At 37.5% G+C, this 61318-nt stretch overlaps 1 protein-coding gene across 1 annotated transcript; it reads left to right on the top strand.

Moving 5' to 3' along the window:
• The first annotated feature begins 1974 nt into the window (after positions 1-1974).
• On the top strand, positions 1975-48396 carry LOC106884515 (integrator complex subunit 7). The gene is made up of 20 exons (XM_014935939.3): positions 1975-2689; positions 2948-3077; positions 6082-6228; positions 9374-9511; positions 11021-11150; positions 13189-13428; positions 16334-16451; positions 18103-18210; positions 19947-20053; positions 21429-21525; positions 24965-25116; positions 25653-25838; positions 30448-30651; positions 32779-32973; positions 34216-34319; positions 35416-35478; positions 38660-38816; positions 41132-41230; positions 44125-44334; positions 45734-48396. Exons 1-20 carry the CDS (start codon positions 2602-2604, stop codon positions 45977-45979), a joined length of 2919 nt encoding a protein of 972 aa, XP_014791425.1. The 5' UTR covers positions 1975-2601; the 3' UTR covers positions 45980-48396.
• The last annotated feature ends 12922 nt before the right edge of the window (positions 48397-61318 follow it).

Genomic DNA, 61318 nt, shown 5'->3' with positions numbered 1-61318 from the left:
ACATATCCATACCACTGCACACCATTCATCCCTGCCAGCTGTTCCATCGATTCCTCCAATCCCAGCATCCTTATCAAGTCCTCAGCCTTCCTTTTATCCAATAGTTTCACACCACACATTGATCTCACCATTGTTCTCTTGGTCCTTCTTAAAATTGCCATTTTGCTTTCCCTCAGACACCATGTCTCACTCTCATACAGCATTACAGATCTCACACAACTCTGATAAACCCTTCCTTTCATCGTCAAGGAGAGCCTTTTACCATATAATAACACTCCACATTCCCTGAAATTCACCCAGCCAAGTTTCACTGTTGCTGTCACAGCTAAGAACCAATCTAGCAGACTCCTGTCTCACCCGGGTTGCTGATCTTAGATATCATATTACACACTTTCAAGAACTATATTGTTAACCTCAAGAGCTAGCTTTGGTGGTCATTCTTCCATTTCATAGTTGGCCTCAAGTGACTTCAGCAACATATCTGCTGTATTCTTGGGATATTCTTTTGTTTGGAGAAGTGAAAATATTTTGAAATTGTTTATTATGTATTCCACTTATTCCTTTAGTGTCCAGTAAGTCCTTTTCTTCACATAGAGGCCCTTTCTTGTGACAGACAAGGCAGATTCTTAGCAAATGTGTAGGCCTTAGGGTTCATTTTCAACTGTCCTGGTTTCCTTTTATTCCCTTTCTTTTTCATGGGAGAGCTTGAGTTTTTTTCATACTCTAAAGGTACCTCTTTTTTTTTTAAGTGGGACTTAACTGTCATGAAGTTGTTTATTTAAGCAATTTTAGATTTTTAAGCTTTTTTCTCATAAGGTCTCCCCTGATTTTAAGAATTGTTTTTGTGTGTAATGGCACTTCTCTCTCTGGCAAATTTAATGCATATGGATTGCATTATTGATGTATATTCTTGAAGTTTTATGCCATCTTGTATAGAGAGACTTTCTGGCCAATTTTATTTCAGTCTCTGTTTTTTTAACATATTTCGAGTCAGTTTTGTAGAAATTCAGGCTGGATAGGTTTTGAATGTTTCCTGTGTGATGTACTTTCAATTGGCTTTGGACCATACATTGTTAGATCTATGCTATGTTCCAAGAAAATCCGTGATGCTACCTTCTCATTGCAGATGTATTTCAAGTTATTTGAGAAGCAGAAGCCCAAAATGTTGTTGCTCCTGGTTGGGTAATTTACTGTTTATTCCATTAGCAGTAATTTACTGAGTCGTTGTGTTGTCTTCAGGCATTGTTTTTGCTCATAACCATCACAATATATTTTTAATGCTTCCATGGATCTAAAATAAGCTTTATTTTATTGTTCCTTGCTCTGCACATAAAGACCCATTCACTTCTTTAATCATTTTTCTTTTTTTTTTCCCCTCTTCTCTCATTAATCTTTCCTTTTCCTCTCTATTTTATATATATAACAAAGCTTTTTCTTTTATCCTTCTTTTGTCTTTTTTGCTTTTTCATAATTTCTCCCTTCTTTCCTCCCCGTTTTTTTGTCACCTTTCTCTTCTCCTTGCTTTTTATATTCATATTATATTATTACTACCCTCTCAATATGCACAACCTATTATTGGAAAATTTTGTTAGTTTGGAGTGAGAGTTGTGTTATTGTTTCGAGTTCAGCCATGTGTAGAAATAACTTTGTATGCAGTTTTATCCAATTTAGGATGTGTCAGGTTTAGGTCATGAGAGTCTTTGTAAAGAAAGTTGGTTTTTGTTATGTTTCATGGTTAAGAAAAGAGTGTGGATGAATTAGTTTATTTGCACAACATATGTCTAACTCAGGCTGGATTGTTGTTTACATTATCTGATTTCTGTTCAGAATTTTCAAATAGTTCAGTCAAGTCTGGAAATAACTTTGTAAGCAGTTTTGTCCAATTTAGGTGTGTCTGATTTAGGCCATGAGGTTTTTTGAAAAGAAAGTTGGTTTTAGTTGTGTTTCAGGGTTTCAAAAATTTTGGATGAATTAGTTGTTTACACATGTTTAACTCAGACTGGATTGTTGTTTACATGGTCTGAATTCTGTTCAAAAATTTTAAACAATGTTTTGAGAAAGCTGTTATAGTAATAAACAGCTATTACTAAAGCTATTTGAGTAACAGTGATTTATTTTGAAGTAACGGAAGGGAATTATATTTTAGAGATCAGAAATAGTGCTATCAGATTCGAGCAAAAAAGTGTCAATGACTGGAGTCTGCTCAATTATATTTCAACCAAATCTTTTGTTAATAATTGTATCAAAGATACTGAGTTGTCAGAAGCGTTTGGTGTCAGAAAAGATTCTTTAACTGTATTTAGTTTTAGCTTTCTGAGTTCAAATTCTACCACTGGCATAAAGTTATTATGTTTTCTATTATATGAATCAGTTTCAATATTTGACTAATACTTTATTTTAATAAACCAAAAGGATGAAAAATATAGCTGATACCATAACATAGTGGAGTCAACTGCACACATCTATAAAAGTCGGACTAAGTGTGACCTACTAAACAAATCAATTTCAAAGGGAAGTAATTCTACCATACAAATTACATAAGTTACCGTTCTTAGCCGGTTGATAATTTACTGCGGTACTTGTTTTACCAATACAAACATCATGGCGAACAACGGAACACGTCCTTACGATACAAACACTTCATCTCAAGAACAAGATGCTAACTCTGCCTTGATCGAGTTAGACAAAGGTAGTGTCTTTATTTTTTTAATATATATATTGTTGAACTGCATTTTTTTTTCTGTAGTAACATATTTATATAAAAACAGTCGAAAGTTATTGTACATTGTTAATATTAACTTAAATCGGCGTCCGGTATATGTATTGATACTCATAAAAAATGAAAAAAAAAAAAGCTATTTAGGTTTTTAAATTATTGTTTCTCAAGAAATATTAATGTACCGTTAGTTTTGCCGTATTTAATTGTTATTTGATTTTTTTTTTTCAGGCTTGAGGTCCCAGAAAATCGGAGATCAATGTGAGGCTGTGGTGAGGTTTCCGCGGCTGTTTGAAAAATATCCCTTCCCGATTCTCGTAAATTCAGCTCTTTTGAAATTGGCTGAAGTATTCAGAGCAGGGTGAGTTGTTGTCATTTATTACAAATGGATGATGGAGTTGGCAAAATATTTTACATTATGTAATATGTTAGTATACCATGCGTTTTTGTGTTCAAATCAGACGAAACATCGCATATTACTCAAAACACGATTCTTTTAAATTGTTTATGTTGTGTAGCACCAAATGATTCTGTTTCAGAAGTCACTTCATCAAGCATTTCATCAACACACAATTCTCACATCTGCGTACAGTCATGCGTTCGTCTAGTCTGCGAACAGTACATTCTGTTTATATTAATTTCAATGGACATACTGTGTCTGTATAAAAATATCTATCTATCTATCAATCTATCTTAGTAAAATATGTTGTCACTTATTTGACTAGCTTGTGTTGGCTATACTTAGCTGAGGATATCTAATAAAACCTAAACAAACCCGAAGTTGTTTCCCCTACTTGTCATGATCACATTAATCTTATCTTAATCATTGATCTCATGTTTTCTTTCCTTCATCACATGGGTATTATTATTTAATTAAATGTTTCTCGGCACTAACTTGACTAAGAGACGAAGTTCGGCTATTCATAGCATGTTGCATCTGTTGCGAGAAGTCTCATTTGGTGATTGTGGCAGAGATAGAAAGAATGGATCCTCAGATCTATTAAAGGTGGATGGCAAGACAGCTCAGAGTTTGAGCTAAATATAGCAGTCAGCTTAAGGAGCTATTTTGTTGCTTAGCTCTAAGTCTGTTCTTACTAAGCAGATCTGTTAACAAAGGTGCCCTGTTTGTAATTTGTAATAATCCTAACCTGTTTATACATAACGTATCTAGAATTGAATTACTCTATGTGTCCTTCTTTTTTGAGATGATTATATGTGAATTGAAATTTGGTTGCTATTACAAGCGGTTCAAGAGATTGCATGAAGACTCACTTGCTCAATGTAATATTTTTGTTGACAGCTCCAGATCAACTCTGGTTAAGAAGACAAATGACAGAGGATAATATGTCTTTTGTGAGTGTAATATGGATTCCATGTTTAATAGCTTCTTATCTCTTATTTTTTGTACATTTATATATTTATGGTTCCTTCTCATGACTTTCCTCACACACATACCGGCACTGGAACCTATCATTACTGAAAGTACCTCATCAGACCAAAATTATCTTTGTTCATGCATTCACACATCCATACAAACTATAATGCATGACACCCAACATACCCAACTCCCCAGTGCATCTGGAACTCGTATGCAAGTACCCCTTGGAAGTCTGATTCCAGTCTAGGATCTAGGAAATGGATGAGCTCTCCCTGAGGCTTTTTTCTACTAATAAAGTATATGTGTATGTATTTCTGTCACCTTGTCCTTAACATTGCTGGCTAAATGTACATGAACATCACTGTCATATAAGCAATGTTGTCTGTTTGCAGTCTCCTGTGAAAACGTGTAGAGGAAAATATTATCTTACTTGTAAACAGGAGAGAATTGGAGACAGAAAGAGCATTTGGCCATAGAAAATGGTTTCAGTGAATCCCAACTAACCCATCAAAGCATGGAAAAGTAGTCTTGAAAATGATGATGATAATGATACACAATCTATCATGGTCATGGCTGATGCTGGTGTCATATAACTGGCACCCGTGCTGATGGCATGTAAAAAGCACCCTTCAAACCATGGGCTTCAGTGAGGTTTATAAGTAACCAAGACTGTTGGTGATATGCCATGCCTGAGAAGATTCGTCAAGCCAAGTGAAGTCATAATTGTGGCTGATGTCAGTGTCATGTAACTAGCACCCATGGTGATGACACATAAAAAGCACCTATTACACTCTTGGTGTGGCTGCATGAGGAAGGGCATCCAGCTGTAGAAACCATGTCAAGTTAGACTGGAACTTGGTGCAGCTCTCTGTCTTATCAGTTCCAGTCAAGCCGTCCAACCCATGCCAGCATAGAAAGCAGATGTTAAATGATGAGGATGACGGTGTGTGTGGATTTCTGTAGAAAACGGACATTGGATTAACCAATAAAGAAACTCTCTATGTGGTTGTTTGACTTGCTAAACAATATGTCCAACTTTCTACAAATGACACCCTACCATCTTAAAGAAGACGAAGGTAAACTAAATAATGTCATCCTAAATACACAGTGTGTAGAAAGATAGAAAAAGAGGTTAAACATTAAAACGATATCTTTTACTAGCCTATCCATCCTATGACAGAAATACTAATGGTGAAATTTTGGAGTTAATCATCACCATCATCAACATGCTGGCATGGGTTGGATGGCTGACATCTATGGAACCAGCAAGGCCAGGGGCCTCACCTGGTTCCATAGTTTGTTTTGGGTTGGTTCTACAGCTGGATGTCCTTCCTAATGCCAGCCACTCCACAGAGTGTAGTGGGTGGGCCATAATAGTTCCTAATCAGATGAAACAAATGAAAAGTTGTTGATTAAAAGCTTTCAACTCTTCTGAATGTTTGAGTTGTTACTGTTTAGCCTTTTAGCTAAGATTTGTCCACATTTCGAGATAGACAAGAGGTCATTTACTTATGATTTATTTCCACTAAAGCAAAGTAAAGCCAAAGATTTTGTTTAATATGGATCATCTCAGTCTTTTCACATCACAGTTTCATCATCATATACCTGGGTTTGCTTCTTCCATGCTGGCATGGATTAGACAAGACTTGTTGGGTAGTATAGTATTTTGTGATTGGATGCCCTTCTTGATTTCCACTGGAAGTATTTATTCTCTTGGTCTTTTGCTTGACAAACCTGTTTTCACAGTAGGTGTAAACATCGACACCATTTATAAAAAGGCATTTAAAACAAATTTTTAACACATGTCAAAACACAGATCAAAAGAGACTTTTGCATGTGCACACATCTATATATGCTATGGGCATCCACACGTTTTTGCCTACTCATTTCACTCTCAACACATCAGTCAGCCTGAAGGTCTGAAAACAGTCACTTGTCACATCATAATTTTTACAAAACTAATGTGTTTGCATTTGTTCATTTTTAGGAGCAATTTCATTCGGTTATGCATCCTCCGTGTGACACAGCAGGCTGAGAAACACCTGGACAAAGTACTCAATGTTGATGACTTCATACGGCGCATATTTTCTGTTATACACAGCAATGATCCAATTGCTCGTGCCATTACATTGCGGTAAGTAATTATGCTTACAACTACAGGCTTCTCTTTAATGCTTACTGTAGGAAGTGCTTCATAGTAAAGCTATTAGTCAAATAAACTTGTATCATGAATTCATAAACAGTGAAACAACAATGACATGCAAACTATAGCCATGTTTTATCTAATGGTGTTAATGAGAGGTTAGCGACTGTGAGACTACCTGTTATTTGAATAAATTCTTTGAGAATGGTCGGATTAATGTTGTTGATGTTCTGCTTGAACATCTGCATATTGATAATTTTTGGGAAAATTTGGGAGTGAGGGATTTCCAGAAGTTTGATTTTCTTGTGGGAGAATGGATAGAGCTTGTTGGTTGAGGAGATGACTGAGATGAGAATTACCATGGATGAAGAGAGGTAAATAGATGAATGTGTGAGATGAGTTTAGATATTTTCAGTGTTGGTATGCAAATAGCTAACACTGAAGAGTAAAAGCTGTTGTAGTAGTGGTAGATAAAACAGTGGAGGTGCAATGGCCCAGTGGTTAGGGCAGCGGACTCGCGATCATAGGATCGCAGTTTCGATTCCCAGACTGGGCGTTGTGAGTGTTTATTGAGCGAAAACACCTAAAAGCTCCACGAGGCTCCGGCGGGGGATGGTGACGAACCCTGCTGTACTCTTTCACCACAACTTTCTCTCACTCTTACTTCCTGTTTCTGTTGTGCCTGTAATTCAAAGGGTCAGCCTTGTCACACTGTCATGCTGAATATCCCCGAGAACTACATTAAGGGTACATGTGTCTGTGGAGTGCTCAGCCACTTGCACGTTAATTTCCCGAGCAGGCTGTTCCGTTGATCAGATCAACTGGAACCCTCGACGTCGTAAGCGACGGAGTTCCAACAACAACAGATAAAACAGAATGATGGGACAGCATGCCTGTAGGTCAGGCATTGGAGTAGGTTGATGTGTGGGTCCTTGATAATCATTCATTGAAATGGCTTTCTGTTAGGTGTGATCTGTAAAGATTTTGTGTGTAACAACAGTGCTGTCCCAGATGTGCAACGTTGGATGTTAACAGAAGTGTGACTGTATTGTTACATATTAACAGAAGTGTGACTCTGGTGTTGGGTGTTAACAGAAATTTGACTAATGTAGAGTGCAACAACAACTGTTATAAGCATTTAATACAATGATGCTCAAAGTACTTTCCTAAAATTTAACATTTCTTTGAAGCTGAAGTATTTGTTGTCTCAGAAGAGAAAGGCTAGTCTTTGGGAAGTAGTTTATATGCTGACGTTGAGATTTCCAAGTGAGATTGTCAATGATTTGTGAGAAGTAGCATTTATTGTGATGATCATGTCATGCTAAGATCTAACTATTGTCTTAAAAAGTATTACAGCAAGTATGTCTAGAATGCTTGAGTTTAGGAGTCATTGATTACATAAATCTTTCTCTGGTTTAATTTTCTTCAGTTGTAATTAATTCCTTTGTCACCAGATGATGACTCAAAGAAGTACCAGTTGATACATATGACAGAATGGAGGAAAAGTTAGAGACTTAAAGCATAGAGAACAACTGTTTCTATCAGAAAACCTGTTGCAAAGCTCAGACAAGATTTGTGGCTAGAGCCAGGTTCCAGCTACATAGAACGTAACATAGTAGTGGAATAGTAGTGTATACAAAGCCATAAAAGTCTAGAGACAGATCTGGAAAGATTGGAAGAAATGACGGTGGGAGACAAGGAACAATTTTGAGTTTCTGAAAGGAAAGACATCAGGTGTACATAGTGCTGAAAGTAAGAGGTTTGCCAGTATTTTACTATGGGAGAATGAGCTCTCAACCATTAGGTAGTGGGTTCGATTCCCAAACTAGGCTTTGAGCAAGACACTATTTCATATTGCTCCAGTTCACTCAGCTGTAGAAATGAGTTGTGATGTCACAGGTACCAAGCTGTATTGGCCTTTGCCTTTCTGTTGGATAACATTGGTGGTACGGCTCAGGGAGCCTGGTATGCATGGGCGACTGCTGGTCTTCCATAAACAACTTTTCCCGGACTTGTGCCTTGGAAGGAAACTTTCCAAGTGCAATCTCATGGTCATTCATGACTGAAGAGGATCTTTACCCTTTTACTAGGGAAGGATCAGGTGTTCTGGATTGCAAAGCTATATGTACAGAAAGATAGCAGTGCATTTGAACTTGCAGGTGCCAAGAAGAAGGGCTTAGAAATATTACAAGAGACTGTTGAATGGAGAGAATGCATGGGAGAAAAGGGTATTACTCCAAGGAAGTCCAATAAAGAAATCAGTAATTGAAATTGACTGCTATATAGTTGTACACACACACACACACACACCCTCTCTCTCTCTCTCTCTCTCTCTCTCTCTCTCTCATATACATACATACAGAAGTTTTTGCGAGATGCTCTTGATACAGTCGTAATATTTGAAGAATTTTCTCTTGAAATAAAAATTAATTGTATCTTTACAAAAAAAACAGAATGGCACAAACCTTTTGGGAGAAAGTTTGGATCTTTTTTAAAACGGGGGCCACATTTTTCATTAACGAAACACTTTGAAACTTGGAACACTGGTAGAATGTGTCATATAAAACATCTTTTTCTCTTAGTCTTCTTAAAAAAAAAAGAAATCCATTTATTCCATGTTAAAGTTGTCGTATTTCTGTAATTTCAACCAATCACTGACGTCCATTCAGCCGATATACATTAAGTGCCGACTACATAAACAAACGATTCTGAAACAATTAACCCTAACCATAGGGTTAGGGTTAAAGCAAATTTAAAATGAAAAAAGCAAATAAAACGAAGGTATGGAGATTAAATACGCTTTACATCGCTTAATCAGCCAAAGGAGTAAATGTAAACAACTGAATACTTATCGAAATAAGACAATTTTTTACATGAAATAAATTCGAATACAAAAATATTTTTTTGTTCTATAACACAAAATAGATAAGTATACGAAGTTTGAAAGTCTTTCCGTACCAAAAACACTACGTAAAACATTAATGAAAAATGTGGCCCCCGTTTTAAAATAGATCCGAAAGTTTTTGTATTGTGTGTTAGCACTTCCACTTTTTATTTTTTCAAACATGTTATGGGGTTTGCCATTGTCATTGTGACTATCATGATTTTGGATAAATATATCTTGGTCCTTTTATAGAACACTTGGAAGTGTTGCCAGTATCATCACTGAGAAAACTACAGTGCATCACAGCATAGTGGTTAGTCTTGATTCCCATGATGCTATTGAAGTGGATGCAGCAGTCTATGCTGCCCAGAGATTTGCAGCTCGCTCCAAGTAAGATTTGTCTTGTTTTATTCTTTTACATACACTCATCAGCTTACATTTGTTATTTGTTTTCCTTTAAATAGTTTGGCTAGATCCACTCGACCATATTGGATACAGGACACAGATATAGAAGCTCTCATTTTCATTGCAATGTGCATACATCCAAAATTTTCTTTTTTTTTCTTTTTGTTTTTAGTACTCTTTTCTCTTCACTCTTTTACTTGTTTCAGTCATTTGACTGCGGCCATGCTGGAGCACCGCCTTTAGTCGAGCAAATCGACCCCTGGGACGTATTCTTTGTAAGCCTAGTACTTATTCTATCAGTCACTTTTGCCGAACTGCTAAGTGACGGGGACATAAACACACCAGCATCGGTTGTCAAGCAATGCTAGGGGGACAAACACAAACACACACACACACATATATATATATATATATGCATATATACGACGGGCTTCTTTCAGTTTCCGTCTACCAAATCCACTCACAAGGCTTTGGTCGGCCTGAGGCAATAGTAGAAGACACTTGCCCAAGATGCCACGCAGTGGGACTGAACCCGAAACCATGTGGTTGGTAAGCAAGTTACTTTACCACACAGCCACTCCAGTGCGCCTATCATGGTGATGTTTTTTTTTTTTTTTGTCTACTGCAGTGGTTTTCAAACCGTATGTAGCGAGGGGTGTGCCACAGATTTTCAACAATTATTTTTGAACCTTCAGAAAATTCATACAAGCATGTGACCATCTTGAAATTATGCTATTTGTAATGTTGTTATTAACATTGTTATACTCAAGTATGATTAGTAAAACATGGCAAACAATTTTCTACATTCTTTTTCTTAATTTCAAATTTTTCCAAAATCTTTTTCTCAACTTTTTATGCAAAGTCTACTTGTAATTCATTTTTTGTTTGATGTTTAGTGCCCTCCCCCCCCCCCCCCGTAAACATTGAGGTCATTGTTGCAAACAGAAGTAGCACTAGAAAATTGTTGAGTGTTGTTCACTTGTAGCACTGAGGTCATGTCATCTCATGAGTATAGATTTCTGAGAGATGGGCTTCAACCAGGTTGATAAAAGAATTCATTCTAAGTGATGGATAGTGGTTGTGGGTACTTAATGACTATTCATATTGTCAAAAACTCAATTTCATGCCACGCATTTTATTTTGATGCTTACATAAAACACTTTGCTCACTTCAGCTCAGTCTGTTTGGCTAATCAATAGGCTCCATTTCTAATGTACATAACTCAGTGTTTTATTCCATTTACTTTATTTTCATGCCAGTATGTTTGATATAGTTGTAGCAATTACAGAGACTTATTTGCTTTAGCAATGTATTTTGATAATTAGATATTCCACTGTGGTTAACTCCTCTATAGGAATAACACTTATTTTCAAGTAGATTAAAAAGGATGAATGTGTACTGTAGAAATGAATTTCATGATCTTGTCTGTAATCAAACACCTTACCCACAAAGCTACTAAATATTAATTTTAAAATGTGGACATCTTTCTTGCAGATTGTTTTCAGCAAGTATCTGTGATCGCATTGCACAGATGATTGAAAAAGTTGAAACCCCTATGGAACTAAAACTACAACTGATACCAATTTTGCAGCATATGCACCACGATGCTGAAACTGCTGCTAAGGTAAGCTGCAGCCTACTGAAAGCTAATTGTGTTATTTGGTAGTTACTTACCTGCTTGAAATAGTTGCCAAATCTCTCTCAAATCATAGTCATGCTTGGGTATCTTTAAAAAATGGAAGAAGAGATTGAATAATGCTCTCCTAGATGCATGGTCTGGAAAGGATAAAACAAAAAAAGACAAAATGGTAGAGCTAGATTACCTTTGATTACAGATTTGTTCTGTGAAGACCAAACTAGAACTAAACAACAACCATAACTTGCTTTATTCTCCTCTTAACCATTATGCTGTTTATTATTGGCTCTACTTAAGGTGGTGAGTTGGCAGAATCATTGGCACACTGGACAAAATGCTAAACAGCATTTCATCTGAAGTAGTTGTATGCTGTCAACTTAATGTGACAGTCCCTTGAAGGAAATAATACTACTGTTGGTTAGACCAGGGGTTTTCAAATTGTGGTCTGTGGACCACAGGGGGTCCGTAGACAGCAAATACTTTTTATGGGCAATTTGATTTTATATATGTTTTTTAATCGAAATCTTTTAATTGACAATAAACCTATTTGTTAAATACTGTTAAATAAATAAATGTAAAAATATATGTTATTTTAAGCAAATATTTATGTATAAATTTCATAAGCGTTTATAAGGGGGTCCCTAAGGTAAAGCCTGAAATATAAAGGGGTCCGCAAGTCAAAAAGTTTGAAAACCCCTGGGTTAGACCTAGGAAGCTGCACCGCATCCTGTCGGCCTTGACACATTTCCTGTGTCCGTATGTCTCTCTCTGTTGTAATCATAAGAACACAGGAAATGTGTCAAGGCCGACAGGATGTGGTGCAGCTTCCTAGGTCTAACCAACAGTAGTATTATTTCCTTCAGGGGACTGTCTCATTAAGTTGACTGTATACAACTACTTCATCGTATCACTACTGCTTAAATTTCTCTGAGAGATTTAGAAATGTATTATTTCCAACATTTCATCTGTCTCTATGTTCCAAGGTTGACTTTTCCTTTCCTCCTTTCAAGATTGAGAAAATAAGTGCTAGTTGAGCACTGGGGTTAATGTCATCAACTAGCGCCCCCACCTCCCGCCACTAAAAAATGTCAAGCCTTGTGCCTATAGAAAAAAAAAAAGGATTATTATTTCTACTTCTAAGGAGGGAGAGCTGACCAAATTGTTAGAGCATTGAAAAAATGCTGTGCAGTATTTGTTGAGACAGTTTACATTCTTAGATCAAATCCTACTTAGGTCAACATTGCTTTTCATCCCTTCTGAGTTGATAAAATAAAGTACCAATGAAGTACTAAGGTTGATTTAAATGACTAACTCTTTTCCTACACTTTAAAATTGTTGGCTTTTTCTCTAAATCCAAAACTATTATTAACTCTATTCTAGAACTAATTGATATATAATTTATAAAAGTCATTGGCTTCATCCTTAGATCTGACAGTAATACACATTATCCCCATCCAACAGATTTACTGTTGGTAAGGGATTCAGTTTTACAACTTACGAAATGTTCAGTTTAATGTCAACATGGGAAAACATTTTATTGAATAACAGTGTTGTTATTGGAGTAGCAGCAGATGTTGTTGTTTAATTCTGGTTGAAGAGACCTATGATTGCAAGCATTTTGACTGTGATTATCTCTTTCTTTGTCACAGACATTGACTACTCCATCTAATATGTCCTTCCTTTTTTTTAAATGCTAGGGCATGGTTTGAGGAAAATTTTGTTGCTATTTCTTCCAGTAAAATGCTCTTTGTTTTCTTTTTTTTTTTTGTTTATATATTTTGTTGTCATCATCGTCGTTTAACATCCGCTTTCCATGCTAGCACGGGTTGGACGATTTGACTGAGGACTGGTGTCGCCTCCTGGTCCACCATTCCTCAGTCAAATCGTCCAACCCATGCTAGCATGAAAAGCGGACATTAAACGATGATGATGACAACTTGTTGTATTAGTGATAATTAAATTTTTTTTTTATGTGTTTGATCTGCTTTCTTAATATATTTCTCTTTGTTTTTTTATTTGTTTATAGGCACGAACAGTCTGCCTTCTGTTGTTAAAAAGCTATCCCGCTAAAAGATTTGTAATGCTCACCCTCCACACTATGTCCAAATTGGCTATACATGCTTTACTAGACATTACACAGCAAATCTCTTTATTATTAAACTATCTGGAAAACGACCCCCGTAAGACAGTGAAAATCATGGTGTTGAAAGATCTGCAGATGTTGGCTCGTAAGACTCCACATTTGTGGATAGCTGAAAATGTTGAGGTATTTATATTTTGATATGTTTCATTTGTTCATTTAATGCTTTTGATACCAGCCTGTCTGATACCACTTCTAGTTCTTTGATACAAAAATCAACTATTTTAAAGTGTTTATAGCACTGTCCGAGCGTGTTCATTGCCAGAGCAGCTGTCTGGCTTCTGTGCTAGTGGCCTGTAAATAGCAACATTTGAGCGTAATCATTACCAGCGTTGCCTTCTAGCACTTGTGCTGGTGGCACATTAGAAAATCATTCGAGCGATGTCGTTGCCAGTGCCGCTGGACTGGCTCCTGTGCAGGTGGCACGTAAAAAACACCGTTTTGAGCGTGGCCGTTGCCAGTACCGTGTGACTGGCCCTTGTGCCAGTGGCACATAAAAGCACCCACTACACTCTCGGAGTGGTTAGCATTAGGAAGGGCATCCAGCTGTAGAAACTCTGCCAGATCAGATTGGAGCCTGGTGCAGCCTTCTGGCTTGCCAGTCCTCAGTCAAATCATCCAACCCATGCTAGCATGGAAAGCAGACGTTAAACGATGATGATGATGATGATGATCTTAATTAAAACTTTCAGCCATAAATTTATATAAGACTCTTTTGAAAAACTGTTTTAAGAACCTGTTTTTTAAATGCTAGATTAATAAAGAGTTAAATATTTAAGTTAAGTATTTGAGTGAACCATTTCAAGTTTTTGATTACTTTCAAAATTATTTCAGACACACAGATAGTGCGGGTTAAAAATTTTTTGATTTCATATCTTTAAATTGGCTGACAACATGGTTTTTTTCTGCATATTCCATAATAACAATGACAGTGCTCGTTATGCTAAAGTTAAAGTGCTGGATAGCTCACCGAGTCTAAGACATTTACTCTCTCCTTCATGGACAATAACCCCCTAAGAACAACATGATGATTTAAAATTTCTTAATATATTGAAGAGGTGGGTAATTGTCCTAGGGGGTAGTTGTCATCCGTGGGAATTGTCCTAGGCGGGTAATTGTCCTGATACGAGCTAACCACAAGGTTATAAGTTCAAATATGATTACAACCATTGTGATAGTCCAACCCATGCCAGCATGGAAAGCGGACGTTAAACGATGATGATGTGCTATACCTTTATGCAAAATATTGAAAAGAAAACTTTATTTGCCTCAGTTTACTTGATCAGCATCAGATTTCACTATTCTTTACCTGTTGAAAGGTTAGTATTAGGATAGGCATGCAACTCTAAAACCAATTACTCCAGCATTATGAAAATGTATAAATTTGGAAACCATAGAAAATGGATAATAAAAAGTTATGTTCTTCTACAGAAGTTCTGAAACGTTCTGTGGTTTGAATAATTGTTTCTTTCTGTATTGAACTAATAATTTAGCTGACATTTGTAATAATGATATCAGTTAAACTCCGACATAAGAGCCAAACTTCTTTTATTCCTTAAATAATTGTAGGTAAATTTTCTCAGTAGGGCAGATGAAATAGCCAGAATGAGTGCAGTGGTTTAAGATGATTTAACCCTTCAGCATTTAAACTGATCATATCTGGCCCAAATATTCTACCTGTTTTATATTCTGAATGACCAGATCCTACGTCATTCAAAAGACATACAATCACGTCATTGAAATCCTAAAGCTACAAGATAGTGCATGATTAATTCAAGACAATGTGAATTAATAAGCATCACATGTGACAGAGTTATCTGAATGCTAAAAGGTTAAACTATCTAACTCATTGACTCTTCTTTACTACTTTGAGCTTAAAACTCACAGAGTGGGTACTGATGTCATGCAACCAGTGCTGGGGCCACATAAAACATGCATCCAGTTCACTCTATAAAGTGGTTGGCATTAGGGAAGGACGTCCAGCTATAAAAACCATGCTAAAACAGAAGGTGGAGCTTGGTAGAGTTTTCTGGCTTGCCAGCTCCTGTCAAACCATTCAACCCATGCCAGCATGGAACACAGACGTTAGCTGATAAAGAGGAGGAGTTAGATATCATTTGTCTAGAGTCTATAAAATAAGTACCAGCAATATTTTTCAGTTGATTCAACTATACTCCCTGCAGAATTGTTGTGTCTTGTCAAAACAAAAATATTCTCAAATTTTGCATAGTTAAACACACACGTGTATGTCTGTGTGTGATTTCACCATATAGGCGCAGGAGTGGCTGTGGTAAGTAGCTTGCTTACCAACCACATGGTTCCGGGTTCAGTCCCACTGCGTGGCACCTTGGGCAAGTGTCTTCTACTACAGCCTCAGGCTGACCAAAGCCTTGTGAGTGGATTTGGTAGACGGAAACTGAAAGAAGCCCGTCGTATATGTATATATATATGTGTGTGTGTTTGTCCCCCCAGCATCGCTTGACAACTGATGCTCTTGTGTTCACGTCCCCCGTAACTTAGTGGCTCGGCAAAAGTGACCGATAGAATAAGTACTAGGCTTACAAAGAATAAGTCCCAGGGGTCGATTTGCTCGACTGAAGGCGGTGCTCCAGCATGGCCGCAGTCAAAATGACTGAAACGAGTAAAAGTGTATATATAGTTGAAATTTACAGAAAAACAAAAGACGAAGACAGGTGTATAAACAACAAGTAGGTGTATTACTTTGATGCTCGGGAAGGTGAGAAAGTCTTTTACGTTTGGCAAAAAGAGACTGATAGAATAAGTACTAGGTTTAAAAAAAACACAAGTGCTGGAGTTGATTTGTTTGACTAATCCCTTCAAGGCAATGCCCCAGCATGGCCACACTCCAATGACTGAAGCAAGTAAAAGACATCGCCTCAGTAGATAAAATAAAATTTCAAGTGTTCATGTTCATGTCATATTGACTTAGTAGTAAAGTGTGGCAAGGTGGAGTGAGGAGAGATTCAAAAACTTCATGCTTTATCAAATCATAATTATATAATCTTTTTAGGTTTTGTGTCGATTTGTCTTGAAAACGCCATTTGTTACTTTGAAGGAAGGTGTATTATACGTGTTGACAGAACTGTCATCTTCAATCAGTATGGACCTGCTTCCTTTCACTCTTAAAGGTAAGAAACGATGTTCTGTTCTTATGCCCTTGGTTACTGTTATAGTGTTGTGTTGTTTAGTGTGATGATGTATTGTGTTAATGGTATCAGATATGAATGTAAACACTGGTACTTGGCCTGGCCTGGGAGCTGAAATTTGGCCCTTCGTTAGGTAGGGGCAAAAGAAAGCCAGCCAAATAATAAACCTGCCTTTGAATGTTATAAGTTGACATACTCTCTCTTCTTGTGCAATATATATATATATATAAAAGTAAGTCTAGAGGGATATATTATCCGAGCAGATACCATATTAGCTCTCAGTTGAGTTCCAATTGATGGTTTACCACAACAATCAGTATCCAACATCTGTGCCTACAATTAGTTGTTAATCACTCCATGAATTTTTCTGATAGGTAATTCTGTTTGCTCTCTCTATATATTGTTTTGTTTTTTCACACATTATAAATATTGATTTCAAATTTTGGCACAAGGCTAGCAATTTCAGGGAGGGTTCATGCCAATGACATCTACCCCAGTGCTGAGCTGGTATTTATTTTATTGATCCCAAAAGGATGGAAAGTAAAGTCAACCTCAGCGGAATTTGAACTCGGAATGAAAAGCTGCAAAGCATTTTATCTGGTGTGCTAACAATTTTGCCAGGTTGCTGCCTTCACACATATTAAAATGAAGTCCTATTCAGAAAACATAATAACCAAATATTTCATAAATGAAAAATAAATTATGTTCTATTTTCTAAAGTATTCGAAACTGCATACTAAGTTCTCAAGGATATGTTTTTTAAATGAAATTTGGTAACTACAGTGATCCAGTGTGTTCTGTCTGTACATTGTCATCTAAGAAGGTTGAATGAGGAAGTGTGTGTTCGTGTATGAGATAGAAAAAAAAAATTAGTGTGGAACAGACAAAGGGAGAGAAAGTTTACCTCTTTATTACAAATATCGGTCTTTTGTTATCTCTTTTCTTGAGTCATCTCTGCTTTACCTCAGGTGGATCCTTGATTTAATATTTTGTTTTTCATGCATTCTTGCTGGATGATTTTGGATTTGTGTGCATGTTTTGGAAAACATCCATTGAGAAATGGTTATGTTTTTTGAAGACAAATATTGATGCTTACAGATGTCATTATTGCTTGAATTATAAGGAGTATTGTATTGAATGTCATAACGATTCAAACAGATGTAACATTATGTGATAATTTATAAACTGCTCTTATGGTATCATCGTCATCATCATGTAACATCTGTTGTCCATGCTGGCATGGTTTCTACAGCTGGATGCCCTTCCTAATGCCAACCACTCACAGAGTGCAACGGGTGCTTTTACATGCCATCAGCATAGGTGCCAGTTGTGTAGCACCAGTATCTGCTATGACTACGATTTCACTTGGCTTGATGGGTCTTCTCCAGCATAGCATATTGCCAAAGGTCTTGGTCATTAGTCATTGCCTCTGTAAGATCCAATGCTTGAAAGGTGCTTTTTATGTGCTACTGGCACAGGCATCGGCCACATTTCCCATACTATCATTTTGTTTCAATAATGTTGTTTTCTTGAGATGATATGGAATGTGTGTAATTATAAACAAAATTCATTTTCTGTTTAAGTATGCTACTTGTCTGAGATTAACTGACTTATTGTTATCATTGTCTTGTAGACTCTGCTCTGTTGAAAGTTTGTCAGGAATATAGCTACCATGAAAATGTTTCTGTGGCTGCTAAAACTGTGCAACTGATGACACATCTTGCTACTCACTCAGGCTCAAGTAAGTTTTTTTTCTTCTAATTTTTTATATGTCATTCTCATCATTTAACATTGACTTTTTCCATGCTTGCTTGTATGAGTCAGACAGAATTTTGTTGAGGTAGATTTTCTATGGATGGATGTACGTCATGTCACCGCTCCTCATTTGTTTCCAAGCAAGGTAATAGTTCCCTGTGGCCAGAGATAGTCATTCAGAGAAGACTGGAAACGAACATCACTTGTGTGATGGTGATGCTCATTTACAACCGTCACATGATACCAAGACAGGAGTACACAAATACACGCACACACACACACACATGATGATTGCTTCATCTTGAGAGATGATAGCCGTCCCATCAACTCACACACCACACCCCATCACACAGTACAATCACTCTGTTGATGAGCCATTAGATAACTTTTAAGAGCAGCTGCTGACTGACAGGGTTTAAAATGCAAGTGACAGATATTATTCAAGTATCTTCTATATCTTTGCCATTCGGAATCTGATTCTGAAGGAATGTTTTTGTGAACTAGAATATGTCTTTTAAGTCCAGATATTGTCTTACATGATATTGTATTAACTCAGAAAGCTGACTTACAAAATTTGTGCAGTCTTAGAGTATTGCGAGGTGCTGATTGTGATACTGGTCACAAAATGGTTAGGGCCAAGTTCAAGTTCCGTAAGAAGATTCGTATTGCAGGTGTATGAGTATCAAAGAAATTTGATGTAGAGCAGCTAAAACAACCACAAGTTTTGCAGTTGTTTCAGAAGAGAGGCAGCAATGTTCATTTTGAAGGTTCATGGCAATCTTTCCGTGATGGAATATATAAAATGGGATCAGAGGTGTTAGGCTTTAAGAGAAGACAACTCCGAGATTGGTTTGATTCCAATGATATAGTGATAAATGAGCTTTTAGCAACAAAGAGGCCCACTCATGAAAAGCTTCTTGATCCAAACATTAGGGACAAAGTGCAACTAGAAAAGTTGTACAAGTCTAAGAAAGCAGACATGTGTAAAGAACTCAGGAGGCTTAAAGACACTTGGCAGAGAAATTTGTCTAAGGAAGTACAGGCAGCCTATGACAGGGAAGACATTAAAAGTTTCTATAGTTTTATTGCAGAAAGCTTTTGGACTGCAATCTTCATCATCATATGTTCCCTTGAAGTCAAAAGATGGAGATGAGGTTATTAAAGATCCTCCTGGAATAATGAATAAATGGAGAGAACACTTTGCAGATCTTTTTCACTATCCATCTGTAGTGAACATGAATATCATAACATTCCACAAAGAGAGATAGTGCAACACTGGGTCTCCTGCTAGTTGGCTTGGCTTTTGTTTTGTGATTCTTTTTGGAAACATTCTAACCACATGTGGTCTCTCGATGTGGAAAAGTAGTGGACCAGCATGGCAAGACTCTCTAATCTCTGAGCTACACATCCTGAGTAATATTTGGCTGTTATTTTTAGATGGTTGAGTAACTGCATAAAGGCTTAGTATTTGAAAACCTAAATAATCATAAATTGCTTTTCAACTAAGTATTTGTAAAAGTACTATTGTATAACAGAAATAATGGGGAAAGCGATTACCAAGTTCCATACATAGATGGGTGTATTTGTGGGTTAAGAAACGAAAATTAGTTAAACCAAGAGGAGACAGTGAGATAGGGATGGGGGTGGGGAAACAATTAGAAGGGAATGGTTAAAGAAATAAAGGGATTTGATTTTTTTTTTTTTTTTTTTACATGTTCGCAGAAGAGCAAAATAATATGGATCTAAGGGATGATGTAAAAGCTGCTGCTCAGACTCTTATTTTATTATCCAGTATGAACTCTTCCCAACAATCTCAGGTGGCTCTCAAGGTAGGTTTCACTTAATAGTTAAAGGATTTTTTTAATTGTTGCTGTTGTGTGGATCTCAACATGTGTAGAATGTCTTTGTCAAAGTGCTGCCCTCTTTAATGTTATGTCTAATTATTATGTAACATACAGAAATGTACTCCTCATAAAATGTACCCAGTACATACTATAAGACACATACAAATATATGACTCAGTGATTAGAGTGTTGGACTCACAATCATGATGTAGTGAGTTTGATTCCTAGACTAGGCTTTTTATTTCACATTGTGCTAGTTCACTCAGCTGTAGCAATGAGTTACAACGTCACTGGTGCCAAGCTGTATCAGCTTTTCCCTTGGATATCCTCAGTGCATGGAGAGGGGTGGCTAGTATGCGCAGGCAACTGCTGATCTTTCATAACCAACCTTGCCCAGACTTGTGCCTCAGAGGGTAACTTTGTAGGTGCAATCCCATGGTCATTCATGACCAAACGGGCTCTTTACCCTTGTTACAAAATAGCATACCATTTGTATGTTTTGGTGTAGTGTAGTGTACCAATTAGTATGTCTATCTGTAGTGTAGTTTACTAATTAGTATATCTTGTTACTATTTATCCATATGTATCTCTAGTTTGAGCAGAGTGTAGCTGTTATTATATCTTGTTACACTAGTGTGTAAACATATGCACTTTTAATTACAGTACAGGGTGTCCACAAAGTCTGGGTACACGGAGTAAATACAATCATGACATAAACATTTAAATATAAGAAATAATAATTTCTCAAAGTATGTGTTAATCCCCATGTGGGTACATGGAGTAAATAAAACCATAACATAAACAATTAAATATAAGAAATAATAATTTCTTAAAGTATGTGTTAATCCACATGTACCCAGACTTTGTGGACACCCTGTATAGTAATACCCATTAGTATGCCTTGTTATAATTCAGTAATCCATTAACATGCATTTTAACAGTGTACAATATATATTAATGTGTCTTGTTTCAATGTAGTCTACCCTTTAGTTAATCTTGCTTCAATATAATTTACTCTTTTATATGCCTTACTGCAATGTAACATAGCATTTCAGTCTTGTTCTGCCTATATCTTTTAGTAAAGATTGTACCATTTGGTATATTATACTACAATATAGTGTAATACTTATGCCTTGCCATACTCTACACATTGGTAGGGGTTCAAATATAGTGTATGTATTAGTATATGTTACTGTCATGTAGTATACCACAATATGATATAGTAAGCTGCCTTATGTAATTTGTGATATTAGTTTAACTCTTTTCCACATGATTTATCCCACTTTCAATTTTTTTAAAGTTATTTATTTATTTTTATTTTTTTCCATCTTTAAAAAAAAAAAACTTCATATATCTACAGTTGAGTTTAAAATGTGCAGTGAAAATGTGCAGCAAGTTTCCTGAACTGTGCATTGATTTTGTGGACACCATGGCTAACTTGTTACAGTCAAATACAGGCAGGTTGTTTTTGTACTGTTGTCATTGTAGTTGTATTATCATCATCATCATATCTTGATCCCATCTCTGTCATTGTCCCCTCATCACCACATGTTTTCATCCTCATCACCATATTGTCATGATCATTGCCAGAGCAGCTGTCTGGCTTCCGTACCAGTGGCACGTAAATAGCACCATTTGAGCGTGATTGTTACCAGCGTCGCCTTACTGGCATTTGTGCCGGTGGCACATGAAAAAACATTCTTGCGAGGTCATTGCCAGTGCTGCTGGACTGGCTCCTGTGCAGGTGGCACATAAAAAATACCATTTGAGCGTGGCCGTTGCCAGTACCGCCTGACTGGCCCTCATGCCAGTGGCATGTAAAAGCACCCACTACACTCTTGGAATGGTTGGCATTAGGTAGGGCATCCAGCTGTAGAAACTCTGCCAGATCAAATTGGAGCCTAGTGCAGCCATCTGGTCCGCCAGTCCTCAGTCAAATCGTCCAACCCATACTAGCATAGAAAGCAGACGTTAAGCGATGATGATGATGATGTTCATCATAGTCATCATCACCATTATGACTATGCCATATCACCATCGCTGTCATCATCACAAACACTGTCATTGACATCAATTTTATATTTGTTTCTCACAATCACATTGTTACATCATCTTCATTATCCTCATTTTATCACCACCATCATCATCACACTACCACTACCATCATCATGCCACCACCACCATCACAACTTCCCCATCATTACATTACCACACTGCCACTATTATCATCATCATCACCTCCATCACTTCCATTACTTCATCATCACCTTTCATCACATTGCACTCCAATCTATTTACTACACTACCAACACCTTAGCCCACCACCAGTATCATTATCCCATGACCATCACAACCACTGCTATCATTATCATATCACCAGTACTATTATTGACATTGATATCATCGTTGTTTCTCTGTGTTGCTGGTATAAATTAGATGATAAAAAATAAACAGTATCTCAGTTAATACGTATGTTGTTTCAATTCTACTTCATACCACTCACTGGTTGTATCTCTCTCTATATATAGTTACCATCAACTACATTTATATGTTTGTAACAGTTTTCATTCTCCAGCAGTCACCCATCCTAGCCCTTGACCTGCTAGAAACTAACTAAATTATCTTAAATCATATTATGCTGTCTTAAAACAAGGAAAAATAAATTTGATAATTTACCATGGATGATATGTTTAAAAATATGTTAGTCACTACTGGATTGTTTTTTTGCCACATGTCTACTTGATCAGAGATAACCTGGGGTTAACCCTTTAGCGTTCACATTATTTTTTGAAAGTAATGTTTATTTATTCACATTGTTTTGAATTAATTGCCAGTACCACCTGACTGGCCTTTGTGCAGGTGACACGTAAAAGCACCCACTACACTCTCTGAGTGGTTGGCGTTAGGAAGGGCATCCAGCTGTAGAAACTTTGCCAAATCAGATTGGAGCCTGGTGTTGCCATCCGGTTTCACCAGTCCTCAGTCAAATCGTCCAACCCATGCTAGCATAGAAAGCGGATGTTAAACGATTAAACAATGATTGTTTTGAATTAATCATGCATTTTCATGTAGCTTTGAGATTTTGACGAGGCAAGTTGTAGAATGATATTGTAGGGCTGCTGTGAGAAGCCAAGTCTCACCAGTTTGAACATAAAACCAGAAGAATATTTTGGCCAAATATGGCTGATTTAAATGTTAAAGGGTTAAATAATGTCACTTTTTGGATAACTGTGGAAAATGTAAATCTTTTCATAAATATCAGTGATCCACTGAATCAACTTTCAGTCTAGGGCTATATAGCATTAAGCAAAAGGAAGATAAATCTTTTCTGGGATTGAATACTAGTCTACTGCAGATAACTTTCTCACTCATAGATTTGGACTTAATAATGTTGACCAATAGAACATTGGCCAATTTTACAGTACTTCTACTGCTTACAATGTAAACTATACCATCTTGTGGTACACATTTATAGCTTGGTGGACTGGGCCAGTGCCAGATAAGTTTTTTTTTTTTTTTGTTTTTCATCCATGACACCACCTGTGACAGTATACTAATCGCTTATATTACTAATCAAGTTTCATGTGTATATTATTTGGGTAAAACAATGAAATTAAGAAAAGTAATTTTTCCTTGGAATTTAGTCATGGTTTTCTGTATAATTTTTGTAAATTTTTCATGGAAAAAAGAGCAGTGCCCATGCCATTTGCTTTCAGCATGAACTTTTGCTGGGTCAATTGTGGGCAGGGAAGGAAGTGGGGTTTCTGGTTCTTCATCATCATCATTTAGCATCCGTTGTCCATGCTGGCATGGGTTGGATGGTGTGACCAGAGCTGGCAAGCTGGGGAGCTGCTCCAGGCTCCAGTCTGATTTGGCATGGTTTCTATGGCTGGATACCCTTCCTGATGCGAACCACTTTACAGAGTGTGCTGGGTGCTTTTACGTGGTACCACACGAGTGCTTTTACATGGCACTGCATGGGTTCAAAAGATAGAAACAGAGTGAATTTTACTAAAGACAGCCTAGGAGTAAGGGGTAATGTTAAACCAGACTGAGCGATAGGCCTACTACTGAGATGGTGACATGTCAAAAAAGTCTAAGGAGTCTTCACTAAGGAGTTTACTATTCTGAGATATGAGTTAAACTCCTACTCACTGGTATTTCCTGCAAATAGCACTAATACATAAAAGATAATCAAATATACGAGAAGATTATTTTCTAATCTTAATATCTAGAAGTGAATATATGTATTCATGTTCCAAGTTGTAGAACCACTGTTTTGCTCTTAGATACCTCAAATTTTGCTTTAGGGAACATCTTTTTTCTTATGGAGACAGTGAAAGGCTTCATGACTTTTACTGATAATTACTCAATTAAGTGTGGAGGTGCAATGGCCCAGTGGTTAGGGCAGCAGACTCGCGGTCATAGGATCACGGTTTCGATTCCCAGACCGGGCGTTGTGAGTGTCTATTGAGTGAAAACACCTAAAGCTTCACAAGGCTCCGGCAGGAGATGTTGGCGAACCCTGCTGTACTCTTTCACCACAACTTTCTCTCACTCTTACTTCCTGTTTCTGTTGTGCCTGTAATTCAAAGGGTCAGCCTTGTCACACTGTGTCACGCTGAATATCCCTGAGAACTACGTTAAGGGTACACGTGTCTGTGGAGTGCTCAGCCACTTGCACGTTAATTTCACGAGCAGGCTGTTCTGTTGATCGGATCAACTGGAACCCTCGACATCGTAAGCGATGGAGTGCTAACAACAACTCAATTAAGTATTTAGTTGATGTAACGTGTGCTTTATAAACTTTAGGTATTTATAAATCATAAACCCAGGTTAGGTTGGGTACAGCTACTAGTAAAATACATAGCAAATGTTATTTTTTTTCAATTTTAGCCCATTCTCTCTCAGATGTTCACATGGCACTGGTCTGTGATAGTTTGGCAGCTGTTGGTTCCACAAATAGTGCAGCATTGGAACCAATATTACCAATCCTGATGGATATTCTCTCAGCTGAGCAAGGAAACATTATTGATCCTTCAGTGAAGGTATTGATATTTTCTTTTCATTTATGCTATTTTTTAAAATATATCTTTTTATCTTTTCATCACTTGAAAGCAAGCTAAGTATAGTGGCTAAGTATAGTGGCTGCTTTTAGCTAAGAACCGTTTTTGACTTGAAGAAGGCTTTTCACTCGTGTTTGATCTGGAGAAGGTCCAGTAACGATTCCATCAGCTCAAGATTCTCTCAACTAAAATTATATTTAAAAAAAAAGTAACGAAGGGGAAATAATTTGATTACCAGGCAAGTAATGGTTACCCTTGATAGGAAATATACTCTCAATGATGTTAGCCATCCATAGATGACTGGCTATTTGAACAAAAAATTAGATTATAGCCACCAAACTGTAGGATAACACAATTGCATATCAAATTTTGGCTAAATTTTGTCAATATGAAATGCAATTTCTTCAATGAAAAACATTTCAATTTTACAAGAACAAGATTATCTGCAAAGTATTTTTTTTTTTTGTTTTTTTTTTTAACTTTGATCTTTGTTGCATTCTCTTTTTTTTTTTGTACAGGCTCGACTTTGCACATTACTCTTTCTTATGGCCCATGGTGAAAACCTTCCTGAAGACCTGCATAACTTGGTTATGCAAGCAGCTCCACAGGGGGACGCCTGGCAAGCATATCGTGTTGTCCGTCAAGCCATGCGTTACCAACAATATCACATTGCTGTCCATCTTCTCTGTTCTATTAGGAACAAGGTAAATTCCTGATATACTAGTTATATATGTGTTTCCTTTATATTTCAGCTTTTTTTATGCCATAATTTGATACAAAGAATACTGTAATTCTGAATTTTCTAACAATATTTGTTCTAAATTCTCATCATCATTTAACGTCCATTTTCCATGCTAGCATGGGTTGGACCAACATACCATTAGTAATATAGCAATGAATCATGGTAGTGTTGTTTCTGGTTTTTATACACCCTTATCCAGGCTAAATCTATCTCTCATATACATATGAGAGAACACCCCTGCATAGATGGTGATCTATCACAGATAACTTTCCCAAGAAGTGTTAAGCTAAGGTTTATACAGTTTATTATTCTGCATTTGAAGGTTGCAATGGATCTGAACCCATGACTTATGAGTTACTTGTAGGATGTCTTTTTCATATGGATAGTTTAGGTAAAGGATAGTGAATTCACAATGGCCAAGCACCAGCCTCTACTAATTTTTTAGTTTACTTCTAAGTATGAAACCAGACTATTACTGAGTGCACTTATAGTACCCACCTGGATAATTTATCCCTATGTACTCATCATGTGCATTGGCAATTTCTTTTCCTTCTTTGGACTTTTCCCTTTCTCCTTTCTGACAAAGAGCTACACTCGAAATGTCAAACTCTCTCTTTTCACCAAGCATCAAGCTGATACATTTCTTGTGCACATCCTTTTGTTGTCCATTAATTTTTACTCGTTTATTTGAATTAACTATATGTATATATATATCATCATCATCATCATCATCATCGTTTAACGTCCGCTTTCCATGCTAGCATGGGTTGGATGATTTGACTGAGGACTGGTGAAACCAGATGGCAACACCAGGCTCCAATCTAATTTGGCAGAGTTTCTACAGCTGGATGCCCTTCCTAACGCCAACCACTCAGAGAGTGTAGTGGGTGCTTTTACGTGTCACCCGCACGAAGGCCAGTCAGGCGGTACTGGCAACGGCCACGCTCGAAATGGTGTCTTTTATGTGCCACCCGCACAAAAGCCAGTCCAGGGGCACTGGCAACGATCTCGCTCGAAAACCCTACGAAGGCCAGTCAGGCGGCACTGGCAACGGTCACGCTCAAAATGGTGCATCTTATGTGCCACCCGCACAAGAGCCAGTCCAGGGGCCCTGGCAACGATCTCACTTGGCTTGCCGGGTCTTCTCACGCACAGCACATATATATCGTCGTCGTCGTTTAACGTCCGCTTTCCATGCTAGCATGGGTTGGACGATTTGACTGAGGACTGGTGAAACCAGATGGCTACACCAGGCTCCAATCTGATTTGGCAGTGTTTCCACAGCTGGATGCCCTTCCTAACACCAACCACTCAGAGAGTGTAGTGGGTGCTTTTACGTGTCACTCGCACGAAGGCCAGTCAGGCGGTACTGGCAACGGCCATGCTCATCTCGCTCGAGAAACCTCATGTGTCACCCGCACAAGAGCCAGTCCAGGGGCACCAGCAACGATCTCGCTCAAAAGTCCTACAACAACCCCACACAAGAGCCAGTTCAGGGGCACCGGCAACGATCTCGCTCGAAGAACTTTCATGTGTCACCAGCACAAGAGCCAGTCCAGGGGCACTGGCAACGATCTCGCTCATATATATATTGAGCCTCACAGAGGCAGTGACAAAAGACCAAGACCTCTGGAGGTATGCTGTGACTGAAAAGACCTGGCAAATAAAGTGAGCCCATGGCTGTAACCTACACCAGTGTCGCATAACTAACCCATTCAAAAGTACCTTGGATCATAGTGCGACATGTCGTCCTTCAGGAGACCTATTGAGTCAAGTACATCAATATCAGCAATATCAAAATCAAATCAAATGGAAATTGTAGTTGTGAGCCCTGTGCTGGTGGCACGTAAAAAGCACCATCCAAACGTGGCCGATGCCAGTGCCGTCTTGACTGGCTTCCGTGCCGGTGGCACATAAAAATCACCATCTGATCGTGATCGTTGCCAGCTCCTCTAGCCTCTTGTGCTGGTGGTATATAAAAAGCATCCACTACATTCTCTGAGTGGTTGGTGTAAGTCCCGAGTGAACAACTAAAAAAAAACATTTGCTTCATCTGCTGTTACTTTACAAAAGTCCACAAAAATGACTTGACAAAAGCAGCTTTTCTCTTTCCCATTGCCCAGTCTTTTCATCATCATCATCATCGTCGTTTAACGTCCACTTTCCATGCTAGCATGGGTTGGACGATTTGACTGGCAACGGCCACGCTCGAAATGGTGTATTTTACGTGTAACTTTCTAAATCTCTGTGTTTATGAGAAATAGTTACCCTCAACTATAGCTTATACCGGTCATGGGTAAACTTCACCTGCAAGGCTTTCTAAACTGCATGCCTAATGAAAACTTACCTTGAATTTGTTTACTAATGCAGCCTGCTTGATGACAGCCATGTCTCATGTGGCCTGCTTCTTGAAAAAGGTTATCCATGCTTGATTTGTATATTGTATGTGGTCACTCAAACTGCTAGGTATTGTAGCCAAATCGCTTTCAAATCAGACTATCATCATCATCATCATCGTTTTAATATCCACTTTTCCATGCTTGCAAGGATCAGATGGAATGTGTTGAGGCCGCTTTTCCATGGCTGCATGCACTTTCTTTTGCCTGCCATTTAAAAAAAAAAAAAAAAAAAGAGCATATTAGACAATCTTTCCTCTGATATACGAAAGGTTTTAGATCATAGGTATTCTCTATTCGGACTGACTTCAGACTAAGCAACAACAACGACAACACTTTATTACCTCTATTTTACTCAGCCAGCTCCAGTGTGCTACAAAGAGTAATGTCCCTTGCCTCTAACTCAACCTATGAATCAATAATACCACGATGTAAAGCAGATGCAGATACATGATTAAGAAGTTCAGTTTATCTTGGATCAGAGTTCAAATCTTTCTTAAGTAAACTTTAACCTTTCATCCTTCTAAGGTTATTAAAACAACTTACTGAATAGGACTGATTAGTTTTTTTCTTGCTCTTTATTCCATTTTGAATTCACTTGATTGGGAGAGCACACACATTTCAGAAGTGCTTATCACCATCGTCATCATCATCATTTAACGTATATTTTACCTTGCTGGTATGGGTTGGCTTGTTTGACAGGATCTGGTGGCCCATAGGGCTGTGTCACCTTTGGCATGGCTTCTATGGCTGGATGCCTTCCCAAATGCCAACCACTTTACATTGTATACTGGGTACCTTTTTCATGCTGCCAGCGCTAGTGAGGTCTCCAAGTAACTTGCAAGATAGTAAAAGAGCAGGAAAAAGACCCCCCTCGGCTTAGTTGGAGTAGTATTTGAGAGGGAGAGGTGGATTTTATGTTAGGTGGTGAGAGTTTAGCCATTTAACATTCAGATTACTCCATCAAATGCAATGCTTATTTGTTCACATCATTTTGAATTAATCATGCATTAACTTGTGGCTTTGGCATTTTGATGATGTAATTGTATATATTTAGAATGACATTGTAGGATAGGTGCGAGAAGCTAGATCTGGTCAGTTTGAACATATGACATATAGAATATTTGGGCCAGATCTGGCCGGTTTAAATGCTAAAGGATTAGAGTATAATAAAGGGACTAGCACAGGTACCTTGCTATGGAGAAGATATACGGCTACCCAACACTACATAAGGGTGGGCAGGAGTAACTGGGAAGGAGGTAAAGATTGTAGAGAAGGGGAAGGAGATGATGGGTTGTTTCATAAGAGTTATGGTGAGAGTAACACATGGTGGTAGAGATGAATGAGTGATGAATTGAACAAGGCTGGAGTTTGCAGCTGATGGGAAATACCAGTATGGAGAGGGAGAGAGGTTAATTTATTGTTTCTATCCATATAGGTGCTAGGTAGGGCTGTATGGTAAGAAATTTGCTTCCCAACCACTTAGTTCTGGGTTCAGTCCCACTGCGTCATACCTTAGGCAAGTATCTTTTACTATAGCATCAGGATGATTAAGGCACCCGCATAGGCCACAGTTGTGGCCTCATTTGGCTATATTCTTAGAATAGCATTGAAGGGTTAGTGTGATAGGCTGGATCTGGCTGCTTAGAACATTAAACAGGTAACATGTTTGGGCTGGATATGGCCAATTTAAAAGCTAAAGTGTTAAGGGGATTTGACTGCTATGTCTACCTATTTTAACAACCAAAAAGAGGGGGTCCTTTATTTGTTTGTACATCCACAGCATCAAGCATCAAAAGATTTTACAAAATGCAAGTTTTATGCCGTTAGAAAAAATATTTCTACGAGAAGTCCATCCTGCAAGTAACCATTCAATTGTGAAGTAAAAATATGATGTTCAGACATCTATCAACATCATCATTATTGTTTAACGTCCACTTTCCATGTTGCTATGATGGGTTAGATGGTTTGACATGGAGCTGGCTAGTAGGTTACTGTTCTGGCTCCAGCTGTCTGTTGAGGCATGGTTTCTATGGCTGGATGCCCTTCCTAATGCCAAACCATTTAGCAGAGTGTGCTGGGTGCTTTTTACATGCCATGTTTTACTTTCATTGTGTGTTTCATTTGTGTTTGTTTTCTTTTTAAATCTGACTAGATATTTTTCTCAATTTCCAGGTGGCTTCTGAGCATTTTTACTTTTGGCTGTCAGGGCTCCATGATCTATGTCTTGGTGACAGCCTGCTGACTGGGGCTCTCAACAAGCCACACCAATGTGACACTGGAACCACAAGCATCAGCTCTGAATCAACAAAGAACAATCTGTCTTCAATGATTGGTGAGGCTTTAACTCATTATCAGCGAGGCATTTCCCAACTTCAGGTAAACTCTTGAGCTGCTATTTCTAACATCGGTAGCACCATCATCATCCCTACCATTATCATTATAATTATCATCATTGTCCACTGTCGCTACTTTTCACTATCTTACAGTCTTAGTGATGTGAACAATCGCAGCATCGCCTTACTGGCACGGGAAAAAACATTCTAGCGACGTCATTGCCAGTGCCGCTGGACTGGCTCCATTTTGAGCGTGGCTGTTGCCAGTACTGCCTGACTGGCTCTCATGCCGGTGGCACGTAAAAGCACCCACTACACTCTCAGAGTGGTTGGCGTTAGAAAGGACATCTAGCTGTAGAAACTCTGCCTGGTGCAGCCATCTGGTTTGCCAATCCTCAGTCAAATCGTCCAACCCATGCTAGCATGGAAAGCGGACGTCAAACGATGATGATGATGATGATGATATTGTATGTTTGTATGTATGTGTGGGTGTATGTATATATGTATGTATACATGTGTGTGTACATGTGAATGTATGTATGCATGGATGGATTGATAGATATAAAGCAAATGGAGATAGCTCCAATAGTTTAAATGTAAAATGCAGTTAGGAGTGAGTCCAATCTTTAGCAGATAGGTGACAACTTCACACATGTTTCAGTCTTATTAGGCCTCATCAGTGAAATATAGTCTATCGTCAACTTCAGTGATGATGATGGTTGGTAAATAATTAAAGGTTTAAAAATTTTAAAGATTTTTATCATTGTTGTTACTGCCACTTTTACCATCATTGTCATCATCATCATCATTTTTGTCTTTTATTGAATAGGTCTGAAAGTTCATTGCATTTGCTTCAGATATTTTAGTATTTACCTTGTTTTACCTATGGATTACTGGCAAGTGTATAGCCACTGATCCTGATGTGTTGGTGTTCATTTCTTTATTGCCAACTCCTGGAGGTATGAATTATGTCTTGCTCCTAGAAGCTTATTAGCAATAATATTATTATGCCAATTTGTGTTTGCCAAAACTGAAACATACATGTAAAATGTTGTCCTCCATCCTATTTAGGAGAGCAGTAATTCTGAATAACAGCTAACTTGGACCATAACAACCCTTGAAATCCTTGCCAACATAAAATAATGATTATCATTTATTGTTAACATAATGAAATGTGAATGAAACTGTGGTGTCCACATATCTGCAGTGCAGGTCAAACAGAGATCTATCTAGTAAACTTGATGGAAATCATGTTTGTATTGTTTTTAGTTGTTAATGTACATGTTTCAACTTTGCTTTGTATCACTTTGGTGTGGTCTTGAATATTCTGCTTCTCAGAATTCTGTGAATGTGCTAAAGCTCATGTGCCAGCTGGATCTTCTAGCTGAATTAAAGGAAGGTCTAAGTTCTGGCATTCATCTACTTCACATAGTTCAGGTTTTTATTTCAACCTTGGAACAATGCAAGTAGCATGCTATATGAGTTGCAGGCAGATCATATTTGCCAGTAAAGATTCTACTTTATTATTAATGTAGTAGATTTCAACCATATCTATTACATATCTCATCTATCTGGATGCATAGGAAGCATATTTTTTCAACCACTTTTCACTGGACATGGTTGCCAGTGTGACTTATTCTAATTCTACTGATCAGGATATATAGTTATTTATTCATTTATTTACATTTTACTGTTTTAGGAGTGGTTGCTGCTCAGTTTAACACCACCTAATCCTTAAGTGCTTTCAGTTGGATTAATTTTATTTCAAGCATCTAGACAAAAACTCCTCCCGCCTCTCCTCCCATATTTTCCCTGGAGTTATCCATGCTTGGCATTAACTACTTCAATCTCACCTGTCTGGGAGAGTCTCCAAATGTTTTAAACACAACCATTCTTTTCAGAACACTTTTAATCTTCTGTTTATGCGTTCTTGCATGTATTCATTTTGAAGTAATTGTTTTCATAACCAGATGCCCTTACTCAACAATGTAGTTGGGGTAGAATCTGTTGCTTATTTGTAAGGTAAACTCAAAAAAGCATAGAGAAGTCCCTTGCTTAAGAAAACACTAGAGATTTGAACTCCCTTCTATATAATCAGTATTCCAATACTTTGACCTTTCGACCATTCTGTTATTGTCATTCCGATCATTTCCTTTATTTTATACTGCAGGCTGCCACAACACAAAATTTCCGTCTTCAGTTCCAGAGTGAATACTGCACCTTGCGCTGTGAGCTTGTACAGTTACACCAGCACCTGTGTCAGACTTGTTCCACTTTCCAGACATGTCCTCCTCCTGCAATAGCCTCTGCCATGGCTGTCACTAATGCTCGTGACATCAGTCGATGTGGTCCTGTAATCTCTCAGGTAAATTGTCTCATTATAGCAATGTGTGCGTATGTGTTTTATAAAGAAGAAAGAAATTTAAGAACATTCTGATCCAGTGTTAAGAACTGCTCAAGAATATGTCTAAGCTCACTAGATCTAATGTAATGTGATGTGACAGTAAGTTATTAACTTGGTATGCATTATTTTACTCTATCAGCAAGGGTTGAATGTTATTAGAAACCTTGACATATACATGTATTTTTGCAATTGGTTACTCTTTATATTGCTAACCAATTATGTGTCAATTAAGATATGATCTGAAACATTATATGTAAATGAGGTTTATTACATCAATTAAAACTTTGTTAAAACTGAACTGTAAAATTTATGTTATCTTTTCTGATGCTAACTACATCACCAACTATCAAATGAGACATTTAGCAGTTTTGTATGTTCTCTTTTTCTACACAAAATAGTATGTCTGGTGATTAGCATCAGAAAAGATATCCAGTTACAAAACCTATAGTCTGAAAGGGAGTTGAGATTTTAAGCAGTGGTTCTCAACCTTTCGTAGGTCAGTGGCCCCCTTCATGGAATACCATTTTACTAATGCACTGTCCTCATGTTTTACAATAAAGAATGAAAAAAAAACCCAACAGATCTAGCACAAGCTAATTTTGTCATGTTTTAATATCTGCATGTTCTAATATTATCCCACCCAACATGTGCCCCTTTTGAGATATTTGCATGGACTGGCATCCCTTTTCATGGAAATTACTAACAAAAGTGAAGTCTCATATAATGAAATTATATGGAACCTTGGCGTGTCATTGGTCATGTTTTTGTTTACTGATAATGCAATGTCCTATTCATATTTTAATTCTAACAAAGATTTTTTTTTTTTCAAAAATATGTTTAAAATATAAGTATTGTACTTAGTTTTTATTTCTGAGAAGAATCAAGCCCCAGTCTCTCTAAATACTCAGAACCTGCCACACTGCCATCTTGACATTTAGCACCACTCTGTAAGCTCACAATGCACCCCCATGCCATCACAAAAGGATACTATCACTTAGGTTGAGAACCACTGTTCCTGGCACAGCTTTCCAGTGTGCCAGCCCAGTCAACCCATGCCAGCATGGACAACAGACGTTAAATGATGACAATGATGATATCTTGATATTGTTCAAATTTTGCATCTAATAATACATCTGTTTTATAATTTTATTCCAATAACTGTTCCTCTGTACTTTTAATATTTTCTTGTGTTCAATATTTCAGTTATTAAAATGCCAAAACAGCTACAGTAATTTAAGTCAGAAATTTTTGGATCTCTATCAGTCTTCATTTGATGCAGACCCTGCTTCCTTAGCTAATATGCAACTGTATCCTTTAAAAATTGTGTGTATGTGGTATTTGTGTATAAAATACCTCTTGTTTTTATCCCAACAAAATAGTAACTGTGGAGAGTCTTTGCTGCTGGGTTAAGTAAAATCAACAAGAAAACACCTACATAGATGCTTGATCCGCTGGGAAAGTAACTGAATTACTGCGAAATACACTATACAGTCTAGGGTACAAAGTACTAATATAGATTTAATCAAAAGATTAAATGTGGTACTTAAATGTTTGAGGCACCAGAATCTGGTAGGGTAAAAACCAAAAACAAAATCAAGAGATTTGGTGAATAAAATTTGAAGAAAGCAACAAAAATTCAATAGGTTATAGCAGTACGTACGTTTCGTACAAACTTCATTTATTCATGTAGTGAGGACACCACATAAGATGTGCAATGAAAATGTACTCTTCAGCTGCATAATGGAAGTTCATTTTAGAAAGTCATTTTGTAGATGTGTGCAAAAACAAGAGTAGGAGAAGAAAATACCATCTTGACTGGGCTGTTAATCAACAGTCTAGGTAGAATTACCATAGATCGGCTCAATTAGGGCTAATCCAGTATTAAACAACAACACACAGCTTAGCATCTTTAGAGCAGAGAAAATAGCATATTACAATGCCATGCTCATACAAAAGGTTAAGAGTTATGCGCTAAATTTTAGCATAAATGTAAGGATTGACTCTCTCATTGTAGCATGGATACTGCAGCAGAATTTTTTGAAGGTATTTTTAAAGTACATCTTCCCCTTCCGCAATATTACTATTATTTATCAATGTTTTAACATACATTGTTGTTGTTGTTGAGTCCCAGTTCAACCCTGATTAAACAGACCTATGGTCAGAAGAGTCCAGCCATAATTATATTAGTCAGTCAGTGTACACCTCTCTCTATTTTTCTTTTTGAGCACAGCAAGGTGTAATTTGAGGAAGATTTGGCAGCTATTTCAACTTGGCTCAATGATGATACAGAAGGTCCTCTGAGATATATTTTCTGGCTGGTTTGCATAGAAAAAGTGTTCGATGTAAATAGTTAAGTGATTGATGTGGTTGTTGATGTGAATTCCTTAACAGGTCTCTCTATAGATTATACACAAGCAGTGAATTAATGAAGGCAGTTATTAACACCATCCTCACAGGGCAAACAAGGTAGGTAACCTTTATTGCAAAAAAAAAAAAAGAAAAAGAACTTTTTATCTCTTCAAAAATTATGTCATCAGTGATACAGACATTAGACCTTATTAAGAAGTTAATGTGCAAAGTCTTTAGATCCAATGCTTAATGAGAGTTCTTCTGATTTCTGCACTCAAATCTTGCTAAAGTTAACTTTGCCTTTCATCGTTTTGAGTGTAATAAAAACATACGAAATGAGAATTGTTAGGGTGTCAGTCCAGATATTTTGGGGATTTTAACTTAGATTGTAAAGACATTTTGAGTTCAAATCCCACCATAACCAGTTTAACACAGTCACTTGACTTCTTGAGTGCTTTTAGTGGAGTGTCCTCTGTTGCAAGTAGTCAAGCCAGGTCTCTGATTTGAGGACACCTTCCTTTCTTGTCACCACCAGTCTTGGAGGCCCTATAAAGGTTTATGGGAACTGCCTTCTCTTTTGACTAAAATATTGCAAAAAAAGGAGCAACAGACGCAGTGACTGAGCTCAAATTGTGTATTTATTGTTTAACATCCTGTATTCTCTGTCATCATCATCATCATCATCATCATCATCATCATCATCATCATTTAATGTGTTTTCCATGCTGGCATGTGTTGGATGGTTTGATAGGAGTTGGCCAGTTGAAGAGCTACCTGGGCTCCATGTCTGTTGTGGCAAGGTTTCTATGGCTGGATGCCCTTTCTAATGCCAACCACTTTACAAAGTGTACTGGGTGCTTTTACTTGGAACCAGCACCCACAAGCCTGCAAGATTAGGATTACTTAGCTGAAGAGGAATGTAGAGGACATGCCTGTATGCAAGAACAGCCTCAATTTTACTTAGATTGATGATTATAATATCTAACAGTATTTACATTAAAATCTTGCTACTTAAGAGACTGTTGTAGTTCCGTATTGAAACAAATATCAAATGTCCTTTTTTTTTATATATATTTAATTGTAGCCAGAAGGGGATGCACACATTATCTTAGACCATGAAGAGGTGAAGTAGTTACCTTGGGTACAGGCATGAAGTGATGTAAAAATGTCCCCTGACCTAAATTGCCTATTAATAAATAATTGTACCCGTCTCTAGGATGCTGCACAGTTGCTTTATATTAAGTAAACATGAAACTGTGTTTTGTGATTTGTGGATAACTCCAGTTATCATCATCATCATCATCATCGTCATCATCATCGTTTAACGTCCGCTTTCCATGCTAGCATGGGTTGGACGATCCGACCGAGGACTGGTGCAACCGGATGGCTACACCAGGCTCCAATCTAATTTGGCAGAGTTTCTACAGCTGGATGCCCTTCCTAACGCCAACCACTCAGAGAGTGTAGTGGGTGCTTTTACATGTCACCCGCACGAAAACGGCCACGCTCGAAATGGTGTCTTTTATGTGCCACCCGCACAAGAGCCAGTCCAGGGGCACTGGCAACGATCTTGCTCGAAAACCCTACAAGGCCAGTCAGGCGGTACTGGCAACGGTCACGCTCAGGATGGTACATCTTATGTGCCACCCGCCCAAGAGCCAGTCCAGGGGCACTGGCAACGATCTCACTTGGCTTGCCAGGTCTTCTCACGCACAGCACATTTCCAAAGGTCTCGGTCAGTAGTCATCGCCTCGGTGGGGCCCAATGTTCGAAGGTCTTGCCTCACCACCTCAGCCCAGGTCTTCCTGGGCCTACCTCGTGGCTGAATAATACTGGATGACATAAATATCTAAGTGATTTTCATTTCATGTAATTAAACCAAGTTGGCTGTAATTTGTTAGTTCCTGGTTTTCAGTTGTAACTTTATTTTAGGTTTAGTGCATGACAAATTATTATTATTTTTTTTTTTTGTTATTGTCATTAAATGGGCAGTAATGAGTCATAAAATAAATAATTAAAACATTTCAGAGATGAGATCACCAAAAGTATCCCCCTCCTCACCTTGCAGTCATTGGATCTGTGGTATCGTTTGATAAAGAAAGGTGTCAAGGTCATAGCTAGAATATCTTTGGTGAAGGAAATCTGACCTGTAGCTAAACAGTAACAACAACAATATGAACTGGGGGTTGGACAGTATTTAGTGTGGCTGTTGGAAGTGGTGGGAGGTATATTGTAGTGATGACAAGGGCTGGCCTAAGGTAGAAATAGTTTGCAGCTTAATGGAGAAGTTAGACCATATAATCTCAAATTCAGATCTTTCAGGAACTATTGTGTTTTGTGGCCCCTAAACAATTCTGCTTTCTCTTGTTTATCTGACCTGAAAACCAGGTTCTACTTCTACTTCATTGAAAAACAGATGTAAAAAGTGGGCAAGGGTGAGTAAAGATATACACATAGGCACAGGAGTGGCTGTGTGGTAAGTAGCTTGCTTACGAACCTCATGGTTCCGAGTCCAGTCCCACTGCATGGCACCTTGGGCAAGTGTCTTCTACTATAGCCTCGCGCCGACCAAAGCCCTGTGAGTGGATTTGGTAGACGGAAACTGAAAGAAGCCCGTCGTATATATATATATATATATATATATATATATTTGTGTGTCTGTGTTTGTCCCCCCAACATTGCTTGACAACCGATGGTGGTGTGTTTACGTCCCCGTAACTTAGCAGTTCGGCAAAAAGAGACCGATAGAATAAGTACTAGGCTTACAAAGAATAAGCCCTGGGGTCGATTTGCTTGACTAAAGGCGGTGCTCCAGCATGGCCGCAGTCAAATGACTGAAACAAGTAAAAGAGAGTAAAAGACATAGGCATGGGCTCCTTTGGAGTACTAAATCAGTCTGTTGAACCCAGTTGTTCTCAACCAGGGTCCATATGGCCCTTGGGGGTTCATATAAGATTTTGTTGTTAAAATTTACCTGTAATACATTGGTTATACTTTTACAATGCACAAAATATTTTAACAATATTTTTATACAATTCCTAATAATATTTAATTATAAAAATGTAATTGGATTTCTGTTAAACATCGAATGGCTAGGAGCGTCCATCTGAGTAAAATAGGAATTAAAGGGGTCCATTGGTATAAAATGGTCGATAAATGCTGGTCTGGTCTAACTCTCATCAACTATATAATAGTTTAGGAACTGAAACTTCGTCATACTCAAGGATTAACAAGAGTTTACTTTTACTTTGCAGTACTTCTAATGACCATTTCTAATACTATAAAAATTCTTCTTCAGGGAAACTTTATCACTAGACAAGGCCAGCAGCTTCTATGTGAAATCACCTCATTTGTGTCCAGTGAGTCGTTGCTTTGCTAAAGTACTTAAGACGATTGCCCAAAACTTAAACCAGATGGTTAGCAGTAACAACAACAACAACAAATTGACACACCAGGTAAGTGATGTTTGTAATTGGGTAGGAAGAAGGATTTAAGTTCATCAAACTAGAGTGTGTTGTTCTATGGTGTCCGTTTGGTTGCTGTGTGGCAAATTTCATATCTGAGTAATTCTAGCTGGAAGGCATTACATTATTCAGATTCTACATGAATTCTTATTAGAGTTGGGTTGGGGATATGAGTTTTGAAGACAATCTCTACCTGCAAGCATACATGCTTTGGGATAGTGTGATCCATGGTAACACTTCTTGGGATTCATGGCAACAGCACTTTGGGTTAGTACTGTTTGAAGAAATTCTTGAATATCAATACAGATGTGTCTTGGATTTTAAAGAATCTGGAAACTTACTATAAGATCCTGCTAGATACAGAAGTCAGCTCCAATAGTAGCCATTGGATTTTAAATGAGCAATTTGAATGGTTATAATGCCGAACTTCACTTGACTCTAATAATGGTGCCAGTGCTGTGATGAGGATGCATTGGAGGGAGTATATTCATCAGAAATAATCAAGCTGCACATACCATATGGAGTAACTTTTAGGCCAATGACTGCTTAACCTCAACTATCTGGCTCCAAAAATACTGAACCTAAAGGAATTATTTAATATCTAGTCTTCACATATATGTTGTCCATTGTTTGAATTGTAACTATTTGATGATTTCTACATCAGACGGCTGTGATCTTGAAGCATAGTTGACTTCTGTTGGTGATGCTGTGGATTTACTATTTGGATTTAGTCCAATCTGTACTTGGTGAATTAGCACAGTAAGATGTTACATTAGTATGTTTGTTGCTGATTTGAGTAAGCCGTTAATGTATCTGTTTCAATTGTTGGAACGGTGATGTTTCTGTTGTGTTGTGTTGTGTTAGTGTACTACTTGTCACTGCTACTTTGTTGTTACATCCTTTTGGTTGCTCTCACTGTGAATGTGCTAATTGCCCCATTCAAAATAACCAGTTAAGCCAGCCATTCTGTGGTACATCAAAGTAATAGAAGCAAAAGCTTGTCAATCTAATATAAAGTGGACATATGAATATTAAACTCAAGCTAATCTTCATTACTTATTCAACTTACTTCCAACATTTATAAAAATGTTAACCCTCTGTATAAGGTGGCAGATTCCTAGAGCCATTTGTGTGTCAGACAAAAGGCCTTACAGTTTTTGTTCCTGCTGTGCTCTGAGTTCAAATCCTGCTGAGGTCAAGTTTGCTTTTTTTATGTTTCGAGGCTTAATAAATTAAGTACAAGTCTAGGATGATTGATTGGCTGAATCATTAATGTTTTAGACAGGATGTCTTGCAGTAATTTTGTTCTGGCTTTTTGTTTTTTAAGTTCAAATCCTTCCATGAGACCATGACCTGATCCATTGCCAGGTTTAATACAGCCAACTTGTGCTTGAGTGCCTCTAACAGTCTGCTCAGTTGCAAACATTTGGGTCAGGTCTCCAGTTAGGGGATATTGTCTTCTCTCCTTTCCTCCACTACCAGTATCAGAGGCCCTAAAAAAAGGTTAATGGCACTGCTCTTTCTTTAGACTAAGTGGTAAAAAATAAGTTTTTAACCTACCATGACTATTCTGCTAGTCCATCTGATGTCTAACTTCACCAATATACCACTCTGTCCAAAACCCACATTCACCACATACTTCTCTGTTCAAAGCCTACTTTGAGTAATATACTATTCTGTCCAAGAACTAACTCCACCAATATACCTCTCTCCTTAAACCCTAACTCCATCAGTATACCACTCTACTCTAAGCATATTTCCATTATTATACCACTTGGTCCAAAGCATATGTGTGTTGGCACTCCATCGCTTACGACGTCGAGGGTTCCAGTTGATCCGATCAACGGAACAGCCTGCTCGTGAAATTAACGTGCAAGTGGCTGAGCACTCCACAGACACGTGTACCCTTAACGTAGTTCTCGAGGGTATTCAGCGTGACACAGTGTGTGACAAGGCTGACCCTTTGAATTACAGGTACAAGAGAAACAGAAAGTAAGAGTGAGAGAAAGTTGTGGTGGAAGATTACAGCAGGATTCGCCACCATCCCCTGCCGGAGCCTCGTGGAGCTTTTAGGTGCTTTCGCTCGATAAACACTCACAACGCCCGGTCTGGGAATTGAAACCGCGATCCTATGACCATAAGTCCGCTGCCCTAACCACTGGGCCATTGCGCCTCCACCCAAAGCATAACTCTACTAATATATCACACTGCCAAACTCCACCTCTCTATTAACCTACCTACTTGATCATGTCAGCTTGACAAAAGTATGTTGACCTATCTTTTTGTTTTTCTCTCTCTCTCTTCAGCACATATCATTCCTGTATAATTCCATCAAGCAGCTAATCCAGACCTCCATTGGTTACCCCAGATATTTCTTCCAGACATTACAAACAACACAAGTTAAGGTAAGCATTCTTTCTTTCTTCTTTTCCATCCAACCCAAGTATGTCTATTTATTCTCCTCTCTATCTGTCACTCTGTTTTTTCTCTCTCTAACTTGCTTCATTTTCACTTTTATTTACATAAAATGAAAGCTAACAAATAAACTGAACACTTTTCTTTTGTTTTTTGTATGATGTTTTACCATTATTTTCCTCCATTTTTTTTTTTACATTCTCTATATCTATTTTTATTTCTTTATTCAAAAAAGTCCTTGAGGCCTTGTACCCAATCATCATCATCATCGTTTAACATCCACTTTCTACGCTAGCATGGGTTGGACGATTTGACTGAGGACTGGTGAACCAGGTGGCTGCACCAGGCTCCAATCTGATTTGGCAGAGTTTCTACAGCTGGATGCTCTTCCTAACGCCAACCACTCAGAGAGTGTAGTGGGTGCTTTTACGTGTCACCGGCACGAAGGCCAGTCACACGGTACTGGCAATGGCCACATTGTTTGATATTTATTGTTCTTATAGAAAAGTGTAAAAGTGTTTTCATCCTTTTTCTTTTCAACATTAATATTTTCCACCCCTTTTTTCTTACTTACTTGTATGGGTTTGGTACATTGTCTGAAGCACATTGTTTCATCACTTTAATATCCCCTTCATGACATTCAGCCTCTTGATATCAGCTATTAACCACATCTGCCCATTTCTTACTTAGTCTTTCTCTTCCACAGGTTCTTCCCACTTGACTCTCTTTACCCTTCTCTACCCAGTTGTCACCATTCATATGGATTACATGTCCATACCAGCACAGTCTCCTCTCTTACACATCTCAGTACAGTTAATTCTTCTTATACTCAGTTTTTCTTGCAGCTCATTTGTACTCCTTTATTCTCTCACATTTAAGTCACACATTTGGTGGAGCATGCACATTTCATTTCTTTCTGATCCTCCTGTATCCTCAGCATTCAATGTCCACTGTTACACTACTGATTTGTGTGTTCCTCAAATCATTGAAGTTAAGCTTGTGCCTCACTGAGTTAATCTTTAGATAGTGATATAGCAGGACAGTAGTGTTAAAAAGACTTCCACTGTTAATATTGTCATTGTTTCTCTGCTGCATACAAACATGAACCAGAGCTTTCAAGACAACAACACTGTTGTGTCTCTATGCTGTCATTTGACTTGTTAGAAACAATAGCTAGATCAATCTTAAAATATATCCTCCCTGTCATGGCTCAGTGGTTAGAGCTTCGGGCTCAGTCATGAGGTAGTGAGTTCAATTTCTAGACTGGGTTGTGTGTTGTGCTCTTGAGCAAGATACTTCATTTCACGTTGCTCCAGTTAACTCAGCTTTAGAAATGAGTTGCAATGTCTCTGGTGCCAAGCTGCATCGGCCTTTGCCTTTCCCTTGGATAACATCGATGGCATGGAGAGGGGAGGCTGGTATGCATGAGCAACTGCTTGTCTTCTACAGACAGCCTTGCCTGGAATTGTCCCTTGGAAGGGAACTTTCTAGATGCAATCCCTTGGTCATTCATGACCAAAGTGGGGTCTTTACCTTTTACCTTTATCATCTTAAAAAACAGAAAACTATACTGAATAATGTAATCTGAGATATATTATTTTACAAAAACAAAAAAAAAGGACAGGATGGCTGTTGCTCAGAGTTATCTGCTCAAGCAAGGCTGACTGTAGCTAGACAACAAGTACTAAAGAACCTATCTGCAGTTGCTTGCCCTGCTAAAAACAGCAGCCAAATTGTCCCCAAACCAATATGTGACCCCCATCCCGCCAAAAAGAAAAACTAAAAAGCAAGGAATAATGCAATCCTAGAAACATTATGTCTCAATTAAAGATGGTTGCATGCTTTTACTCAGAGGTTCAGCAGACCAGCTGAAGTTTGGACAGCTCCTTGTTAGCCAGCTCCATGACAAACTGTCCAACCCATACCAGCATGGCAAGCAGACGTTAAATGATGATGAGGATGTTCAATTAGGACTGGCCTTGTTTTAAGCAACATTAGCAACCATGCATTTGTATTTCATTTTTTTTTGTTTTGTTTTTACCCTCAAAGGAAGGATAGTGTCACTATTTCTGGTAGAATTCAACGTTGAACACGAGGAGAAGGTGGATCCAAATCGTCCACACTACTGTCACTGCCAGAATCCCTAGTATCTATTATTGAATCATAAGGTTGCATGATGATAGACACTTTGTGTGTGTGTGCATGTGTGAGAGAGAGAGATACTGGCTAGCATGAGTAGTCCCTGGTGGAAGGCAGTGATGGTGGTGTAGGTGATGCTGGAAGAGGGTTGTATTGGTAGTGGAATTGGTGCTGCTTGTAGTGGTTATGTTTGGTGGTGCCAGCAGTTGTGGTATTAGTAGTAATATGTCCGTATAGATATTTGTAGTGCTGATGATATTAGTAGGACTAACAATATAGGTGGTGCTGGTGCTCCAGGTTGTAGTCATCATCATCATCATCATCGTTTAACGTCTGCTTTCCATGCTAGCATGGGTTGGACGATTTGACTGAGGACTGGTGAAACCAGATGGCTACACCAGGCTCCAATCTGATTTGGCAGAGTTTCTACAGCTGGATGCCCTTCCTAATGCCAACCACTCTGAGAGTGTAGTGGGTGCTTTTACGTGCCATCGGCACGTAGGCCAGTCGGGCGGTACTGGCAACGGCCACGCTCGAAATAGTGTATTTTACGTGCCACTTGCACAGGAGCCAGTCCAGTGGTACTGGCAACGATCTCGTTCGAACATCTTTTCATGTGCCACCGGCACAAATGTCAGGAAGGCGACGTTGGTGTTGATGATATTGGTAGTCTAGTGGTAGAGGTTTGATGGGAACCCCTATAATGCTCAGTGTAATTTTTATTTCTTTCTTTCATCTTCTTCAGCTGGCTATCTCTCCTCAGCCACACAACTCAACTGACCCAGTGTTGCTACAGCAAGACACACAACTCACACTGAAAGTCGAAGGTGTTGTCCAGCATGGTAATCAACCAGACTTCTATAGGCAAGTGCATGCTGTCATGGTCAACGTTACATCTGTTTTACGCAGTCACAGCCATGGGTCTGCTGCCACACTTGCTGCTAGTGGAAAGAAGGTACTGTTTCTTTGGTTGCTTGTTGATGATATTTCTGTTTTTCCATTTATTTTCCCTTTATTTGGAGTGGAGGAAGGAGAAGAGGTTGAAGTGTTGGACTATGTGTAAAAGATCCAGGACTGCTTTATTTGAGGTGTTTTTTTTTTTTAAGATGGTGTATACCTTTAAGACAACATAATCCACCTTATGTTTCATGTCTCCTGTTGCATGACTTGCATATCAAGTTCCATTCAGTATATTTCACAAATAAGTAGAAAGCCATCAATCAAAAGGGCATTACACTAGGCTATAAAAGCAATTGTTTCAATAAAAAATAAAAACTATTCTACTCTTGCTTCCATTAAAATAAAATTACATATAAAACTGCAAATATTAATCGGCTTATCAATCAGAAATTAAACTAACTTATGTGGAATTGTTCTTCTCCTTCACCAGGATAACTTGCTATAATCTTAACAACATCCCTATGAACAGTGTGTCAGATGAATAGTTTTTCTTCTTTTCTGTCATGATGCCAAAAGTTTTTAACAGAAAGAAAATGGAAACTGTGGCATTCATTCCTTTTATATCCTTGTATTGGATATTTAATATAATGAATCAGTGGGAAGAAAGTATATACACGATGTACTATTATTACTATTACACGAAACTCAACGCTTTATATCAAAGGCTCACAGTGAACTGCTACCAACATGAACTGGCAATCGCTCACAGTCCTTTACTTTATGACAATGTCACTTAGTCACTTGTGGGGTGGTCGGAATCCTTCCACAACAATTCCCTTCTAAAACATAAGTTATGCAATTGAAGTGACTACAACTAACAATCAAAACCTGGCTAAAGGCTCTTGTCAGAAATCCACCGCTATTCTGATCCCTTATTAATCATGTCAGGTTCTTTTCAGTGACCCATTTAGAGGGTTTGACCTCAGTACTACAAACTAACAAAGTAATCATTAGTTATACTGTATTCACACATGTCTACAACACTGACCTTACTGTTACTTGGCATCTATTTACTGCCAAGTAGACTTGTTCATTGAATACCTTTTATCATCTTAATATAAGAACCCATTGGATAATGTCCAGGCTACAAAGCCTGAAAAAATATCTGATGGTCATATCAAGGCTGATTTGGGGCTAAACATCTATCACAAACTTCAGTTTTACTCACACTTTCAGTTACTTCAACCCTTGTTATAACCACATTAACCTTTCCTAGTCTCCTTAGCTCTTGACTTAATCAATTGGTAATCCATGTGTAAGTTTTACTTAATCTTCATCACATAGTCACCCCAGTCCTTGACTTAATGCCATGGTAAATAAATACCAAGGACATTGAATTAATATTTGTAGCTTTGCTTTATATCTTACTTTATCAGATTCTTCTGTTATTTCAGATTCAAGATGTACCACCTGTGAAACTGAGTAAAACCTTGGAACCCCAGAACGACTATTTCAGCTCTAGTTTCCTTATTGCTCTGCCACTGCCAGGATTCTACAACCTTACAATCAAAGCTCTGCTTATTGACACCGATGGACTTATTTGGAAGACAGGTCCTCGTATCACCATGTCAGTGAAGTGCTTTGATGACATTATGCAACGGCAGCAGGTGATGAGGAGCATGTCATGGACAACTAGTTAGTGTTAGACTGTCCTCTCCAAAAGCGGCTACTATAGCAAGGGAGATAACTGGGTAATATTTATAAGGGGATACACTTAAAATACTCCAGATCAGTGATTGTGAACGTATGATGTATGTGTCAGTAGTGGCACACAAGAAACTTTGGAAAATAATCTCCTTGCAATTTGCTATCATGTTATAAAAAGCTTACTTGTAAGCATTTACATAAAACCAAGATACATGTATATGTATAAGTGACATTCCAATAACAGGATTATTAAAGGAATTTTAATTTCTTTAAAATTTCAACATGCTTGGCTAAAAAAAAATGGTTTGCTGTCACTATTCTTGATCAAGTTTTGAAATGAAACGTGGTTCTGATCCTGTATGGACAGAAAGAATTGTTTGCTGGCCAACAACTAATGTATGGTTCTAATATGGACTTTGTGATGGACATATGTTGCTTTAAGGTACTGTGTTCTGATCAATCTCACTAACAATACTGCACTAAGTATTTTCATAGTTATCTTATATTGCTACTACACTTTGTTATAGTAGATTGAAGTTATTATACGTGTTGCTCAAACTGACTGATGGTACAATATGTTTATTGTGCAATAGTAGTTGGTACTACAAATTTTAATTTGTTGATGGTGATATTACCTAGTTTTTCTTAATACCTGAATGGTGGCACCACAGTATTATAGCACTATAATGTTGAAAGGTAATGTTATTGTAGTAAAGTAAATGTTATCACATGTTACCTTAACATAGATATTTTATAAACTTTAACCAACATTGGATAGTTGCCACATGACCTTCCTATTAACTGTGGATTTCATTTGGAATTAATACTGTCCATTGTATCAAAGTTATCTAAAAACAGCAAATGTCATTCAAGCTGCCTGCAAACAGGCTATTTAAAAATTTCCCGCAATACTTGGACAGTGTGCTACCCACCATGAACATGTGGTATTGAAATTGTTTGGCAACACTACATGTCACTAGTGTTAACCAAGTATGCTACATAATATTAAAACTGACCAATAACTTGTCATTAAAGTTAACCATCAATATTACATGCCGTTTAAGCTGATCAAAAGCACAACATGACAATAGAGCTGTTAAGTAACATCACAGCATGTTTGAGTGCTCAAGTTGAATCAAAAAGTAACTGTGGTTTTACTGCTGAAATAACTTATTCAGCAGAGAAATCAAACAATTGAAACTATAGCTATTTCCCTAAACTTTCAGTTGTCCTGTTTATCATCACTATCACTATCAACATCTACCATCATCATCATCATCATTGTGGTCATCCTTATCACTATGATTACTATAACTTTCTTCAAATGTTTGTAAATTGTTGTTTTCATGGTACACAAATTATATGAGCTAATTGAACAAGGTTGACATGGATGTTCATTGTAGCATGTTCAGTTTTAGTGTCTCACAGTCCTGCATTAGGAATTTAATTCCTCTAGGGTTGTTGACATAAATACCAGTAATATATTAGAATTTCAATTGTCAGTACTTTTCCCTTACAAAATATTGGTCTTGTATTCAGTTGAAACAAATCTTTAATTAGACATACAACATTAAAGGAATAACAGAACACGGATTAAAGCCACATGGGTTGACTATTTTTTGTATTCCTCTGGGCTGAAGTTGTGAGATAAATACCAGTCACATATTGTGGTCACTTCTTTTGACTATACTTGACTGTTCTTCTTTAGATATTTGTCTAACCATATACCAATGTAAGAAATCGTTATACATAGACATACCAAGCAGTGAAGATACAGAATGGAAGCTTTAACACAAGCATTTACAGTGTTCATATCTGGCTCAAATATCCCACTTGTTTTATGTTTAAACCAGCCAGATATGGCCCCTCACACCTACCTACAGTGTCATTCTAGAAGTAAACAATCATACCATTGAAATCTTGAAGCTATGAGATAATCCATGATTAATTCAAGCCAGTTCAATAAATAAGGATTACTTTTGATACATGAACCTGAATGCTAAAGAGTTAAACATATTGAGTTCAGTTTTTAACTATAAGCTTTCCTCCGAGAAAAATGAAAAATAAAGGTTTATCTTATATGTAGTTAACAGAAACTATTATTCAGATGCACATCTTTACTACATCATCATATTTATCCAGCTGCCCATTGAAAGTAAAACAAGGATTCTATTTTATAAGTTTAGCTAAATTTACTCTGTATTAAATATTAAAGCTGACAGTGGCAGAAAGTAAACAAAACAAAAATTAATCTATGTATGTTATTTTCTGTATTATCTCTCTACATACACTATATATATATATATATATATATATATATAAATGTGTATGTGTATATGTATGTATTTATAAAACATTAATTTCATGATTGCATTTAACATGTTGAATAAAAGTTATGTTTAATTACTGATATCTGGAGTTTTTTTTAATAACCTATATAAAGATGACATTATTAATTCCAATTTTGGTGCAAGGTCAGTAATTTTGAGGAGGGTGGACTCAATTACATTGATTCCAGTACTTGACTGGCACTTCATTTTATGGACCCTGAAAGACAAAATTGAACTCAAAATACAAAGACCTTGAAGAAACATCTCTAGGCATTTTGCCTGATGTGCTAATGCTTCTGCCAGTTTGCTGTCTAAATGAAAATAATTAGGAGTTTACTGTCCACAGTGCTCAGGTATACTATAACTCATTCAAAAAGGTACAAGAGGGAACAGAAAGCAGCAGTTTGTCAGCTAAATAAAGACAGCAATAATAGCTGAAAGTCCACATACACTGTGCTTAGAATAAACACAAAATGATTGAAAAATAAACAGTAAAAGAGCCACGAAGTGGATAGGCACATCAACTGTTGTGTTGGTGGATTTCAGGAGGCATGGGACTTTTGAAGGGTGCAGTGTCAAATGGTAGGTACAGATAAGGTGGCGAGTTGGCAGAAACGTTAGCACACCAGACGAAATGCTTAGCAGTATTTCGTCTGTCTTTGTTCTGAGTTCAAATTCTGCTGAAGTCTACTTTCTCTTTCATCCTTTCAGAGTCTATAAATTAAGTACCAGTTGCTTACTGAGGTTAATCTAATCAACTGGCCCTCTCCCGAAAAAATTTTGGGTCTTGTGCCTAGAGTAGAAAAGAAATGATAGGTACAGATGGTTTATTCCAAATTTTGACAATTTTGATTGTGAAAAATGTCTCTTAGACCATGGTTGCTGCACTGATTTTTGATATATGTATGTCTGCAAGTAGCAGGGATATCATATTCAAAATAATGGCCTTCATTCATTATTTCTTGTTATTTAATTCTTGTAGCGTAATTAATTTCTATTCTCTCATTACTCTCATTAGATATGCATTTACATTTTGATATTTATATAATTATGTCTCCAATTTAACACATTGTACTCAATAGAGCTGTAATAATTAAAAACAACAATCAAAATAATTAAAGGTGGCAGATCATTAGTGTTGGACAGAGTGACATATGGTATTTAGTTATGGGCTTTTATTCTCTGAGTTCAAATCCTACCAAGGTCAACTTTGCATTTCATCCCTCCAGAGTTGGTGAAGAATTTGGGTTGATTTAAATCAACTATAATCTCTTCCTTCAAATTTGAGTCCTTGTGTCTAATAAATTAATTTATTCTTTCTTTGTGTTCAGCATTTTGTTAACGAAACTCAGCCAAACTTCCTCAAATGTACACTACCAACTTAAAGAAGAGTTATATTCTCGCTGTTTATCTCCAGGTAATCTTGATGGAGAAGACCTTTGATGAAAGACAGTCCAGCCATGATCATACTATCAATTTGCTTTGTCAGGTGCCCTGGACAACATTAGTCAATGTGTCCATTTTTAAAGATGGCTGGATGTGGTTTGAGAGAGATTTTGCTGCTACTTCTAGACGGTTGGGCAGCCACATATAAGCAAACGCACTTATTTGGTTGTGTTTTGAGAAAAACCATCTATGTTGGTAATGAAACATACACTATCAGGTTTCTACAAGCTCACGATCAAACCTCTGCTTGTTGACATGCGTACATACACTTAGAAAACCAAAATAACATGCGTACATAAACTTAGAAACCCAAAATAACGAGAGAATCTGATCAAGATCTAAACATATCATTATCATCATCATTTAACGTCCACTTTCCATGAGGACTGGCAAGCCAGGAGGCTGCACCAGACTCCAGTCTGATATGGCAAGGTTTCTACAGTTGGATGCCCTTCCTAATGCCAACCACTCTGAGAGTGTAGTGGGTGCATTTTACGTGCATCCACGTAATGACACTTCTACAAATATCATTCTCCAAATGACACTTCTACAATCTTACAAAACATGATCACATTGGTTAATCATGACTGAAATGTCTTTGATTATAAGCCTACTTAGCCAAGGGTAACCTGGGGTTAAACAACAACAACTACTTAAGAGATAATTAAGATCATGAAGATGTAGTTTTTGATCACATACTCTCATTAACCTGGGTTATTACAAGTCAACAAAGGGACCTCCATGCTAGAAATATCAACCAAATCCCCTAAAATACAACCATTTTAAAAGAAAAAAAACGGTAGATTAGATTTAGTAACCCTCGATCAACAAAAAGCAGTGGTGGTTACGGTGGGGCCCATTTTTGTTAGTGGGTCTACTCATGTGAGGCTGGTCAGCATCTGCTTGACAACCGGTGTTGGTTTGTTTGTGTCTCCGTAATTCAGTGGTTCAGCCAGAAAGATCGGTAGAATAAGCACTAGGTTTTAAAAAAAGAAAAAAGGCATGCCTTCGGTATTGGTCTGGGAAGTGTCAGTTTGAGGAGACGACGTCATACACTCTCTTTTTCAGCCTAGCCTCTTTATCTGTCTTGAGGGAAGTTGCGTGGGTGAATGACATCGTCTACTTATATTCGAAAGATTGCTTCCCCGCCAATAAATAATAAATAAATAAAGTGTAGTGGGGTCGACTTGCTCGACTAAAACCTTCTGGGCATTGCACCAGCATGACCAGTCCAATGACTGAAACGAGTTAAAGATAGAAAGTAAAAGTTAGAAATAAATTATGGAGTGGCGAGAAGACAAAGGGACATTCATACAGGCCAGTCGATATATGTGTTAGCATCTAAATAATTTACCTCTGCATATTGAGTAAATTATATATTTAGATCTATGTTAAATTCTGACGTCTATCTATCAATTGAATATGATCTCAGCGTGCCAGTCATTTCCTGTTGTTGCTAAGGTGACATAGGGAAGTTTACCTTAGCCATCTGATTCACACGGCACACTTGTACCCTCCCTTAACACTGGAACTTCTTACGTGTTCCTGTGTTTCTATTAACTACCAACTTGCTTTTGTGCTCGTGTTATATATATATATATATATATATATATGTGTGTGTGTGTGTGTGTGTGTGTGTGTGTGTGTGTGTGGTGAATCAAACAGGAAAAATAGAAGTCAAAATATAAGTATATGTATATTTTTATTGATATTTAACGGAAGCAACAAAGTGACTCAAGGTTTGAGAGTTTCGAGTATGAGTGCCAACGCACGAAACTCTTGGACCTTGAGTCACACAGTTGCTTCCGCTCAATGTGTGTGTGTATGTGTGCACGTGCGTATGAACATTTATTTCTGGTTGTTTGTCTTAGAGGAAGGCGCACATACTTAAAGTGAATTCCGATTGCTCATCATATATTGGCGGTATTTTTTTAAAGATGAATGATAAGTTGTGATGTTCATTATTTTCTCAAAAACCATTAGTAATGTTCATAAAGCGAAACATTCTTGATCGAATGTTGAACATGAGCTATAATCTTATCTTTTATTTCTGCTATTCTCCAGCCTCTAAGTTTGTAGCATTTTTCTAAGGAACCTCATGATGACCCCGTCTCCTTGCTAGAAATAGCATCTAAATCACTAAAAAAATCACATTACCATCTTTGAAAAGGACATGCTATAAATTATATCTGATATTCAGACGGAATGGTCACGGCTTCAATACTTTTGATCATAATCCATCTCGATCACGGTTGACCTTGGGCTAAAAAGACCGACCCCTAACCACACTTATTTATCTGGTTATTTCGCTCCTGATCTTGTAAGATAATCATGGTTATCGCCCTTCTCTCTTTAGATCCCATTAAATGCCACACAATTACACACACACACCACACCAAACCACACCACACCACACAGACACGCACGCACGCACACATCGTATTTGGAGATATACTTGGTCAGAGTTCGTAGATTTTTGATCAGTTGCTAGAAACTTTATATAACTTAGTAATAATTAATTAATTTATCTCTTCACCCATTCATTTATGTTTTATAAATTAAATCTTAAGTTTCTGTTTCTTATAAAACTTCATCTCGGCCCATCCAGCGGTGCTCATTTAAAGAGTGCTTCAGTCACTTCAGAACTTAACTATATACCTTGTTTTGTTTACTTGTGAACACTTGAACACCTACCCAAGAAAGAAAGAAAGAAAGAAAGACAGAGAGTAAGATAGATTATTAAACTCATTTGAAAACAATTACCCTAAACAACTGCAACCGGAAGATGGAACGGAAAGGAAAGAAGAAAAAAAATGACATGTCTGGACAGCCCACTGTATCCGTCAGTCATTATGGGAATAAGAAAGAAGTGAATAGGTTGTGTTTTGGGAAGAGATTAGGGAAAGAATAGCAAAGCAAGACTTGAAATGGAAACCAGCTGGAAAAAAAAAAAAAAAAAAAAAAAAAATCTTGAATAAAGTGCCCCTACATTTTTCTTAGAAAAAAAGCAAAAATAAAATAAAACAAATTATGATGGAAAAGAATGAAAGTTAGTGTAGGTTATATGTTGTTTCATAGCCTCAGGTTAGCCCAAATTCTACATAACTGGATCCAGCCGTGACAAACTCGTCTTTTTGTTATATCTTGAACTATATTGGCCAATGTGTACTTTTATTTATTTACTTTTAATAAAAAGAAAAAAAAAATAATAAGCAGTATCGTTAAAGGGATACTTGACTTCTGTTTCTTTCAGATCAAGTAATTTGTTAATCAAGCAATTGCAACTTTTTCTGTTTCTTTTTTTTTTTTTTGCGAGAAACGGGCTGCATGAAACATGGCTCATCAAGTGGGTAACACTATTGAGAAAAAAAAAAAAATTCAAGGTAATTTCTCGTTAGGTATGCCATGCAGAAAGTCCAACTTACTTCAGTAAGTTGTATGTATGAGACAGCGGCACCGGCCAAGTTGAAGACACGCGAATATAGTGAATATATAGCGGAGTAGTATGTTAAGTTTCTTCTTTAGTGGTAAAAAAAAAAAAAAAAAAAAAAAAAAAAAAAAACTAGAGAGAGAAAAAGAGAGAGAGAGAGAGAGAGAGAGAGAGAGAGAGAGCAGGTCTTCAGGGAAGAACCTTCGGGTAAATATTTCGGTCCTTAACTTCTTACAATCTAAAGGTTGCAGTCTAGGTCATGACTCCCGGGTGCCCTTCTGCTGTCATTTTTTTTAGCCACTTGGATATCGGAAACTTGTGCATTTAAATGGCTTGGAGATGGTAACTATGACGTTTGTAGATCAACCTAGGCCGGTAATATTAGTTTCAATTTTTGGCACAAGGCCAGCAAGTTCGGGGGAGTGGATAAATCGATTATCTCAACCCCAGTGTTCATCTGGTACTTTTTTTTATTGAGCCCTGAAAGGATGAAAGACAAAGTCGACTTCAACGGAATTTTGAGCTCAGAACGTAAAGTCGGACGAAATGCCGCTAAGCATTTTACCCGGCATGATAACGGTTCTGCCAGCTCGCAGCCTACTTAGGCTGGTATTATAAATGCAGTTCATTTTGAGTTAAAATATGTTTAAGTCGATGTCGGCAGAGAAAAATGATAACTGTGTGTGTGCGTGTGATTCTGGGGGACGACAGTTTGAGAGACGAAAGACTGGAGTTAGATGTTAAGTGCGTGATGCGGGAAGTGAGATACAATATGAATGATATTGAGAAAAAAGATGAGTATGAAATTAACTAATTCAGATGAAGTGTAACAATTGTAGTCGCTGTAGATCAATGATTCTCAACTATTATTTTACCGACGGATCCTTTCGACTTCTATCTTAATCTGGTGGACCCCATAACTATTCGATGTTTAAAAACTAGTTTTATAGATACTTTTTTCAACATTCTGATTTTGTTTTTCACTCATTCATTTGTGTAAATTTGCGATAATTACTCTCTGAGAGAACATGCTTCAGTCGCCGAAAATATGTTGAACTGCACGAGACATTAAAGAAAAATACTTCGTTGTTTCTTGCAATAAAAACAACCAAAACAATTTTTTTTTTCGTGGACCTTTAAAATACTGCTGTAGGTACCCAATTTACTATTTTGCCCGCGTGGATCCCTCCCCGCAAATCTTATATTGACACTCAGGAGGGGGTCACAAATGGTTGAGAACCACCGCCGTAGAAGGAGCAGCTAGTATATTCATTTTAGCCTTCTGAGTTCAAATTCTGTTGAGGTCAGCTCTACCTTTTATCCTTTTAGTGTCCACAAAGAGAGCAGTCTAGTCCTGAGAGCTGAACTTCTGTACTTTCTCAAGATTATATCTGTGATTCAAAGGTCCAGTCTTGTCACATTATATTACGCTGACAGAGAATCCACCGTAGGTTGCTGGTAAGTGAATCAGCCTTCAAATAAAATGACCTTGCTATCAGATTTGACAATTTCCTTTCTGCCATCGGCTCTGTGTGACTCAGATACAAACCACAGAATAAACTAAATACTATGTACTACATGTTCACCACATAGTCCATATTTTGATATCTACGTTTCTTTCTTTCCTTTAATTAATTAATTAATTAATTCATTCATTCATTCTAGCCTATCTATCTATCTATCTATCTATCTATCTATCTATCTATCTATCTATCCTTCTTTCTTTCTCTTTTTCTTTCTTTTAGCTTGACATGTTGAGCTGATATCTTTCTGGTTCCGTAATTTACAATGGAGGAAGCTCAGGTTTTGTTGTTACAGTTGCTTGGCCCCAGGCCAGTCTTGATTGAGAGACGTACGGTCAAAAGTGTTCTAGCTGTGATCATACAGTCTTTTATTGAGTTACAGTGTATTTGAAGCTGTAAATGCAATATAAGGGTTTTCAGAGTGAGTACGCTGAAACTCCCTCATTGGTTAGTTTAATGAAGTTGAAATGTTCAATGCAGTTTCCACAACTGGCTTTTTGTCTATGTTAGAAACAATAATTATTGAATTAAAATTCAATTTAGGAAAGACATTAGGTGGGATGTTAGGATGTCAAACAGCGTATTAAATAAAAAATTAAAACTTAATCGCTTCTCAAACTTCCGTTGTCCATATTAGCTGATACCAAGCCTTTTCCGTTTTTTTTTGTAGCGTCAAGTACATCTTATTTTATATTTTATTATTCATTATTTTTTTCAGAGGAAGGGCAGTGCCGGGAAAGCTTTGCAGGATCTACATGACTGGCAGGAAGACCAGAGACCTGGTATAAATGCGCGGAGTAGCTGATTAATTTGTAGCCATGCAAAGACCAGATGTTAGTGTTAAATCGAGTGACATATTACATTTTTAGTGTAAAGCATTAATTGTCCTTAGTAGTTCATAATATTAGGCTGCGCATGAAGACAGGAATGACCACACTAATAGTTGAGTTTTTATACATTTTTATTAACTTGTATCATATTAACCTGTGTATAATTATTTGATTTATGGAACAACGTTCATGAGATAATAAATTTGGGATCTTCTGTAGTACAACATTCTAAATAATATTATCAAGGTAGTTTATAGTTATAGAAGACAGATGAAATAAATGAAGGTTAAATTACAGCATGTAAGTAATATATAAGCGAGATTCGATATTAAAACTCAAGATTGAGACCTTTGTCGAACACGGCACAAGAATGTTAAGTAGGAAAAGTAAAAGACGCTGAGACCAAATCACCCAGTAAAGATACTAAGTTCTGCGTGGACTGCTGAGTGGCTCTTATCTGAAGTTGAATTCGCCAATTTTTTATAATCGTAAACGAAATTTTCCAGAACTTTCGATCCAGCTGTTTAATAGAAAAATTCGCACACTTCCTTTGAAGTTCGTTGCATCATTCATAAGTTAGTCAACGCTGACTGGTCGAGCCATTGTATTTTATGGTGATTTATTGCCTTTTATGGCAGTATGGTAGGTCCTTAACAGGAAAAATCTGAGAGCGATGGTTCAAAGCTCTGCTGGAGCCTTACTACAAACCTGCTAATCTGTTTGATATATCCCAGATCAGGAGAGCATACTCAGTAATGAAGGCCAATAAAACACCAGTCGATTTTACAGCTTTACTTCAATTGCTAACTCTAACAGATCCATACTACTGAGTTCTAGGGCAATGTTTCTGAAACAAACATGTACTGGCCCCCTCGCCCCACAAATACCAGGGAAATTTGTCTACACCCTCTCACTCGTCATTAACGAGATGCCAAAATAATTTGTATCCATAAAATGTTTCTTCACCACGCTGATTGACAAATTTTACAAGTTAGAAGAAATCATCTTAATTTTATGAAATACGGTAATAGTTCCACCTCTTATTCAATCCTCACTGTTAAGTTGGAAGCACACTTTTCAGTCAGAATCTCACCAGATCAATTTGTTAATGAACGTCCTTCTGTCAGCCTGAAGCAGTAAAGTAAAGGACTTAATTACTGCTCCTACAGGAACCATTTCAGAAAATTTAATTAGAGGTATTAAAGCGCGCATTCAGCTCCTAGCAAAAGTGTTTAGATCAACTTCAACACAGTGAAACTTTAGGAGATAAAAAGCCGTCACAACTCCTGCAAGAAATGAGGCAGTTGTTAGAAAATAATTCCTTGGAGGAATCTTTTATGAAACAATTATTCATTCCTGCCATGTTTGCCACTGAATATACAGGGAATTTTTGCATCAATAATGGATCTCAGCTCTAGTTGATGGCATTATCGACATTTCACTTCCAGCTTCCTCTACTTCATTTATTTCTTCAGAGTTGGTGGCGTTCCGTAAGTTTTCCGAAGACAAGATTTAGGTATTCACGAAAAAAAAAAAAAAAAGGAACAACTCAAAACACTACATTTTCCCGCATGTTCGACCTCCCCTTTCAGAAATTCGACGCTAAAACCAATTCTCTAGTTCTCGCGTGAAAATTATCATACACAGTATTGGTATCATTACAGATTCGGTCCGAATATTTACCGTTGTTTTCATGTGGTTCCTTTCAATCTGCTTCAAAGCAACAGGCACGCAGACTCGAGGGATTAGCAGCGAATTCATCACCTGGTAGTTCTACGGAAAGTCGCTTATTTTAAGTTTTGGATTCTTCTTCGAAATCACACTTCCTAGTCAATACTGGTGCTGGCTGCAGTGTTTGGCATTACAGCTTGTTTACAAGGCACACGACAGCTGACAGCAGTTACTTTGCAAGCTGTAAACCATTCAGCAATGCCCATTGGACTTGAATTTACATTAAGTTTTCAAATGGATTTTCGTCACAACCGATCTTCTGTACCCAATTGTCGGTACTGATCTTCATCATCATTTTGGTTTCCCAGCTGAATAAAAAAAAAAAAAAATTGATTCTACGATTAAATTATTGACACACAGCATTAGTGCAAAGACTGCTACTATCAGTCTTCTTTTCTTCATAGTTTCTAATCGATCAATAATTATGCTCTTTTTAGTTGATTTCTGGACATCACACGCCCGATTTTCAGCAAATGACGTCGCTTGTCCGAGACATCTTGCTTCAGACAGAATGAAAATTGCAAAAGAGAAATTAGGCTTCATCTTACAGCATGGTATTATTCAACATTTTTCTAGTAATAAGGCTTCTCCTCTATGTATGGTTCCGATAAAGTCCGAAAATGATATGCGTCCCTGTGAAAACTACAGAATGTTAAATTCCAGAATGGTGCCGGATAAATATCTTATTCTTTGCATTTAAGTTTTCTTACCTTCTCTACATGATGCTACAGTTTCTTCAAGTATTAATTTATTTCATGCATACAACTATATTCCAACAGAGCCCAGTGATATTCATAAAGCTGTTATAACCATACGTTTTGGATAAAAATGTTGGGCTCAGCAATTATGCAAATTCCTCCCACTGATTTATTGATGAAGTGACTCACGGTTTGAATTTTGTTTTTCTTATATCGTTGATTTGTTGACTGGCAATACTTTAGAATCAGAGTATGAACATAATCTAAATCAACACTTTATTAGACTATTACATTACAACATGGTGATTAATCCTAGCAAACGTCTCTTTGTTTTGTCTTTAAGCTTTTAAAACCATATCATTGATAGCAATGGTATTCTCCCTTGATGGAAAAAGTAGATGCAGTTCTCAGCCTCCACTTCGTTACGAAAATTACGTGAATTCCTTAGTCTAATGAATTTCTGCAATCGTTTTATTCTATACTGTGCTTGAAAGAACAACACAGAATTGTTACATAATCAGGAAAATAAGAACGAGAAAATTATTTTAACGCTGGAAGAATTACAGTCGTTTAATGAGTTTAAATAGAAATGATCCGCGGTCACCTTATCGACTCACTCGACACCAGGTACACGATCCGTCTGATTATGTGCATCGACTGTGGTGATATATGTCTGAGAAACCACTACCGAGACATCAAACAGTTAAAATATGTTCCAACTGATATTACTATACGGTCTCAGGATTTTGTCTGTAAGAATTTGGTGCGAAAGTCCTTACATACATCGCATACCGGAAGCAGTATTGACGAAATTTACAAGGATTGTACTGATGCAAATACATAACGAAGGAACATCACATGTGCATGCATATATGCACACACATGCATACATATGTATTTACTTTCTGGTAACTGTCTATTCGTGTTAAAGTTCAGGCAGTTACCACAAACTAATTTACGACGTGCATTCCAGAGGTTTTGAAACTTTAGTTTTAGGAGAGGTAGTTATAATTGTCCTAGATTATTGTAATTTTGGTATGCATCTAACAAGGTGACCTGTCAACTTTTACTATTCCAGATTCAAGGAGACGGCTGCAACAGCACTTTCAATACATCTTACTAAGCACTACTTGTCACAACTGACTATTTCGTAGAATGCAGTCGGGACGTGAAGACAATTTGGAAGCTTGATTAGCAATAAAGTTTTGTGTTAAACTGGGCCAAAACATTACAGAAACTTATGAAATAGGTTTAAGGTGGTGAGCTGGCAGAATCGTTAGCACGCCGGGCGAAATGCTTAGCAGTATTTCGTCTGCCGTTACGTTCTGAGTTCAAATTCCACCGAGATCGACTTTGCTTTTCACCCTTTCGGGGAAGATAAAGTAAGTACCAGTTAGGCACTGGGGTCGATCTAATCGACTTAATCCCTTTGTCTGGCCTTGTTTGTCCCATCTATGTTTAGCCTCTTGTGGGCAATAAAGAAATAAGAAACTTATGAAATACTCCAGACTGCTTATGCATCAATTTGTAGGAACTGAGCATGTTTTTCACTGGCACAAGAGGCTAGGCAAAGCAAGTCCACCAGGAAGCTCATGATGATCCCTCGTTTTTGACAGTAAGGGCATCATCTATATCCAGCGGGCCCTTCTGGCCAGAAGGTCAACAAAGAGTACTTAGTGGAAGTTTTGAGTGAATTCAGGAAGAGATTTCGCTGCATTTTTGCACCTGCACAAGGACAATGCACTAGTTCACGATTCCATCCTGGCAATCAATTACTTATCAAAGACGGGCGTCAAAACTGTCCCTCGCCCTTCCTACAGTCCAAACCTTGCTCCTTGTGACTTTTGGTCGTTCCCTAAGATGAAGGAGGCCATGAAAAATTTTCTGGACACCTTCATTTTGGGGGACTTCCATGGGGCCTTCACGAAGTTGGCGGATCCTGCTTTAAAAAAGAATAGAGTTTTGTACTTTGAAATTAATAAATTTCTCTCCCGAAAGTCTCAGAACTTCTGTAATACACCTTGTCCAACACGGCTTCTCATATAGCCTTAATAAATTTCTATGCTGTGTTGTACGTTGCCTAATTTTGCTCGAATATTGCTACATCCGCACTAACGACTTACTCACCAATATATAGACAACACGAGACTACTCCATCGTGGGAAACTGAACATTGTTGCTGTTGTTATTGCTATTGTTGTTGTTTAGTCCAATTCAACCCAGAACGAGCAAATATCTATGACTAAGAAGTCTTAACTGTGATCATCCCACTTATTTTTTTATATTTAATATCTAGTTATAATATATTTAGGATTACATTATCCAATATACCTTCCTTTTATTTGTATAAGATAGTATGTATAGATTTGAAAAGGAGTTTAACTGCTATTTGTAGCAGATTGAGCGAACAAGCAGAGGCTCCTTCGTTGAATCATATATCCGTATTTTGATATTGTTTATCTTTAGATCGATCCTGAACGAGCCGACGTATGATGAAAGGCTTTCTCACAGCAATCATCTGTCTTTTTTCTATTATTATTATTATTATTATTATTATTATTATTATTATTATTATTATTATTATTATTATTATTATCCAAACTACACATCCCAAATAGGTCCCTTCATATTTAAGGGTGCAAATTGAAGGGAGATTTGGCTACTAGTTCTTTCAGGTCAAGTGTCCACGTCAGTCGACAATCTCAGATATTCTTTCGATGAAGTTACAATCTCCAATGTCTGAAATATTTTCCTATATGATACTAAAGTGTCTGCTCACACTTTATTCGGCAGCAGTAGTTACTGTCATAGTCGTTGACGATTATTATTATTATTATTATTATTATTATTATTATTATTATTATTATTATTATTATTATTAAAAACAGTAAAACTGAATCAGATTAAACAGTACTAAAACGCATATGCATCTGTAAAGTTTTCTAAATTAAATATTCGGATGGTACAAAAGTTAACAAAACTTGATTGTACATAGGATTGGTGACATCTTCCGACATCGTCACAATTCCTGCAGCATTCTCTATAGGGCTTTCCTATAAGGTGTTATCCACCCCTGATTGGAACTCTCCGGTATGACATGTACGCATGCTCAGTGACTTGCTTTAACAGCTGCAATCAGCTGAATGCACATTGCCAGTGACATTTGACATAATTACCCACACTCTGTGGTCAGGATTCTTTTTTTGGTTTGATGTCGGTATCGAAGGGATTACCAGACACCGGACAATACAGTGAGAGCAGCTTTCACTCACATCGTGGTATTCGATGCTGTGTACGTGTCTGTCGTGGTAAAATATGCCACTCCTTAACTGTTGCTTTGCTTT

This window comes from Octopus bimaculoides, chromosome 4, assembly GCF_046866305.1.
Source record: "Octopus bimaculoides isolate indiv1 chromosome 4, ASM4686630v1, whole genome shotgun sequence".
Taxonomy (NCBI): Eukaryota; Metazoa; Mollusca; class Cephalopoda; order Octopoda; family Octopodidae; genus Octopus; species Octopus bimaculoides.
Note: the sequence above shows the minus strand (reverse complement) of the source record. Positions and strands in the feature narration are given on the sequence as shown.

What these genes read in the sequence shown, in the direction of transcription:
- LOC106884515 (XM_014935939.3), top strand. Translation starts at nt 2,602, where the DNA reads ATGGCGAACAACGGAACACGTCCTTACGATACAAACACTTCATCTCAA. An exon ending in TCTGTTCTATTAGGAACAAG is followed by an intron (nt 25,839 to 30,447) that starts GTAAATTCCTGA and finishes CTCAATTTCCAG; the next exon opens with GTGGCTTCTGAGCATTTTTA. An exon ending in TCCTTAGCTAATATGCAACT is followed by an intron (nt 34,320 to 35,415) that starts GTATCCTTTAAA and finishes GTCTCTCTATAG; the next exon opens with ATTATACACAAGCAGTGAAT.